Below are 72,089 nucleotides of genomic sequence, written 5' to 3'. Positions count from 1 at the left end.
GATTTGAAGTTCAAAAATAAGAAGTTGAATTTGAATTTGGATTTGGACTTAGAACTAGAAACTAGGAATTTGCAGAGGAAACTAGGAAATAAAAAAAAGAAGAAAAAAATAGATAGCCTCGCTTGGGTTGAAACCTCCCTAGCGGCCCACTCCATCTTCTCCCCTCTCGGCCCAGTTAACCAAATCTCTTCCCCGTCGGCCTGCTTTCCCCTTTTATTTTCTTTTTCTCTGCTAGCGCTTACATGTGGGCCCGCCGTGGCAGCTCTTCAATCACGCACGTCGTAACCACTTGTCTGACTTGTGGGTCCCACACAACAGATTTCCCTTCGTCCCTATCCGAGCGCGACGAAGAGCAACAGAGCCACGCTTAACGCGTGGAATCCGGCGCCGGAATCATAGGGGACGGGGGAATCTTGGGGTTGTTGCAACCACTTGGACCCTCCCCGTTGTGTATAAGTACTAGCGTACAGCATCGCCCTCTCGCCCCTGTTGAACTAGCGCCCGCACAAAAACTCCACCGTGGACGCAAACGAAGAAGTTGGTGTCGCCGTCGTGCGTCTCCATCATCGGTGTCCACCGGTGACCGGGATCGGTTCAGAGCTATACACAACACCTGGGGAAACGTGCTCCTGTGGGTAATCGCACACTGGGTCAACCGGATTGGAGCAATTGTTCACCGGAGCTCGGCGGACAGCTCTGGACTGCATCCTGCCGTGGGCGGGTGCCTTCGCGGCCTACTACTCTGGTATAATCCCACCCCTAGCTTTGCCTCCCTCTGCTCCTCGCGATGCCCTAAACTGCGTAAGAAATAGCGCCGGGGGACTTCGATTTGGAACTCGCCGGCATGAACGCCGTCATCATGAGCTTGTGCCCCGCCGTGCTCAGGTGTTGCCTCACGGTGGATGATGAAGCCCTCTACACCGTCCATCCTGGGATAGACGGTCGAGATCTCATCTGTATGCTGGTTTAGGATGATGCAACCGTAGACGTTGATTCCAGATCGGGCGTATGGGATTACATAATGGTCGCGTAAAACCTTGACCGTTGATCCATGTGCCAACGGTCTAGATTGGCTTCATTACATGCCAATTCTCTGATCTAATCTGGGCCGCCAGATTTCGATCGGGTGGCTGACATGGGCCGATACCCCTTAGGCGCGGTTGGTTTACAAAAGAGCCCTCGGGTTTTCGATGAATTAATCCAAAGTCCACTATAATATAAAGAGTATTGTGGATAGGTCCTAGAATTCTTATTTTGAACCATGATCTTCCTGGAAATAGTGGCCCCGATCCAGAAGTTGAATAAAATAACTATATTAATATAGAAAATAGTTTTTAGTATAAAAATAAATCCATAACTTATATAATTCATATTAAATTCATTTTAGCTCCAAATTAATTCATTCCAGAGACATTAATTTTGTTTTAATATTGTCTACCACTTAGTACCTTTGTTTAGCAATGAAACATGTTTATAAATAATTAAATTGTTTACCCTATGTTCATTGGATTAATTTCTTTAAGTTAAAATTAAAGTAGTATTTTTCACTTCCTAGTTGTAATTTGAATAAAATATGATTTCTAATTGAGTTATAACTTGGATTAAAACTAAAGTAATGATTTCGTAGGAATATCTTTCTCACATGATTTATAATAATCAACCTAGAACCTAGTTTTCCTATTTAATCACATAAACCTTTGGAAAATCGTAACTCGATAACCGTATTTCCAAATTTAGTGATCCTCGTTCTTACAATCTCGTAGCGACACATAGATTATTATTTCGCAGTTTATTCTTATGTCTGGTGTGATGTTAATTTTGCCTATACCATGTTTGTCTGTATTGATACGACTAGCAGCGAGGTTACGAGTCATCTGGATAGCAAGTTGGTACCTGGAATCTCAAGTCCCATGCAAGTTGTGCCTTGATCACTTCTTTTTACCCAGTCATGTTCTTATTAATCATAATGATCTGCATAGGTTAATTTTGATGGGATCTAATAGGTTACCCCAGTTTTGACTATCTTTATGCCTTGTTTACCACTGAACTTTTTTGGTAGTACTTGCTAGTGTTGTATGTGGATTTAGGCATTGAAATACACATTATTCATACTTTTGTTATCAGTTGTTATTTACTGTTCATGATAAGATCATTATGTTAATTGGAACATGGAGCGACCACCCGGGAAAACAGTGCTACCACAAGGGTAGTATGGGATGCCCTTGGCTGATTAACTAGGAAAGCTAGTGGGTGTCTAACTTACCCGAAAGGGGCAAGGGCAGTAGTGGTCAGTGTAGGGAGGTCCTTGGGTTGATTTTGCTGCGATGGCGGTCAGGCGAGGGATCCCTGCATTGGAGCTTCCTATAACTGTAGCGGGTTTTCTGAAGCTAGTGGAACTTTGTGAAGGCCTCGTAGTGTTACCCTTCCTCGCTTCCTTGGTAGATGTGTATGGGGTCCGTACAACCCCGTGGCAGATGGGTAACATGACTTGTGGGTAAATATGCACAACCTCTACAGAGTGTAAAACTGGTATACTAGCTGTGCTCACTGTCATGAGCAGCTCGGACCCTCACATGATTAATTTATGGAACTAAATTCAATTTTTCATATGCATTACATTGCGGGTGTTGTTATTACTTTTGTTCTACTACTTAATTGGGTTGGTATTTACTTATACTTAGTAATTGCTAATAAAATTTTGACCAACTTTAAAAGCAATGCTCAGCTCTAACCATCCTCTTTGGTAAGTCTTACACTTCACGTGAGCTCCCACCTTTGGCGAGTTCATGCACATTATTCCCCATAACTTGTTGAGCTATGAACGTATGTGAGCTCACTCTTGTTGTCTCACCCCCCATAGGTCAAGAACAGGTACCGAAGGATGAGGCGCATGGAGGATGCGGTGACGAGTTCATGAGAGGTCTAGGCCATCGTCTCCCAGTCAACTTTGGGTTGTTGGACCGTTGTCTCCTTATAATGTATTTATTTATTTATTTATTTTGTATAGAACTCCTGTTATGTAGTAAAGATGTGACATTCGATCATGTGACATGATTCATCATATGTGTGAGACTTGGTCTTAACACACCTAGTGATTATGTTCGCGTCCGGGTCTTAGTGCCCTGAAACCCGGGTGTGACAGAAGTGGTATCAAAGGGCAATGTTGACTGTAGGACGTAACCTAGATATAACTGGATAACCCTTACCTACTTACCTTTGCTATTCTGATTCTTTCTAAATTTTTCTTAATATTTTCTTATCCGCTCCTGCTTTACTCTGATTACTCTTACTTTTTCACTTCTAAAGACAAATGTGGATTTCACACTTTGAAATCCTGTGCCTAAAGTGACCTTTAGGAATAGGAGACCTACTCATAGGAATACAAACAAAATTATTATTTTTTATATAGATATCTATGAGCTTGAATGTTTGTTCTTATGTTACTTGTTTGATTTGGATCTTTGATTGAGTATGATGAGATGTGGATTAATGTCCACGATTACATCTGCATATATATCTAGGCATGAAGGATAGTATTTATAAAATAACTAGACACTCTAGAGTATCCCCATTAAAATGTATCTAGTATTCCGTATCTACCTCATCTTGATAGATTCTATCTTACCTTTGGACATCCACCTTATACAACTAGTTACCCTAATTTTCATATAAAACATCAGATTAAGCCCTGCCAAAGAATCTTCAGTACATAACCAGCTATTAGCCTATTCATTCTGCCTACCAAATGATTCCCCTTGCAAAACTATCTTACCATATGCTTCTAACTCAGATGGTCAATACCAGGAAGAGTGGAGGAATTGATCTACCCCCCAATCGACACAGTCGGAGGATATTTAGACAACCACAACAACAAGAAGGGATGAATCCTCCAAATCCTCCACCGACCGAAACTGATCCAGCTATTTCAGCCTAGATGCGAATAATGCAGCAAATGGCGGACACTATGGCAGACATGCACGCTCAGATGCAACAGGAGTGTCAAGAGATGCGCCAAGAAAGAGAGGAGATACGCCAGGAGATGCGCCAAGAGCGAGAGGAGATACGCCAGGAGAGAAGGGCGCAACGGCAACAGCAGCAAGCACCACCGTCTCCACCCCCACCACCAGCTCCACCCCTGGGACAAGCACCGATAATTCATGAGCCACAAACCACCAACCTTCTCCAACTCCGCGGACCCACTGCAAGCAAATGACTGGCTAAAGTCTATAGAGAAGATGCTCAACATAGCTCAGTGCTCGGACAGAGAGAAAGTGCTCTACGCGTCAGGTCGTCTTACTGGTCCCGCTGCGGATTGGTGGGATGCGTATTGTGCTGCTCATGCCACCGTCAACACAATTACCTGGGCGGAATTCTCAACCCAATTTAGGAGTTACCATATTCCTGCAGGACTAATGAAGATTAAGAGGAAGGAGTTTCTATCCCTCAAGCAAGGAAGTATGTCCGTGAGCGAATATAGGGACAAGTTCATCCAGCTATCTCGATATGCTCCTAGGGATGTTGGGGATGATGAGAAGAAGCAGGAGCTCTTTCTGGACGGTTTGATTGGACCCCTACAATATCAACTGGTATCACACACATTTTCATCCTTTCAACGACTACTTGACAAAGCTATTGCTGTGGAAAACAAGAGGTGCGAGTTTGGAGAGAAAAGAAGGGCTGCTAACCAAGGACAGGCTGGAAGTAGTTCCCGTCCTCGCTATACTACCACTCTAAGTACACCAGCTCGTGGTGGTTCCGGGCAGCAAACTCAACAGGCACCAACTGCTCCTCCGCAAGCAAGCACCCCAGCAGGACCCGTTGCTTCTAACACAACCACCAATAGGGCATGCTTTAAGTGTGGACAACCGGGACACTACTCCAACTACTTTCCCAACATGGCTTCCTACACTACACCGGCTCCAATGAAGCAAGGACAAACCTCGACCAGAAAGAGTCAGCCCTTATCTGTCAACCGAGACAAGCCCATCATGCAGAAGTAGAAGTTGAACCTGGCGAACTTGAAATTCATGAAGTGCTAGTTGAAGATGAAGTAGTCGGTGAAGAAGTCAACGAGCAACAAGAGTAGAGCATATATAGAAATAAACATATATATATATATATATATATATATTTCACTATTTGTAAGACCTAAAGTGTAACACCCCTGTTGTTACGAGAACTAAAACGTTGGCATGACATCATACGCATCATCATCATCTTGCTTGATACACCTAGAGTGCATCTATTAGGTCTAAAAATTTCGAAACAAGGATAGTGTGTTGTCTTGTTGAGAGTTAGAGAAGCTCGAGAGTTAATGAGAGATCAAGCGCAAGTAAACCGCTCCTAAGCTAAAAATACTTTGGCCATGGGAACTATGTATCAAAGTTGGGCCTTGAGTTAAAGGACAACTTTACTTTTAAGTGATGGACAAAAGATGAGAGACTTGACTCGAGGAAAACAATCTCAAATGAAACACTAAAGTAGCCCAAAAGTGGAATTTTAAATCTAGAGAGAATTTGCTAGGGGTCCATATATCAAAGTTGTAGAGTTTGGAGAGTTGAACAACTTTCATGTATGAAAAACTCCATGTTTTAGAGGAAAAGTTGGAGTAAAATGCTTAATTTAATTTTGAATCAGATTTGAAGTTTGCTGAAAATAATATCAACTAGTTGTTTTTGGGTCCTCATAACTTTTGATCTATAAACAGTTTGAAGGTGGACATTATAATAAGGTTGTATAGCTACACTAGGGATACAAATTTGCTTAGACAAGTTGTCCCTAAAACCATGTGAAACTGGGTGTAAAACTAGTCCAAAATGGGGTGTAATACTTGTGGAGTTTCAGACTTAGTGCAGTCTCTGAAACTGAAGATTTTATATTCTGAAGCAACCTTGGAGGCCTGTTAGTGGCTGATACATACGGCTATGGGTTAAAGTTTATGTACCAAAGTGGAATACCACATGTTGGTGTATAAGTTTGGTTCAAGGTTATGCCCCTAAAGATGTATGGAACTGGGAGAAACAATGGCCCAAAGATGTAATTTGCTGTTCTGGATTTCAGACTTAGTGAAAAACCAGAACCTGAAACTGTGTGTTTTGGTGCAATTTGGAAACCCTTTTGAGTTTAATCTATAGAGTTGTGAGCCATACTCCTTGTGTCAAAGTTGAAGAGTGTATATCAGTGAACAAGTTCCTTTAGGGAAGGTTGGCTTGGTACTGCATAAAAAGTGGAGCAATAGCTGCTTAAAATAGGGGTTATCAGACTTCTAGATTTTTCAGATTTTGCAGTGTCTGAATTCTAAATCAGTGTTGGGAGTGCTGTTTGGGGAGCTTGTTCTGCTTAATCAATAAGGTTTTGGACTGAAGTTTTTGTAGAAAGTTTGAAGACCATATGTTAGTGAATAAGTGCCTTTAAGTATATTGGGCGTGATCCCACACCAAAAGTGAAGTAATGGCTGTCCAAAGTTGGACTTTCAGTCTGCGTTGACTGAAGGTTATTCAGTCAACTGTAGCTTTGGTCCAGTGTGATTTTCCAAATTTTTGGAGCTATTTTGTGACTAATCCTTGGAGTATTAAGCCATATCTTTATAAGCAGAGTTGAACAACATATATTAGTGTGCAAGTTTGATGTGGGGAGGTAGCTCTGTCCCTATGAAGAAATGGGAGCAAAAGAAAGATGAATCTGGCTCTGCAGTCGAACTGAAGAAGTTCAGCGCAGTTAGTGTAGTCTGAATTTTCAGACTGGAAATAGTATCTGGCATAGACTGAATTTCAGTGTTAATGATCAGTTTAGAGTTCCTGTGCAGCAAATCCCTGTGGTTTTGAATTGAGAGTTTTGTGGCAAAATGGGAGATCACGTATAGGTGAATAAATTCCTTTAAGCCATGGGAACCTGGTGCTGTATAAACTTAGGAGAAAAAGGAAGGCTAAGTTGATCCTACTATTGACCTGAACATGTTCAGACTTGAGTAAAAAGAAATCAATAGCAGAAATATTTCCATTCCCTAGTTTTTCTAGGGAGTTTTGGGGTGATCATGTGGGATATTTTTACTGTCCAGACGAGGGGGAAAACGGTGCAGAACTGGAACTCATCTAGAAACTGGTGACTCAGCTGTTGGTTTGTTGTGCTGTCAGTAAATGGAGCCCCATTCTTTTACCCTCTCAGCTCGGCAAGTAAAGATCTGCTTCAACCAGTCGCTGTGCTTGGGGTTACGTGGGGCATTTTACCGCCCAAGCGGAGGAGGTGTGGCAGACTGAAACTTATCCTGAAGGTGGTGACGCAGCTGATTGGAATTGCTGTCAAAGCCACATTAAACCACCACACCGTGTCCCTCTGTTCATGGATCCTGGGTGAAAGATAGTAGTGCAACCACGTGCCATAACTCTGTCTTTGTTGGAATTCCAGAGCCCTCTTTAACCGGCTCCTAGTGAACCCATCGTGCACACTATGTCTTGCTTGGAGTATTGGGTCTGAAACCATTCCTGCCTCTCTCCCATTACTTCGATTCTGGTCATTTGAAACTCAATAACTGATGTTCTATGACCATTCCAACTCTCTACTAAACATCACAGGGGTTTCCCAGTCCTATATCATTGGTTGCCTTGGACGTGGTGACCACGCCGAGCCTTTTCATCCTTTCATCGTGGTTAGCTGCTTCAAGGGTAAATTTCTTTTGCGCTATTTGTGTTCTATAGCCATTAAGTACTCGTAAAGCTCTCTGGCCGGGCCGTTTAAAGTTTCTCGTGGTGCAGTGCTTAGAACGGTATAGAATCTTTGGTGAATGCTGTTGTCTAGCATGTCCGCGTCGACCAGCGAGGCCAGTGTTCCCCAAGTCAATCAGTGTAAGAATCACATGTTAGATGTATTGTTGATGCTAGCTGCGGCATCGGATTAAACGCTACTGCCAAATGACCTTGGGCGTAGCTTAACCAAGGTTGCGCTCCTCCTGTCGTCGGATGTAGATGGGGTTCAGGGTCAGCACAGATCAATCCGGTTGAGGGGATTAGTCAACTAAGGCCAAAGTTGGTGCGGGAATGTTTATTTCCAATACAGTAGGTCACCTGTGGCGAACGCTTGTGCCATGGCCAGGTGCTCGACCTGGGTTACCACCGGAGGTGGGTAGAGGACCGGGACTCACAAATGAAGGAATAGAGGAGGGTCTCAGCGTAGATGTCAGTGAAACAAGAAACTAGGGCACCAGACTTTTGCGCTGTTAACTGATCTTACGAGGGGATGTTAGTATAAACTCCATATACGATCGTTGGCGGCCTGTGTGCTGCTGTTTTCCCTGTGTGCAGGGGCCGAGCCCATAAGTTTCAGCCATCACTGTTAAGTCATTTATCTTTTTCTTTTACCCGACAACAAATAGCTTACACTAGAAAATGTAGAAAAATGATAACATAGTGAAACAAATTTTTGAGAGTCCATGAAAACCTGTAGTTCCTGTAAAAAAATTAGCTATAGGATTTTTGTAGCAACTAGTAGATTTTTTATTTATTTAAAAGTACCTTTAAGAGGATTAAAATAATTTTAGAAATAAAACCGTAGGTCCAAAAACCATGAAAATTAGTGGGAAAATTATATACCTTTAAAATAGCTCCTGTTAAAAATCTTAGCCTGTTTAGTGTTGATTTACCTAGAGAACCACAAACTAGCTAGGTATATGTATTTAAAACCTTAACCTAGGTACTAATTTAGGGTTAAAACAAACTTGAATCATACCTAGTGTTAAACAGTAAATTGACTAACTAGAACTTGAATAATTCTATGATTTTTCTAAAGTAAGTTTAATATGATCCCTTAGATGAAGATTATACTACCCAGAAACATGAGTATAAATGTCATATGCTTAACTCAGAGTATGTAAGCCTTCCACCTCTCTTTAAATGAGAGTTTGCATAGCATCTCATTACATGAGCATTCATATACTTTGAATTGACTTGTAGAGCACCTTGAAGAAGAATTTGAAGTGGAAGTAGAAGGGGAGCTTGTTCCTTCATCTGAACCTTCTCCAACTGAGGTTGTCACCGAAGGTGCTCCGGAAGGTGCCCCATTTGGATTTGCTGCTAACTATAATATCCTAGTAGAAGAACCCGACTCTCCTCCTCACCAAGGCAAGCCCCAGTGCATTTGCCACCCTCCTTGTATTTACAAAATTTTATCACTTATATGATGCATTAGGTGATAGGAGTTGATTGATTAAACACTTGATGCATTACCATCCCTTGAAAGAATTGATTACCATACCTTGTCACCTGATTTATAAAAGCTAGAGATGCTTCATCATGCGATAGATTAAAAAAATTTGATCTATGACTCATAATTTCCAAAAGAAAATTGGCTTGGGATAATGAAGGAATCATATGCAGTGAGAAATTCAGTATCCAGGCATGGCCCCTCTGTCAGGTGCCAAATGTTTTGAGAAATAGCATAAGTAAACTTGAGGCCCGACGGTTGACTTGCACCAGAACGGAGTCTGGGTGTAGTGTCTCCGTCTGTGTCGATTAAGGACCGTACCGATTGTATGCCTGTTGATCTAGGACCTTTTAGCTAGCCACATACCTCATCATGGGTAAGCCTGAACCCGGCTATTCCATATGTGAAAGGACAACCGCGTACTGGGCGTGGGAGATGGTGGGAGTAGCAGTTATCCTCCTGGCAAGAGGCTGGATGGTAGGGTAATGTGCACCAGGGTAGCGCGCACCAGTTCATGTCGTGGAGGATACGCGGGAATGGTTGACATATGCAAGGGTTAAGTGCTACATATGTCGTGTGGTTGGAGATCCCCAGCTGGGTATTAATCGATTCGGATCGCCGTTACTTCTCGGTTATGAAGACTGGATCACTGCTCTGCATCGTAGTTAACAAGTATAACAAAGATTTAATTAAAAACAATCTAGTGTAGGCCAAGTGTATGATCTAGATTAGGCAAATCTAGATTCAGATTAGTAGATTAGAGTAACAACCTAACAAGTGAAGTAAAACTTGGCTTAAGGATCTACTTAGTAAGCTTTCTTTTCTGCAAAAAGAAGTCTTTGATAATTGATGAGCTTTTCCCTTGATTCGCAAAAGCTAGCATGCCCTTGAGAGTCTTTTCCTTAGTCGGGTAAGTCTTGCTGAGTAATTGCCTACTCATGGTTTTATTCCCTATGTTGTTGCAGGAAAGAATTTGATGACTTGGGCTTTATTAGTTGCTTCTTGTGGAGATCTTGAAGCTTAGGTTACTTATGTGTATCTTTTATGGAAAGGCTTCATCTTTCCAAGTATTGTAATTAAGTTATGCACTTTAAAGACTATCAGGACTTGTAAATATTATAACTCTTAGTGAAAGGGAATTAGACTTACACCTATTTCCTAAATGATTTTGGTGGTTGAATTGCCCAACGCAAATAAATTGAACTAACTAGTTTGCTCTAGTGCATAAGCTATACAGGTGCCAAAGGTTCACACTTAGCCAATAAAAAGACCAAGAGTTGGGCTCAACAAAGAGAGCAAGGGATAACCGAAGTGTGCCCTGGTCTGGCGCACCGGACTGTCTGGTGTGCCACCGGACAGTGTCCGGTGCACCAGGGGACTTCACGCTGAACTCCTCACCTTCGGGAAAATCCAGTGGCGCTCCGCTATAATTCACCGGATTGTCCGGTGCCCCAGGGAAGAGCGACTCTGGAACTCGCCCGCTTCAGGAATTTGCTCCGCTATAATTCACCGGACATGTCCGGTGTGCACCGGACTGTCCGGTGAGCCAGCGGAGCAACGGCTACTTCGCGCCAACGGTCACCTGCAGAAGCATTAAATGCGCGCCAGAGCGCGCAGAAGTCAGGCACGCGCGATGTGGCGCACCGGACACTCTACAGTGCATGTCCGGTGCGCCACCGGACATCCAGGAGGGCCCATCAGTAAGAGCTCCAACGGTCGGAACCCAATGGCCTGGTGACGTGGCTAGCGCACCGGACACTGTCCGGTGTGCACCGGACTGTCCGGTGCACCATGCGACAGACAGCCTCCACCAAACGGCTAGTTGGGTGGTTGGTGTTATAAATACCCCCAACCACCCCACATTCAAGTCATCCAAGTTTTTCCACTTCAACTACTTACAGGAGCTCTAGCATTCAATTCTAGACACACCCAAGAGATCAAATCTTCTCCAAACTCCACACAACGCCCTAGTGATTAGTGAGAGAGATTTGCTTGTGTTCTTTCAAGCTCTTGCGCTTGGATTGCTCTTCTTCTTTCTTTGATTCTTCATTGCGACCAAACTCACATGTAATTGAGGCAAGAGACACCAATCTTGTGGTGGTCCTTGTGGGAACTTTGTGTTCCAAGTGATTGAGAAGAAAAGCTCACTCGGTCCGAGGGACCGTTTGAGAGAGGGAAAGGGTTGAAAGAGACCCGGTCTTTGTGACCACCTCAACGGGGAGTAGGTTTGCGAGAACCAAACCTCGGTAAAACAAATCCACGTGTCACACTCATTATTTGCTTGCGATTTGTTTTCCACCCTCTCTCGTGGACTCGTTTTTATATTACTAACGCTAACTCGGCTTGTAGTTGTGATTATTTTTGAGAATTTCAGTTTCGCCCTATTCACCCCCCCTCTAGGCGACTTTCAATTGGTATCAGAACCCGGTGCTTCATTAGAGCCTAACCGCTCGAAGTGATGTCGGGAGAACACGCCAAGAAGGAGATGGAGACTGGCGAAAAGCCCACTACAAGCCACGGGAAGGCTTCATCGGAAGAGTCCCGCAACAAAAAGAAATGGAAGGAGAAGAAGGCCTCTTCCCACAAGTCGCATCGGAGTGGCGACAAGAAAAAGAAGATGAGGAAGGTGGTCTACTATGAGACCGACACTTCATCACCTTCCACATCCGGCTCCGACGTGCCCTCCATAACTTCTAAGCGCCATGAGCCCAAGAAGTTTAGTAAGATCCCCTTACACTACCCTCGCATTTCTAGACATACTCCATTACTTTCCGTTCCATTAGGCAAACCGCCAACCTTTGACGGAGAAGATTATGCTAGGTGGAGTGATTTAATGAAATTTCATCTAACCTTACTCCACAAAAGTATATGGAATGTTGTTGAGTTTGGAGCACAGGTACCATCCGTAGGGGATGAGAATTATGATGAGGACGAAGTGGCCCAAATCGAGCACTTCAACTCCCAAGCCACAACAATACTCCTCGCCTCTCTAAGTAGGGAGGACTACAACAAAGTGCAAGGACTAAAGAGCGCCAAGGAAGTTTGGGACGTGCTCAAAACCGCGCACGAGGGTGATGAACTCACCAAGATCACCAAGCGGGAAACGATCGAGGGGGAGCTCGGTCGCTTCCGTCTTCGCCAAGGGGAGGAGCCACAAGACATGTACAACCGGCTCAAAACCTTGGTGAATCAAGTGCGCAACCTCGGGAGCAAGAAATGGGATGACCACGAGGTGGTTAAGGTTATTTTAAAGATCACTTATTTTCCTTAACCCTACTCAAGTACAATTAATTTGTGGCAATTCGAGATATACACTAATGACTCCCGAGGAAGTAATCGGGAATTTTGTGAGCTTTGAATTTATGATCAAGGGCTCACGGAAAATCAACGAGCTTGACGGTCCCTCCACGTTCGAAGCACAACCGGTCGCATTTAAGGCGACGGAGGAGAAGAAGGAGGAGTCTACACCGAGTAGAACACCCATCGACGCCTCCAAGCTCGACAACGAGGAAATGGCGCTTGTCATCAAAAGCTTTCGCCAAATCCTCAAGCAAAGGAGGGGGAAAGATTACAAGCCCCGCTCCAAGAAAGTTTGCTACAAGTGTGGTAAGCCCGGTCACTTTATAGCAAAATGTCCTATTTCTAGTGACAATGACAGGGGCAACGACAAGAAGGGGAGAAGAAAGGAGAAGAAGAGGTACTACAAGAAGAAGGGTGGCGATGTCCATGTTTGTCGCGAGTGGGACTCCGACGAAAGCTCTAGCGACTCCTCCTCCGATGAGGACGCCGCCAACATCGCCGTCACTAAGGGACTCCTCTTCCCCAACGTTGGCCACAAGTGTCTCATGGCAAAGGACGGCAAAAAGAAGAAGGTTAAATCCAAATCCTCCACTAGATATGAGTCCTCTAGTGATGATAATGCTAGTGATGAGGAAGATAATTTGCGTACCCTTTTTGCCAACTTAAACATGCAACAAAAAGAGAAATTAAATGAATTAATTAGTGCCATCCATGAGAAGGATGATCTCTTGGACTCCCAAGAGGACTTCCTAATCAAGGAAAACAAAAAGCATGTTAAAGTTAAAAATGCTTATGCTCTAGAAGTTGAAAAATGTGAAAAATTGTCTAGTGAGCTAAGCACTTGCCATGAGACTATAGACAACCTTAGAAATGAGAATTCTAATTTATTAGCTAAGGTTGATTCTATTGCTTGTAATGTTTCAATTCCCAATCTTAGAAATGATAATGATGATTTGCTTGCTAAGATTGAAGAATTAGACATGTCTCTTGCTAGCCTTAGGATTGAAAATGAAAAATTGCTTGTTAAGGCTAAAGAATTAGATGTTTGCAATGCTACAATTTCCGACCTTAGAACTAAAAATGATATATTGCATGCTAAGGTTGTAGAATTGAAATCTTGCAAACCCTCTACATCTACCGTTGAGCACACTTCTATTTGTACTAGATGTAGAGATGTTGATATCAATGCTATACATGATCACATAGCTTTAATTAAACAACAAAATGATCATATAGCAAAATTAGATGCTAAAATTGCCGAGCATGACTTAGAGAACGAAAAATTTAAATTTGCTAGAAGCATGCTCTATAGAGGGAGACGCCCTGGCATTAAGGATGGCATTGGCTTCCAACAGGGAGGCAATGTCAAACTTAATGCCCCTCCTAAGAAATTGTCTAATTTTGTTAAGGGCAAGGCTCCCATGCCTCAGGATAACGAGGGTTACATTTTATACCCTGCCGGTTATCCAGAGAGCAAAATTAGGAGAATTCATTCTAGGAAGTCTCACTCTGTCCCTAACCATGCTTTTATGTATAAGGGTGAGACATCTAGTTCTAGGCAACCAACCCGTGCTAAGTTGCCTAAGAAGAAAACTCCTAATGCATCAAATGATCATGACATTTCATTTAAAACTTTTGATGCATCATATGTTTTAACTAACAAATCCGGCAAAGTAGTTGCCAAGTATGTTGGGGGCAAGCACAAGGGGTCAAAGACTTGTGTTTGGGTACCCAAAGTTCTTGTATCTAATGCCAAAGGACCCAAAACCATTTGGGTACCTAAAGTCAAGAACTAAACATGTTTTGTAGGTTTATGCATCCGGGGGCTCAAGTTGGATCATCGACAGCGGGTGCACAAACCACATGACAGGGGAGAAGAAAATGTTCTTCTCCTACGAGAAAAACCAAGATCCCCAACGAGCTATCACATTCGGGGATGGAAATCAAGGGTTGGTCAAAGGATTGGGTAAAATTGCTATATCTCCTGACCATTCTATTTCCAATGTTTTTCTTGTAGATTCATTAGATTACAATTTGCTTTCTGTATCTCAATTATGCAAAATGGGCTACAACTGTCTCTTTACTGATGTAGGTGTCACTGTCTTTAGAAGAAGTGATGATTCAATAGCATTTAAGGGTGTGTTAGAGGGTCAGCTATACTTAGTAGATTTTGATAGAGCTGAACTCGACACATGCTTAATTGCTAAGACTAACATGGGTTGGCTCTGGCACCGCCGACTAGCCCATGTTGGAATGAAGAATCTTCATAAGCTTCTAAAGGGAGAGCACATTTTAGGATTAACAAATGTTCATTTTGAGAAAGACAGGATTTGTAGCGCATGCCAAGCAGGGAAGCAAGTTGGTGCCCACCATCCACACAAGAACGTCATGACGACCGACAGGCCACTGGAGCTCCTACACATGGATCTATTTGGCCCGATAGCTTACATAAGCATCGGCGGAAGTAAGTACTGTCTAGTTATTGTGGATGATTATTCTCGCTTCACTTGGGTATTCTTTTTGCAGGAAAAATTCCATACCCAAGAGACCTTAAAGGGATTCTTGAGACGGGCTCAAAACGAGTTTGGCTTAAGGATCAAGAAAATTAGAAGCGACAACGGGACGGAGTTCAAGAACTCTCAAATTGAAGGCTTCCTTGAGGAGGAGGGCATCAAGCATGAGTTCTCTTCTCCCTACACCCCACAACAAAATGGTGTAGTGGAGAGGAAAAATAGAACTCTATTGGACATGGCAAGAACCATGCTTGATGAGTACAAGACTTCGGATCGGTTTTGGGCCGAGGCGGTCAACACCGCCTGCTACGCCATCAACCGGTTATATCTACACCGAATCCTCAAGAAGACATCTTATGATCTCCTAACCGGTAAAAAGCCCAACATTTCATATTTTAGAGTCTTTGGTAGCAAATGCTTTATTCTTATTAAAAGAGGTAGAAAATCTAAATTTGCTCCTAAGACTGTAGAAGGCTTTTTACTAGGATATGATTCAAACACAAGGGCATATAGAGTCTTTAACAAGTCCTCTGGACAAGTTGAAGTTTCTTGTGACATTGTGTTTGATGAGACTAACGGCTCTCAAGTAGAGCAAGTTGATCTTGATGAGATAGGTGATGCAGAGGCTCCGTGCATCGCGCTAAGGAACATGTCCATTGGGGATGTGTGTCCTAAAGAATTCGAAGAGCCTCCAAATGCACAAGATCAACCATCCTCCTCCACGCAAGCATCCCCACCAACTCAAAATGAGGATGAGGCTCAAATTGATGAAGGAGAAGATCAAGCAAATGAGCCACCTCAAGATGACGGCAATGATCAAGGGGGAGATGCAAATGAGCAAGACAAGGAGGATGAAGAACAAAGGCCGCCACACCCAAGAGTCCAACAAGCAATCCAACGAGATCACCCCGTCGACACCATCCTCGGCGACATTCATAAAGGGGTAACTACTAGATCTCGTGTTGCACATTTTTGTGAGCATTACTCTTTTGTTTCCTCTACTGAGCCACACAGGGTAGAGGAAGCACTACAAGATTCGGATTGGGTGGTGGCGATGCAAGAGGAGCTCAACAACTTCACTAGAAATAAGGTATGGCATTTGGTTCCACGTCCTAATCAAAATGTTGTAGGAACCAAGTGGGTTTTCCGCAACAAGCAAGATGAGCATGGTGTGGTGACAAGGAACAAAGCTCGACTTGTGGCCAAAGGGTACTCCCAAGTCGAAGGTGTCGGCGTTTCGAGACAGGGGGGTCTCTAAGCCGACGAGTGAGTGTGCTGCGTGCCCCAGCCCAGATGGGTCGAGCGCGTGGGCGAGCGCGGAGGGGGGAGAGGCGAGGCGGCCGGAGCCGAGCGTGAGAGAGGTGGAAGTCCCGCGGCCTTCGTGTTCGTCCCGCGCCCAGGTCGGGTGCGCTTGCAGTAGGGGGGTTACAAGCGTCCACGCGGGTGAGGGAAGCGAGCGGCCCCAAGAGAGCGCCTGTCCCGTCCTCGGTCCCGCGCGGCCAACCTTCTCTGAGAAGGCCCTGGTCCTTCCTTTTATAGTCGTAAGGAGAGGTCCCAGGTGTACAATGGGGATGTAGCAGAGTGCTACGTGTCTAGCGGAGGGAGAGCTAGCGCCCTAGGTATATGCCGATGTGGCAGCCGGAGAGATCTGGGCATCCTGCTGGCGTGATGTCGTGGCTATCGGAGGTGCGGCGGAGCCTGATGGAGGGACAGCTGTTGGAGCGGTCGAGTCCCTGCTGACGTTGTCCTGCTTCCGTAAGAGAGCTGGGGGCCGCCGTCGTCATAGAGCTTGTGGAGCGCCATCATTGCCCCTCTGGCGGAGCTGGCCGGACGAGACGCCGGTCTTGTTCTCTGTGACCCGAGTCGATTCGGGGTAGGATGATGATGACGTCTCCTGTTGACGTGGCGGTCTGTGCTCTAGGCAGGGCGACGTGGGGTTTCCTCCGAAGCCGAGGTTGAGTCTTGCCTTCAGTTGCCGTGGCCGAGCCCGAGCCAAGGGGTCGGGCGAGGCGGAGGTCGTTCGGCCGAGGCCAGGGCGGAGTCCGAGCCCTGGGGTCGGGCGGAGCGGAGTTCGCCGTCTTCCGGGTCTTAGCCCGAGTCCGAGCCCTGGGGTCGGGCGGAGCGGAGTTCGCAGTCTTCCGGGTCTTAGCCCGAGTCCGAGCCCTGGGGTCGGGCGGAGCGGAGTTCGCCGTCTTCCGGGTCTTTGCCCGAGTCCGAGCCCTGGGGTCGGGCGGAGCGGAGTTCGCCGTCTTCCGGGTCTTTGCCCGAGTCCGAGCCCTGGGGTCGGGCGGAGCGGAGTTCGCCGTCTTCCGGGTCTTTGCCCGAGTCTGAGCCCTGGGGTCGGGCGGAGCGGAGTTCGTCGTGGCGCCCTTGGCAAGGCCTGATTGCCTGTCAGACTCACTCTGTCGAGTGGCACTGCAGTCAGAGTGGCGCAGGCGGCGCTGTCCTTCTGTCAGACTGGCCAGTGGAGCGGTGGAGTGACGGCGGTCACCTCGGCTCTGCCGGGGGCGCGTGTCAGGATAGAGGTGTCAGGCCACCTTTGCGTTAAATGCCCCTGCAATTTGGTCAGTCGGTGTGGTGATTTAGTCAAGGTTGCTTCTGAGCGAAGCCAAGACCTTGGGCAAGCCGGTGATGTGTCCGCCATAAAAAGGGGGCCTCGGGCGAGACGGAAGTCTCTCGAGGTCGGCTGCCTTCGGCCGAGGCTAGGCTCGGGTGAAGCGTGATCGAGTCACTCGTGTGGACTGATCCCTGACTTAATCATGCCCATCAGGCCTTTGCAGCTTTATGCTGATGGGGGTTACCAGCTGAGAATTAGGCGTCTTGAGGGTACCCCTAATTATGGTCCCCGACAGTAGCCCCCGAGCCTCGAAGGGAGTGTTAGCACTCGCTTGGAGGCTTTCGTCGCACTTTTTTGCAAGGGGACCAGCCTTTCTCGGTTGCATTTCGTTCCGGTGGGTGCGCGCGAGCGCACCCGCCGGGTGTAGCCCCCGAGGCCTCGGAGGAGTGGTTACACTCCTTCGAGGTCTTAATGCTTCGCTTTACGCTTCGGCTGGTCTGGTCGTTCCCTCATGCGAACTGGCCGTAGCCCGGGTGCACGGTCGGGGCCCAAGCTCTCGGGCTGGTATGTTGACGCTGTCAACGATTTGGCCGGAGCCGGTTTTTGCGAGAGCAGCCCCCGAGCCTCTGCACAGGGCGAGAGGACGATCAGGGACAGACTCGGCTTTTTACATACGCCCCTACGTCGCCTTTCCGCAAGGAGGAGGGGGGGAGTGCGCCATGTTACCCTCGATGGGCACCGAACATGGTGTCTCCGGTGAGCTGCAAGCGGGTAATCCGAGTGGACGTCCGTGCCCCGTTCGTTGGGGGTCGGCTAGGGGCCCAGAGGCACGCCCAAAAGTACCTGCGGGTGATTTGCCGGACCCGGTCCCCTGGCGACGGGGTCCGAGGGCTTGATGCCTCCCTCCGATGGGATTCCGTTACAAGATCGTTCCCGCTGGTCTCGGAAATGTCCTAGGGTACCTCGGGAGCACAGCCCGAGCCTCGGTTATGTATCGAACGTACCCCTAGTCATCCCTCGCTCGGTGTCTGAGGCGACTGTGAACCCTTCGGGGGCCAGCCTTCGAACCCCTGATCAGTAATGGGCGCGGAGCCCGAGTAGCCTGAGGCGGCCATGGAGCCCTTCGGGGGGCTGGCCTTCGAACCCCTGACCAGTAGTGGGTGTCGGGCCCACGCGATCTGAGGCGGCTGTTGAACCCTTGGGGGGCCAGCCTTCGAACCCCTGATCAGTAATGGGGGGCTCGGAGCCCGGTTCCTTCGCGGAGAAGGATCCCTTTCGGGGTATCCCCCTTCCCCGGTCCCTGTTGCAAGAGATAGAGAAAGAGGAAAACGGAAAAGGATACGAAATCGGACGACGTGGCGTACCTTTTCTGAAGCGGTTATTACGGCGAAGGTGAAGCGTCGCGCGCTCCTCCTTCCAGAGGCGCCGCGTGTCCCGCCGCGGAGTTAATGCGACGGGGCGAGTGGTTGGCGGGGCGGCCGTTGCGCGCGGGTGATCCGTTCGAGGAACGGGTCACGGGTGCACCGTCTTCACGCCGTGAGAGGAGGCTCTCTTGCTGTCTCAGGATGGGACGTGAGCCTGGCTGACGACGTGACCGCTGCGCCCGCCTGCCTGCCACCGCCATTACTGCCGGCCCACTTTCGGTCGCTTTGACCGACGCGCCAGTCTGGCGCTGTTGGGTCGCCTCGAGTCGTGGCATAGGCTTCGCAACCGAAGAGGCGCGATGGTGGCACAAGTGGCGGTGCGGTTGCTTGCATGCAGCAACTGGCGTGCCGGTTGCTCGACGCGTGGGCCTGGGTTCCAAGCTGGCGTGTCAGAAGTCGGAGAAGCGCGTCCATCTGGCGCGGTTGCATGCCGCCTGCATGGCTGCCCGCCCCTTCTGCCCGTTGGTCTGGGCGGAAATGGGGGGTCGCCTGTAACCGCTGGACGGTCGTGCGCACCATGCGCGGCGGTTTGGCTTCTTCTGCCCTGAGCCGGCTTTCATGACATGCGGGACCCAGCCCCCGAGTCGCTGGGGAGGGCCTTGGAGCGTGTTGGAGAAGACTCGGCCCGCGGCGCCTGGGGGCGCACGTAGGGGGAGTTGCCTTTAAAAGGAGGGAGGCTCCTTTCGTAAGGCAACCATGTCTTCTTCCTCCCTTAAGCGCCGGGTCTTCCCGTCTTCCAAGCCCCCGGATGGGGGGTATCCGCCGCCTTTCCGCCTCCTCGTTGGAGGAACGCAACTCCATGGGAGTTGGTACCTCTCAGCCATCGTTCGGCTTCAAGGATTTTCATCAGGCAGCCTGGTTGCTCCCTTCCGCCGGTGGCCACCCAAGACGGTGACCTCCAGCTCCTGGATGGGGAGAGACAGACCAGGCTGCGGTCCCGCCCTCAGCGTCGGGTGCGTTCGTCATCCTCGCTGGGGCGGGGGCCGAGGCGAGCCGGGGCTCTACCTCGCGTGCGGGTCGGCGAACCACCTCCTCTTCCAGCTTCTGGTGGTGGCAATCGTCCTCCCGCGCTGCGACGGAGTCGTCCTCCAGTCATGCCGGGGAAGGCGAACTGTTGCTGTCCAGCTAGGACGCAACATTCCGTCTTCCCCCTCGCATTCGGGGCGAGGACGGCAGCGAGGATCTACCGGAGCGCTTGGAGGCGGCCCGCTTTTTGGCTTTGATGGCTTGTTCGCATCCGTTGAGTGGGACCGCGAACAAGAGCCTTCCGGTGACTGCGTTCACCCGGGGCCATGGCTGCCGCTGCAGAGGTCGTCGCCCCGCAGGCCCGAGGTCGCTCATACCCTCGGGGACGGAACCGGAGTCCCGTTTGTGATGGCACCTTGGATGCCAGTGTTTTTGTCCATTGTGGCTGTCGAGGCCTGAACGCGTATGTAATTTTGGCACGGAGCCGTGTTTTTTCCTCATTTCCGAGCACTAAGTCTCGCCTGTTTGATTATCTGAACCGCTTTACCAAGCATGAGTTGCCCCTGTGTCAAGGTGACGGGTGAGGTATCCGTGTCCCGGAGGCGTAGGAATCCCTCGGCCCGTTCGGCCTTGTTATGTGAGGCTCCTCTAGCTTAGTTGAAGAGACCCCTCGGCCGCCCTTTGGTGGATCGAGGCCGGGGGTAGCGATATCAGTATGAACAGAGGCGGAGTTGACTCGAGAATGGGGAACCTGGTTGGCCGGAGCCTAGCCGTGTTGCCCGTCAGCGGAGCCGACGCCCAAGTCGGTCAGTCGAGGCCTCGGATCGGGCTAGCGCCCTTGGAAGCCGGTTGCCCGAGGCCTCAGGGGTAACCGGTTGAGCCGCCTGCTCGGGCCGGATTCCTGGAGGAGCCCCTGGACCTCGGCGCCGCCCGAGGCTGGGTCGGGCTTTGCTGTAGACGTCGTCGATGCCGAGGGTGCTACGGCTCCCTTCGGCGTGAAGACCCGAGCCTGCAGGATCAGATCATCTTGCAGCGTGCGCTTTCTGCGGCCGCCGAGGCTAGAAGAACACGCCCTCGTCGCGCTTGCGAAGCTGCGTCTTTTTTCCTCCTGCTTCGAGCATCTGGACTGCGTACTTTCACCCGTCCATGAGGCCCTGTCCCTGACTTAGTCGAGAAAGCTTGAAGGACTGCTTCGGCAGGAGAGCTTCCGAACGTGATGACTCGTTCGGTCCATGGAGTCGCTTTACCCGAGCGCAAGTTACTTATCGCAGAAAGGGACGAGTGAGGTATCCGTATCCCGGAGGCGTAGGAGTCCCTCGGCTCGGTCAGCCTTGGCTGCTTACGTGTACCTCGTCGTTTCCAGGATCCGCTTTCCGAAGTAGTCAAGAGGCACGGAAGAAACCCTGCTAAAAAGAGATCCTTTTTCGAGAAAAAATTCGACGCAGAGGGGGTCTCCCCCCTTTTAGCCCCCGAGGGAGGGTCGGGCTTTGCCGGGGCTAGGCCGACCCTTCCTTGACAACTAAACTTTGCGTAGGTGCGAGGTATATGGACAACTTGAAAACATCTTGAGGGTAGAAGCGACGTAGCTGTTTGATGTTCCAAGCGTTGCCGTAGATCTCGCCTTGATTGTTGGCCAGCTTGTACGTTCCGGGCTTCAGAACTTTGGCGATGACGAATGGCCCTTCCCAGGGGGGCGTGAGCTTGTGCCTCCCTCGGGCATCTTGTCGCAGCCGAGGCACCAGGTCGCCCACCTGGAGTTCTCGGGACCGGACCCCTCGAGCGTGGTAGCGTCGCAGGGACTGCTGGTACCGCGCCGAGTGTAGTAAGGCCCTGTCCCGAGCCTCCTCCAGCTGGTCCAGCGAATCTTCTCGGCTAGCTTGGTTGCTTTGTTCGGTGTATGCCCTCGCCCTCGGGGAGCCGTATTCCAGGTCACTGGGCAAGATAGCTTCAGCCCCGTAGACCAGGAAAAACGGCGTGAAGCCCGTGGCACGACTCGGCGTCGTCCTTAGGCTCCAGACCACCGAGGGGAGTTCCTTCATCCATCGCCTGCCGAACTTGTTGAGGTCGTTGTAGATCCGAGGCTTGAGCCCTTGTAGAATCATGCCGTTGGCACGCTCTACTTGCCCATTCGACATGGGATGAGCCACGGCGGCCCAGTCCACCCGGATATGGTGATCCTCGCAAAAATCCAAGAATTTTTTGCCGGTGAACTGGGTGCCATTGTCGGTGATGATGGAGTTTGGGACCCCGAAGCGATGGATGATGTTGGTGAAGAATGCCACCGCCTGTTCGGACCTGATGCTGTTCAGAGGTCGGACCTCGATCCACTTGGAGAATTTGTCGATGGCGACCAGCAGGTGCGTGTAGCCCCCGGGCGCCTTCTGCAAGGGGCCGACGAGGTCCAGACCCCATACAGCGAAGGGCCAGGTGATGGGTATTGTCTGCAGAGCCTGAGCGGGCAGATGTGTCCGCTTCGCATAGAATTGGCACCCTTCGCAGGTGCGGACAATTCTAGTGGCGTCAGCCACCGCCGTTGGCCAGTAGAAGCCTTGCCGGAAAGCATTTCCAACAAGGGCTCGGGGTGCTGCGTGGTGGCCGCAAGCCCCCGAGTGTACTTCTTGCAGCAGTTCCCGACCTTCGGCGATGGAGATGCATCGCTGGAGGATGCCCGAGGGGCTGCGATGGTAGAGCTCCTCTTTGTCGCTCAGCAAGACGAATGACTTGGCGCGTCGCGCTACCCGCCGAGCCTCGACTTGGTCGAGGGGTAGCTCTCCTCGATGGAGATATTGCAGGTACGGGGCCTGCCAATCTTGGTCTGGCGTGGCCCCGCTCTGCCCTTCCTCGATGTTCAATGCCCCGCCCTCGGGGGCCGAGGGTACCTCGGGCCGGCCCGAGGTTACCTCGGGCTGAGCCGAGGGTACCTCGGGCTGAGCCGAGGGTACCTCGGGCTGAGCCGAGGGCGCCTCGGGCCGAGCCGAGGGTACCTCGGGCTCGGGCGCGTCGTCGAGCTTGACGGAGGGTTGATGCAGGTCCCGGGTGAAGACGTCCGGGGGGACTGTCGTTCGCCCCGAGGCTATCTTCGCCAGCTCGTCTGCGGTTTCGTTGTAGCGCCGAGCGATGTGGTTGAGCTCGAGCCCGAAGAACTTGTCTTCCAGGCGCCGAACCTCGTCGCAGTAGGCCTCCATCTTCGGGTCGCGGCAGTGGGAGTTCTTCATGACTTGGTCGATGACGAGCTGCGAATCACCGTGGGCGTCGAGGCGTCTGACCCCTAGCTCGATGGCGATCCGCAATCCGTTGACCAGAGCTTCGTACTCGGCCACATTGTTGGACGCCGGGAAGTGGAGGCGCAGCACGTAGCGCAAGTGCTTCCCGAGGGGCGAGATGAAGAGCAGGCCCGCGCCGGCTCCTGTCTTCATCAGCGACCCGTCGAAAAACATGGTCCAGAGCTCCGGTTGGATCGGAGCCGTTGGCAACTGGGTGTCGACCCATTCGGCCACGAAATCCGCCAATACCTGGGACTTGATGGCCTTCCGAGGGGCGAACGAGATCGTTTCTCCCATGATTTCCACCGCCCACTTTGCGATCCTGCACGAGGCTTCTCGGCACTGGATGATCTCCCCCAGGGGGAAGGATGACACCACAGTTACCGGGTGAGACTCGAAGTAGTGTCGCAGCTTCCGCCTTGTCAGGATCACAGCATACAGCAGCTTTTGAACTTGTGGGTAGCGGATCTTGGTCTCGGACAGCACTTCGCTGACGAAGTAGACCGGCCTCTGAACGGGCAATGCATGCCCTTCCTCCTGCCTCTCGACCACGATCGCGGCGCTAACCACCTGAGTGGTCGCGGCGACGTAGACCAAGAGGGCTTCTCCATCCACCGGGGGCAGCAAGACGGGCGCCTTCGTAAGGAGCGCCTTCAGGTTGTCGAGGGCTTCCTCGGCCTCAGGGGTCCAAACAAAACATTCGGCCTTCCTTAAGAGGCGGTACAGAGGCAGACCTCTTTCGCCGAGGCGTGAGATGAAGCGGCTCAGGACCGCGAGGCATCCCATGACCCTCTGTACCCCTTTTAAGTCCTTGATGGGTCCCATGCTGGTGATGGCCGCGATCTTCTCCGGGTTGGCCTCGATGCCTCGCTCGGAGACGATGAAACCTAGGAGCATGCCTCGGGGCACCCCGAAGACACACTTCTCAGGATTAGGCTTGACTCCTTTCGCCTTGAGACACCGGAATGTCACTTCAAGGTCGGAGAGGAGGTCGGAAGCCTTCCGAGTCTTGACTACGATGTCATCGACGTAGGCCTCGACCGTGCGACCGATGTGTTCGCCGAACACATGGTTCATGCACCGCTGGTACGTCGCACCTGCATTCCTCAAGCCGAACGACATGGTGACATAGCAGTACATGCCGAACGGCGTGATGAAAGAAGTCGCGAGCTGGTCGGACTCTTTCATTCGGATCTGGTGATACCCTGAGTAGGCATCGAGGAAGGACAGGGTTTCGCACCCAGCAGTGGAATCCACGATTTGGTCGATGCGAGGCAGAGGGTAGGGAACCTTCGGACATGCTTTGTTGAGACCAGTGTAGTCTACACACATCCGCCATTTCCCCCCTTTCTTCCTCACAAGCACAGGGTTGGCAAGCCATTCGGGATGGAATACCTCTTTGACGAACCCTGCCGCCATTAGCTTGTGGATCTCTTCGCCAATCGCTCTGCGCTTCTCCTCGTCGAATCGGCGCAGAGGCTGTCTGACGGGTCGGGCTCCGGCCCGAATATCCAGCGAGTGCTCGGCGACATCCCTCGGTATGCCGGGCATGTCCGAGGGACTCCACGCAAAGACGTCGGCGTTCGCGCGGAGAAAGTCGACGAGCACTGCTTCCTATTTGGGGTCGAGCCCGGAGCCGATCCGGATCTGCTTGGTGGTGTCGCCACTGGGGTCGAGGGGGACGGCCTTGACCGTCTCCGCTGGCTCGAAGTTGCCGGCATGGCGCTTCACGTCTGGGACCTCCTTGGAGAGGTTCTCCAGGTCGGCGATGAGGGCCTCGGACTCGGCGAGGGCCTCGGCGTACTCCACGCACTCCACGTCGCATTCGAACGCGTGTTTGTACGTGGGGCCGACAGTGATGACCCCGTTGGGGCCCGGCATCTTGAGCTTCAGGTAGGTGTAGTTGGGGACGACCATGAACTTCGCGTAGCATGGCCTCCCTAGCACGGCGTGGTAGGTTCCTCGGAACCCGACCACTTCGAACGTCAGGGTCTCCCTTCGGAAGTTGGAGGGTGTCCCGAAGCAGACTGGGAGGTCGAGTCGCCCGAGGGGCTGGACGCGCTTCCCAGGGATGATCCCGTGGAAGGGCGCAGCGCCTGCTCGGACGGAGGACGGATCGACGCGCAGGAGCTTGAGGGTCTCGGCGTAGATGATGTTGAGGCAGCTGCCCCCGTCCATCAGGACCTTGGTGAGCCTGACATCGCCGACAACGGGGTCGACGACGAGCGGGTATTTCCCCGGGCTTGGCACATGGTCGGGGTGGTCGGCCCGGTCGAAAGTGATGGGCTTGTCGGACCAGTCTAGGTAGACTGGCGCCGCCACCTTCACCGAGCAGACCTCCCGGCGCTCTTGCTTGCGGTGCCGAGCCGAGGTACTCGCCGCATGCCCTCCATAGATCATGTAGCAGTCGCGGACCTCGGGGAACCCCCCTGCTGGGTGATCTTCGTTCTTGTCGTCGTCGTGGGCCCTGCCACCCTCGGCGGGTGGCCCGGCCCTGTGGAAATGACGCCGAAGCATGACGCACTCCTCGAGGGTGTGCTCGACGGGCCCCTGATGGTAGGGGCACGGCTCCTTGAGCATCTTGTCGAAGAGGTTTGCACCTCCGGGGGGCTTCCGAGGGTTCTTATACTCGGCGGCGGCGACAAGGTCCGCGTCGGCGGCGTCGCGTTTCGATTGCGACTTCTTCTTGCCTTTCTTCTTGGCGCCGCGCGGAGCAGACGCCTCGGGGGCTTCTTCCGATGGGCGGCCCTGGGGCTGCTTGTCCTTTCGGAAGATAGCCTCGACTGCCTCCTGGCCAGAGGCGAACTTGGTGGCGATGTCCATCAGCTCGCTCGCCCTGGTGGGGGTTTTGCGACCCAGCTTGCTCACCAGGTCGCGGCAAGTGGTGCCGGCGAGGAACGCGCCGATGACATCCGAGTCGGTGATGTTGGGCAGCTCGGTGCGCTGCTTCGAGAATCGCCGGATGTAGTCCCGGAGCGACTCCCCCGGCTGTTGCCGGCAGCTTCGAAGGTCCCAGGAATTCCCGGGGCGCACGTATGTGCCCTGGAAATTGCCAGCGAAGGCTTGGACCAAGTCGTCCCAGTTGGAAATCTGCCCCGGAGGCAGGTGCTCCAACCAGGCACGAGCAGTGTCGGAGAGGAACAGGGGGAGGTTGCGGATGATGAGGTTGTCGTCGTCCGTTCCACCCAGTTGGCAGGCAAGGCGGTAGTCCGCGAGCCACAGCTCCGGTCTCGTTTCCCCCGAGTACTTTACGATAGTAGTCGGGGGTCGGAACCGGGTCGGGAATGGCGCCCGTCGGATGGCCCGACTGAAGGCCTGCGGACCGGGTGGTTCGGGCGAAGGACTCCGATCCTCCCCGCTATCGTAGCGTCCCCCACGCCTGGGGTGATAGCCTCGGCGCGCCCTTTCGTCGAGGTGAGCCCGACGGTCGCGTCGATGGTGCCCGCTGCCGAGGTGGCCCGGGGCCGCAGGCGCGGTGTTGCGCGTGCGCCCGGTGTAGACCGAGGCTTCCCGCATGAATCGGGAAGTCGCGGCATGAGGTTCCGAGGGATATCCTTGCCTTCGGGATGCAGTGCTCTCGGCCCGCCGGGCCGCGGCGCCTTCCAGGAGATTCTTGAATTCTCCCTGGATCCGCCGACCCTCGGTGGTTGACGGCTCCGGCATCGCACGGATGAGCATTGCTGCGGTTGCCAGGTTCTGACCGACCCCGCTGGATGCGGGCGGCGGCCTGATCCTGACGTCGTTGGCGACGCGGTGCTGGAGACCTTGGGGCGGATGACGTATTTCTCCGGCCAAGGGTCGGCCCACCCATGCCTGTCCGACGTCCCGACGGATCGGCTCAAGCGCTCCTGTTCCCCCGTTGAGCCTGGCCTGCGCCTCGCGGACTTGCTCGAGTTGTGGGTCGTAACCCCCCGCCGGAGCGGGGACCACAGCTAGCTCCCGTGGGATGTCAGCGCGAGGCACCGGCCTAGGGAGATCACCATCCTCCGGCATACCAAGATGGTTGCCTTCGGTGGGATCCCCCAGCTCGATGTGGAAACATTCGCGGCTTGGGCCGCAGCTCTCGTCGCCAAGGCTGCGGCTTCCATCGGAACAGTCGGACAGACAGTAGTCACATGCGGTCATAAAGTCCCGCACGGCACTGGGGTTGCCAAGTCCGGAGAAATCCCAACCGATGCTGGGGTCGTCATCTTCCTCGGACCCAGAGGGCCCGTAGGTCGAGACGTCCGTCAGTCGGTCCCAAGGCGACCGCATACAGAACCTCAGTGGGGTTGCACTCGCCTCAATGAGAGCGCCCGCCAAATCGAGGTCGTTTGGCGGGTGGAGGCCGAGTCGAAATGACGCAAGATGGGAGTTAGTCGTTACCTTCTGGTCGACGAGGAGCGATGTAGTCACATCGGGGACTGGTTGCGCCGTCATCTCTGGTTCGAGGGCGACGTCCTGCAGGCTTTCCGCGAGCGCGCCGGCGTCGTCTTCTTGCTCAGGGTCAGCGTGCCGCGGGGGGACGGCGCTCGCCTCCGTCTCGAACACGAGGTCGACGTCCGGCGTGCCTTCCGTCGGGGCGTCGGGGGCGTCGATTCGCTCGACGGCTGACGAAGCGCGGCCTCCCGTCTGGCCTTGACGGCTCCGCCTTCCCCTCCGTTGGCGGGGGAGAGAACGGAGCGAGCCCGAATATAGCTCTTCCACCACGCGGGGAAGACGTCGTCGATTCCGCCGCCGGCGGGCGGGTTGTCGGCCGCCATTGTCGTGGTCGCACGGCGGTGGAAGAAGTATCATGTCGTAGCTGCCGTCGAAGGACATGAACTCGAGAGCCCCGAAACGAAGCACCGTCCCGGGCCGGAGAGGTTGTTGGAGACTGCCCATCTAGAGCTTGACGGGGAGCTATTCGTCAGCACGCAGCAGGCCCCTACCTGGCGCGCCAACTGTCGGCGTTTCGAGACAGGGGGGTCCCTAAGCCGACGAGTGAGTGTGCTGCGTGCCCCAGCCCAGATGGGTCGAGCGCGTGGGCGAGCGCGGAGGGGGGAGAGGCGAGGCGGCCGGAGCCGAGCGTGAGAGAGGTGGAAGTCCCGCGGCCTTCGTGTTCGTCCCGCGCCCAGGTCGGGTGCGCTTGCAGTAGGGGGGTTACAAGCGTCCACGCGGGTGAGGGAAGCGAGCGGCCCCAAGAGAGCGCCTGTCCCGTCCTCGGTCCCGCGCGGCCAACCTTCTCTGAGAAGGCCCTGGTCCTTCCTTTTATAGTCGTAAGGAGAGGTCCCAGGTGTACAATGGGGATGTAGCAGAGTGCTACGTGTCTAGCGGAGGGAGAGCTAGCGCCCTAGGTACATGCCGATGTGGCAGCCGGAGAGATCTGGGCATCCTGCTGGCGTGATGTCGTGGCTATCGGAGGTGCGGCGGAGCCTGATGGAGGGACAGCTGTTGGAGCGGTCGAGTCCCTGCTGACGTTGTCCTGCTTCCGTAAGAGAGCTGGGGGCCGCCGTCGTCATAGAGCTTGTGGAGCGCCATCATTGCCCCTCTGGCGGAGCTGGCCGGACGAGACGCCGGTCTTGTTCTCCGTGACCCGAGTCGATTCGGGGTAGGATGATGATGACGTCTCCTGTTGACGTGGCGGTCTGTGCTCTAGGCAGGGCGACGTGGGGTTTCCTCCGAAGCCGAGGTTGAGTCTTGCCTTCAGTTGCCGTAGCCGAGCCCGAGCCAAGGGGTCGGGCGAGGCGGAGGTCGTTCGGCCGAGGCCAGGGCGGAGTCCGAGCCCTGGGGTCGGGCGGAGCGGAGTTCGCCGTCTTCCGGGTCTTAGCCCGAGTCCGAGCCCCGGGGTCGGGCGGAGCGGAGTTCGCCGTCTTCCGGGTCTTAGCCCGAGTCCGAGCCCTGGGGTCGGGCGGAGCGGAGTTCGCCGTCTTCCGGGTCTTTGCCCGAGTCCGAGCCCTGGGGTCGGGCGGAGCGGAGTTCGCCGTCTTCCGGGTCTTTGCCCGAGTCCGAGCCCTGGGGTCGGGCGGAGCGGAGTTCGCCGTCTTCCGGGTCTTTGCCCGAGTCCGAGCCCTGGGGTTGGGCGGAGCGGAGTTTGTCGTGGCACCCTTGGCAAGGCCTGATTGCCTCTCAGACTCACTCTGTCGAGTGGCACTGCAGTCGGAGTGGCGCAGGCGGCGCTGTCCTTCTGTCAGACTGGCCAGTGGAGCGGTGGAGTGACGGCGGTCACCTCGGCTCTGCCGGGGGCGCGTGTCAGGATAGAGGTGTCAGGCCACCTTTGTGTTAAATGCCCCTGCAATTTGGTCAGTCGGTGTGGTGATTTAGTCAAGGTTGCTTCTGAGCGAAGCCAAGACCTTGGGCAAGCCGGTGATGTGTCCGCCATAAAAAGGGGGCCTCGGGCGAGACGGAAGTCTCTCGAGGTCGGCTGCCTTCGGCCGAGGCTAGGCTCGGGTGAAGCGTGATCGAGTCACTCGTGTGGACTGATCCCTGACTTAATCGTGCCCATCAGGCCTTTGCAGCTTTATGCTGATGGGGGTTACCAGCTGAGAATTAGGCGTCTTGAGGGTACCCCTAATTATGGTCCCCGACAGAAGGTTTGGATTTCGGTGAAACCTATGCACCCATAGCTAGGCTTGAGTCAATTCGTATATTATTGGCCTATGCTACTTACCATGGCTTCAAGCTTTATCAAATGGACATGAAAAGTGCCTTCCTCAATGGACCAATCAAGGAAGAGGTCTATGTTGAGCAACCTCCCGGCTTTGAAGATAGTGAGTACCCTAACCATGTTTATAAACTCTCTAAGGCGCTTTATGGGCTCAAGCAAGCCCCAAGAGCATGGTATGAATGCCTTAGGGATTTTCTTTTAGATAATGGCTTCAAAGTCGGAAAGGCCGATCCTACTTTATTTACTAAAACTCTTGAGAATGACTTGTTTGTATGCCAAATTTATGTTGATGATATTATATTTGGGTCTACTAACGAGTCTACGTGTGAAGAATTTAGTAGGAGCATGACACAAAAATTCGAGATGTCTATGATGTGGGAGTTGAAGTATTTCTTAGGACTTCAAGTGAAGCAACTCCAAGAGGGCAACTTCCTTAGCCAAACGAAGTATACTCAAGACATTCTAAGCAAGTTTGGAATGAAGGATGCCAAACCCATCAAGACACCCATGGGAACCAATGGGCATCTCGACCTCGACGAAGGAGGTAAATCCGTTGATCAAAAGGTATACCGGTCGATGATAGGCTCTTTACTCTATTTATGTGCATCTCGACCGGATATTATGCTTTCCGTATGCATGTGTGCAAGATTCCAAGCCGACCCTAAGGAAGCTCACCTTACGGCCGTAAAACGAATCTTGAGATATTTAGTTTATACTCCTAAGTTTGGGCTTTGGTATCCCAGGGGATCCACATTTGATTTAATTAGTTATTCGGATGCCGATTGGGCAGGGTGTAAAATTAATAGAAAGAGCACATCGGGGACTTGCCAGTTCTTGGGAAGATCCTTGGTGTCTTGGGCTTCAAAGAAGCAAAATTCGGTGGCTCTTTCTACCACCGAGGCCGAGTATATTGCCGCAGGCCATTGTTGCGCGCAACTACTTTGGATGAGGCAAACCCTTAGGGACTACAGTTACAAACTAACCAAAGTCCCTCTTCTATGTGATAATGAGAGTGCAATCAAAATGGCGGATAATCCCGTCGAACATAGCCGCACTAAACACATAGCCATTCGGTATCACTTTTTAAGGGATCACCAACAAAAGGGACATATCGAGATTTCTTACATTAATACTAAAGATCAACTAGCCGATATCTTTACCAAGCCTCTTGATGAACAAACTTTTAACAAACCTAGGCATGAGCTAAATATTCTTGATTCTAGGAACTTCTTTTGTTGATTTGCACACATAGCTCATTTATATATCTTTGATCATGTCTCTTTCATATGCTATGACTAATGTGTTTTCAAGTCTATTTCAAACCAAGTCATAGGTGTATTGAAAGGAAATTGGAGTCTTCGGCGAAGACAAAGGCTTCCACTCTGTAACTCATACCTCGCCGTCGCTCCGCGCAACTCTCCATCTTTGGGGGAGAGAGAATCTCTCCTACTTTGGTATAATCTTCACTCATTTATTTATGACCAAAGGGGAGAAAGTAATTTTAAGGGCTCTAATGATTCCGTTTTTGGCGATTTATGCCAAAGGGGGAGAGAGCATGAGCCCAAAGCAAAAGGACCGCACCACCACCTAATTTTAAAGATGATTTTCAATTGGAAATTTCAAATTGGTATCTTATTATGTTCCAAAAGGGGAGAAAGTAGAATTTTCAAAATTGTATCTTAAAACCCTCTTGAACACTAAGAGGAGAATTTCATTTAGGGGGAGTTTTGTTTAGTCAAAGGAAAAGCATTTGAAACAGGGGAGAAAATTTCAAATCTTGACAATGCTTCAAAAAATCTTATTCATTTACCTTTGACTATTTGCAAAAGAACTTTGAAAAGATTTACAAAAGAATTTGCAAAAACAAAACATGTGGTGCAAGCGTGGTCCAAAATGTCAAAAATTGAAGAAACAATCCATACATATCTTATAAGTATTTAAATTGCAAGCTGGTTCAATTATGCACTTCTATATTTGCTTTGGTTTGTGTTGGCATCAATCACCAAAAAGGGGGAGATTGAAAGGGAATTAGGCTTACACCTATTTCCTAAATGATTTTGGTGGTTGAATTGCCCAACACAAATAAATTAGACTAACTAGTTTGCTCTAGTGCATAAGCTATACAGGTGCCAAAGGTTCACACTTAGCCATAAAAAGACCAAGGGTTGGGCTCAACAAAGAGAGCAAGGGATAACTGAAGTGTGCCATGGTCTGGCGCACCGGACTATCCGGTGTGCCACCGGACAGTGTCCGGTGCACCAGGGGACTTCACGCTGAACTCCTCACCTTCGGGAAAATCCAGTGGCGCTCCGCTATAATTCACCGGACTGTCCGGTGTACACCGGACAGTGTCCGGTGCCCTAGGGAAGAGCGACTCTGGAACTCGCCCGCTTCGGGAATTTGCTCCGCTATAATTCACCGGACATGTCCGGTGTGCACCAGACTGTCCGGTGAGCCATCGGAGCAACGACTACTTCGCGCCAACGATCACCTGCAGAAGCATTAAATACGCGCCAGAGCGCGCAGAAGTCAGGCACACGCGATGTGGCGCACCGGACACTCTACAGTGCATGTCCGGTGCGCCACTGGACATCCAGGAGGGCCCAGCAGTTAGAGCTCCAACGGTCGGAACCCAACGGCCTGGTGACGTGGCTGGCGCACCAGACACTGTCCGGTGTGCACCGGACTGTCCGGTGCACCATGCGACAGACAGCCCCCACCAAACGGCTAGTTGGGTGGTTGGGGTTATAAATACCCCCAACCACCCCACATTCAAGTCATCCAAGTTTTTCCACTTCAACTACTTACAAGAGCTCTAGCATTCAATTCTAGACACACCCAAGAGATCAAATCTTCTCCAAACTCCACACAACGCCCTAATGATTAGTGAGAGAGATTTGCTTGTGTTCTTTCAAGCTCTTGCGCTTGGATTGCTCTTCTTCTTTCTTTGATTCATCATTGCGACCAAACTCACTTGTAACTGAGGCAAGAGACACCAATCTTGTGGTGGTCCTTGTGGGAACTTTGTGTTCCAAGTGATTGAGAAGAAAAGCTCACTCGGTCCGAGGGACCGTTTGAGAGAGGGAAAGGGTTGAAAGAGACCCGGTCTTTGTGACCACCTCAACGGGGAGTAGGTTTGCGAGAACCGAACCTCGGTAAAACAAATCCACGTGTCACACTCTTTATTTGCTTGCGATTTGTTTTCCACCCTCTCTCGCGGACTCGTTTTTATATTACTAATGCTAACTCGGCTTGTAGTTGTGATTATTTTTGAGAATTTCAGTTTCGCCCTATTCACCCCCCTCTAAGCGACTTTCACTTAGCATATAAAACTTGAGTTTTGGAAATGTAAAGAATGTTTTGTAAGTCTTCCGCTCTATCTCCGAAGTGTGTGTGTATCAAATGTGATTTCTGTAATATACATGTTTTGTGGGAGATCCTTGGGATGATGAGTTCAAGTTAATGAACTCGATAGCCTTGTTAAGTTACCCGATACATATGCGTAGCAATCTGAGGCCATTATGGCAAGGATTGATGCATGTGGGCCTGATAACTTGGAAGGGCTATCACTTAAAGGTTACCTTAGCTAGTAGTTAGTATTTTACTATTTTTGAAATAATAAAAAGGTTTATTTAACCATATGTTTTGCTAATAAATTATGCATCATGTTGAGATTTTGTTTGTGCATATGTGTTGAGACAAAAAGAGCTACATCCCTTTTCTTACAAATCTCGAGGATGAGATTTCTTGTAAGGGGGGTAGGATTTGTAAGACCCAAAATTAGTAAAAAATAATAATAATAAAAATTATAAAGAAAATAAACAAATATAATTATTATAGTGCTTTGGGAATTAGGAATGAGAAAATAGGAGTGAAAGTTTCAACTAAGTCATTTATTACTTCCCTAAATGAATAAGGAAAATAATAAATAATAGTATGGTAAATAGTATAAGTTATATTCGCTAGGAGATTTGAAGTTCAAAAATAAGAAGTTGAATTTGAATTTGGATTTCTACTTAGAACTAGAAACAAATTTGAAGAGGAAACTAGGAAATAAAAAAAAGAAGAAAAAAATGGATAGCCTCGCTTGGGCTGAAACCTCCCTAGCAGCCCACTCCATCTTCTCCCCTCTTGGCCCAGTTAACAAAATCTCATCCCCACCGGCCTGCTTTCCCCTTTTATTTTCTTTTTCTCTGCTGGCGCTTACATGTGGGCCCGCCATGGCAGCTCTTCAATCACGCACGCCGTTCCCAGTTGTCCGACTTGTGGGTCCTGCAAGATAGATTTCCCTTCGTCCCTATCCGAGCGCGACGAAGAGCAACAGAGCCGCGCTTAACGCGTGGAATCCAGCACCGGAATCACAGGGGACGGGGGAATCTCGGGGTTGTTGCAACCACTTGGACCCTCCCCGTTGTGTATAAGTACTGGCGCACAGCACCACCCTCTCGCCCCTGTTGAACCAGCGCCCGCACACAAACTCCACCGCGGACGCAAACAAAGAAGTTGGTGCCGCCGCCGTGCGTCTTCATCGTCGGTGTCGACCTATGACTGGGATCGGTTCAGAGCTGTGCGCAACACCTGGGGGAAACGTGCTCCTGTGGGTAATCGCGCACTGGGTCAACGGGATTGGAGCAATTGCTCACCGGAGCTCGGCGGATAGCTCTAGGCCGCATCCTGCCGTGGGCGGGTGCCTTCGCGGCCTACTACTCCGGTATAATCCCACCCCTAGCTTTGCCTCCCTCTGCTCCTCGCGGTGCCCTAAACCGCATAAAAATAGCGCTAGGGGACTTCGATTTGGAACTCGCCGGCATGAACGCCGCCGTCACGAGCTTGTGCCACGCCGTGCTCAGTCGTTGTCTCATGGTGGATGATGAAGCCCTCTGCACCGTCCATCCTGGGATAGACGGTCGAGATCTCATCTGTATGCTGGTTTAGGATGATGCAACCGTAGCCGTTGATTCCAGATCGGGTGTATGGGATTAGATAATGGTCGCGTAAAACCTTGACGGTTGATCCATGTGCCAACGGTCTAGATTGGCTTCATTACATGCCACTTCTCTGATCTAATCTAGGCCACCAGATTTCGATCGGGTGGCTGACATGGGCCGATACCCCTTCGGCGTGGTTGGTTTACAAAAGAGCCCTCGACTTTTCGATGAATTAATCCGCCGTCCACTATAATATAAAGAGTATTGCGGATAGGTCCCAGAATTCTTATTTTGGATCTTCCTAGAAATAGTGGCCCCGGTCCAGAAGTTGAATAAAATAACTATATTAATATAGAAAATAGGTTTTTAGTATAAAAATAAATCCAGAACTTATATAATTCATATTAAATTCATTTTAGCTCCAAATTAATTCATTCCAGAGACATTAATTTTGTTTTAATATTGTCTACCACTTAGTACCTCTGTTTAGCAATGAAACATGTTTATAAATAATTAAATTGTTTACCCTATGATCATTGGATTAATTTCTTTAAGTTAAAATTAAAGTAGTATTTTTCACTTCCTAGTTATAATTTGAATAAAATATGTTTTCCAATTGAGTTATAACTTGGATTAAAACTAAAGTAATGATTTCATAGGAATATCTTTCTCACATGATTTATAATAATCAACCTAGAACCTAGTTTTCCTATTTAATCACATAAACCTTCGGAAAATCGTAACTCGATAACCGTATTTCCGAATTTAGTGATCCTCGTTCCTACGATCTCGTAGCGACGCGTAGATTATTATTTCGCAGTTTATTCTTATGTCTAGTGTGATGTTAATTTTGCCTATACCATGTTTGTCTGTATTGCTACGACTAGCAGCGAGGTTACGAGTCATCTGGACATCACACTACAAGAGAAAAGCGTATCAACGATCAGAAAATGACGATCACCTGTAATATGTGGTTATTATGAGTCTCGACGGCATAGTGCAAGCTCTGTCCAACCTAGCCGACGACCAAAAAATTGTCGTCGTTAGTGAGCTGACCTCTATGGTCGTTAAACGTTGAATCCAGCTTTCCCCGCGCACAAAACTGATTTTGGCGCGAATACATGTGCCTCTCCCCGCGCGCAAACCAGATTCTGGCCCAACCACTTGATTCTGGCCCAACCAGCTCCCTCTAAAATGAAACCCATGCACAAGCTTGTATTGCTTATTAGTTTTGATTACATATATTCCATGCATATACTAGGGCGGAAAGGAAAACAACCCTCCAAGTTTGGATGCCTTATTTTTCATGACTCACACAAAGGGTGGTAGTTTTCTAGATTCTGAATCCTCCAGCAAGCATGTGAGCTTATGAAGTCATATATATTTTTGTTTATTGGTGATACATCATAATACAAACCTCTGAAATTAAGGTATCTTTGAATGTAGGCACAACTTGAGGAACAAATATCATTAGATCCTTCTCTTTCTAATGCAGAACTTATGGATAAGTGCTTCCCTTCAAAGAGACAGGATCACATTGTTGGATATGGTGGTGGCGTGAAATTAAGACACCTTAGAAGTCCATGCATTAGTAAGGCTGAATTGATAGAAAAGTTGAAACAGTTCGAGGATGAGAAAAGAGCAATGCGAGAAGAAAATAGAGAGCTACGAGAAGAAAATAAAGCTACAAACAGTCGTATGAGCCGTATGGAACAAGAGTGGAAAGAACTAAAGAATAGATTAAGTAGTAGTTAGACAAAAAGTCCTAGTGTGATCATTGTTGTAAAGATTTTTCAGATTTTATACTATATGGAAATACATCTCATATGTAATAATCAGATTTGTTTTGGTTAATACAATTTATACTTGTTTCAAATGAGGTTCATATATGAGCTATGAAGTGTTTGATGGTGTATGCTGAAATGAAATTTAGTTTCCTGTCTTTGATATACTATTAATGTAATATGATTATAGATGCAGTTTTCAATACTATTGTAAGTGGACGTTAATGTTGACATGTGGTTTTTAATAGTCATGGCTGTTATAGCTAAAACCAAGGTTGTTGATGCCTCATATGTGGTCACTAAAAGCTGCAAATTTTGTTGTTGATGCTTTTTATGCGGTCGTTAATACCCCACAACTAACGACCATTATATATCCGGTCGTTAATCGAATAACGACCGTAATCTACATGTGGTTGTTACTACAATTAACGAAGCAACATTTAACAACCATCGATGACCACATTTTTGTGGTCGTTGTTTACTTTTGATGACCACATTTTGGCTATTAACGACCACATATCCTATCGTTGATACTCATTTTTCTTGTAGTTTCAAGTTGGTACCTGGAATCTCAAGTCTCAGGCAAGTTGTGCCCTTGATCACTTCTTTTTACCCAGTCATGTTCTTATTAATCATAATGATCTGCATAGGTTAATTTTGATGGGATCCAATAGGTTACCCCAGTTTTGACAATCTTTATGCCTTGTTTACCACTGAACTTTTTGGGTAGTACTTGCTAGTGCTATATGTGGATTTGGGCATTGAAATACACATTATTCATACTTTTGTTATCAGTTGTTATTTACTGTTCATGATAATATCATTATGTTAATTGGGACATGGAGCGACCACCTCGGAAAACAGTGCTACCACAAGGATAGTATGGGATGCCCTTGGCTGATTAACTAGGAAAGCTAGTGGATGACTACCTTACCCGAAAGGGGCAAGGGCAGTAGGGGAGTGGTCAGTGTAGGGAGGTTGTTGGGTTGATTTTGCTACGATGGCGGTCAGGCGAGGGCTCCCTGCATTGGAGCTTCCTATAAATTGTACCGGGTTTTCTGAAGCTAGTGGAACTTTGTAAAGGCCTCATAGTGTTACCCTGCCTCGCTTCCTTGGTAGAGGTGTATGGGGCCCGTACAACCCCGTGGTAGATGGGTAACATGACTTGTGGGTAAAGATGTGCAACCTCTGCAGAGTGTAAAACCAGTATAGTAGCCGTGCTCACGGTCATGAGCAGCTCGGACCCTCACATGATTAATTTATGTAACTAAATTCAATTTGTCATATGCATTGCATTGTGGGTGTTGTTATTACTTTTGTTCTACTACTTAATTGGGTTGGTATTTACTTATACTTAGTAATTGCGAATAAAATTTTGGCCAACTTTAAAAGCAATGCTTAGGTCTAACCATCCTCTTTGGTAAGTCTTACACTTCACGTGAGCTCCCACCTTTGGCGAGTTCATGCACATTATTCCCCACAACTTGTTGAGCTATGAACGTATGTCAGCTCACTCTTGTTGTCTCACAACCCCCATAGGTCAAGAACAGGTATCGAAGGATGTGGCGCATGGAGGATGCTGTGACGAGTTCGTGAGAGGTCTAGGTCGTCGTCTCCCAATCAACTTTGGGTTGCTGGACCGTTGTCTCCTTATAATGTAATTATTTATTTATTTTGTATAGAACTCCTGTTATGTAGTAAAGATGTGACATTCGATCATGTGCCATGATTCATCATATGTGTGAGACTTGGTCCTAGCACACCTGGTGATTATATTCGCGTCCGGGTCTTGGTACCCCGAAACCTGGGTGTGACAAATTCCTTGCAGGTTTATGTATCCGGGGGCTGAAGCTGGATTATCGACTGCGAATGCACAAACCACATGACGGGGGAGAATAAAATGTTTACCTCCTACATCAAGAACAGGGATTCCCAGGATACTATCATCTTTGGAGATGGGAATCAAGGCAAGGTTAAAGGATTGGGCAAAATAGCCATCACGACTGAGCATTCGATATCAAATGTGTTTTTAGTAGAGTCGCTTGGGTATAATTTATTGTCTGTAAGTCAATTGTGTCATATGGGCTACAATTGTTTATTTACAAATATTGATGTATCTGTCTTTAGAAAAAGTGATGGTTCATTAGCCTTTAAGGGTGTATTAGACGACAAGCTCTATTTAGTTGATTTCTCGAAGAAGAATGCCGATCTAGATGCATGCTTAATCCCTAAGAAGAATATGGGCTGGCTTTGGCATCGCCGTCTAGCACATGTTGGGATGAAGAACCTTCATAAACTTCTAAAGGGAGATCATGTGTTCGGACTAACCGATGTCTGTTTTGAGAAAGACAGACCTTTTGCAGCGTGCCAAGCAGGGAAACAGGTGGGAAGCACTCATCACAGCAAGAATGTGATGACAACGTCAAGACCACTGGAACTCCTTCACATGGATCTCTTCGGTCCTGTTGCCTATCCCAGCATCGGGGGAAGTAAGTATGGTCTTGTGATAGTTGATGATTTTTCCCGCTTCACTTGGGTATTCTTTTTGCAGGACAAATATGAAACCCAAGGAATCCTAAAGCGCTTCTTAAGGAGAGCTCAAAATGAGTTTGAACTGAAGGTGAAGAAGATAAGAAGTGACAATGGGTCCGAGTTCAAGAATTTACAAGTTGAAGAGTATCTTGAGGAGGAAGGCATCAAGCACGAGTTCTGTAACACCCTGAATCTAGGGGTATAAAAATTTCTTCTATAATATCCACCAAGTTCAGGTTTTAATAAAAACCCTAAGGGAACAATGGTTGTTGCATCATGATGGAAGGCATTTATTTTTGTTTGATGAATGGTTTGCTTGATCTTTCATTTAATCAATGATTTTCACATGATGTCAAACTGAAATAATAGAAATAGAGAAAGAAAAAAGAGAAAGGAAATCAGCTTCCCCCCTTCCCTGGCCCATTTGGTCAGCCCACCCCGGCCCCCTTCTCCCCCTCTTTCCCCCCGCTCGACCCAGCGCCACCTTCTCCTTTCCTGGGCCCACGCGAGCACGGCTCATCTCCCAACCCCGCGGCCCGCTCCGCGCCAGCCTCGCGACCGCGCGCCTAGGCGGCCCAGCGCGCGCCTGCCGCGCCCCCCGCTCCGCGCCAGCCCACGCGGCCAAGCCGTGGCGCGCCCACGATCGCGCGCACGACCGCGCACAGCGCGCAGGCCGTTCTGCGCCTGCCGCCGCTGCTCAGGTGGGCCCACGCGCCAGGGAGCCAGCTCGCCCACGCCACTGTACATCTTCCCCAAACCGCCCGTCGCGCAGTTTTTCGCCCACGCCGCCTTTCCTCGCCCTCCGCCTCGCCAGCACCGCCGTCGGAGCCGCGCCCCGCCCGGAGTGCAGCCGCTACTGTCATCGTGCGGGTCGCCGGAGCCCGCGTGCGCAGCGTCTTCGCTGTACCTCGCCGCCTCACCACGCCGCCGAGGTGAGCTCGCCCCCTTCCTCTCTCCCCCACTCTTCTCCTCTCAGCGTGGTACTCGCACGCCATGGCCAGAGCTCGGCTGAGCCGGCTCGGCCGCCCTCACCTCTCCTCCTTTGGCCGCAAGCGCGTGAGAGCACCTAGAGGGGGGGTGAATAGGTGATCCTGTGAAACTTGAAAACTTAAGCCACAAAACTTGGTTAATTGTTAGCACAATAATTGCCAAGTGGCTAGAGAGGAGTCAAAACACAATAACCACAAGAAATCAATCACAGAGATGGCACGGTGGTTATCCCGTGGTTCGGCCAAGACCAACGCTTGCCTACTCCACGTTGTGGCATCCCAACGGATGAGGGTTGCAATCAACCCCTCTCAAGCGGTCCAAAGACACACTTGAATACCACGGTGTTTTTCTTGCTTTTTCTCAATCCCGTTTGAGAGGAATCTCCACAACTTGGAGCCTCTCGCCCTTACACTTGAAATTCACACAGAAGCACGAAGCAAGGGAGGGATTAGCAACGCACTCAAGACAAGAAATCACAGCAACACCACGCACACAAGTCGCATCGAGAGCTCACAACACAACTCAAAGAGTTCACTACTCAACTAGAGCTCTAATTGCTATCGCAAAGAATCAAAGGCGCGGAATTGATGTCTTGGTGCTTAGGAATGTTGTAGGAATGCTTGTTGTATTCCTCCATGCGCCTAGGGGTCCCTTTTATAGCCCCAAGGCAGCTAGGAGCCGTTGAGAGCAATCTGGGAAGGCTGATCTTGCCTTCTGTCGACTGGCGCACCGGACAGTCCGGTGCACACCGGACACTGTCCGGTGCCCGATTTCTTTCCTTAACTGGCGCAGCCGACCGTTGGCAGCCAGAGAGCCGTTGGCGCACCGGACATGTCCGGTGTACACCGGACAGTCCGGTGCCCCTTCTAGCCGTTGGCTCGGCCACGTGTCCCGCGCAGATCGTGCGGCCGACCGTTGGCCCGGCCGACCGTTGGCTCACCGGACAGTCCGGTGCACACCGGACAGTCCGGTGAATTATAGTCGTACGTCGCTGGTGAATTCCCGAGAGCGGCCACTTCGCTCGAACCAGCCTGGCACACCGGACACTGTCCGGTGCACCACCGGACAGTCCGGTGCTCCCAGACTCAGCAGAGTCTTGGCTGCTCGAGCCAAGACATTTTCAATTGGATTTTTCCTGTTTCCAGCACTTAGACACAATACATTAGTCCATAAAACAATGTACTAAGTCTGAGAAACATACCTTTATCCTTGATTTGTACTTTGTCCACCTTTTTACACTTAGGCACTTGTGTTGGGCACTAAATCACCAAAATACTTAGAAATGGCCCAAGGGCACATTTCCCTTTCAATCTCCCCCTTTTTGGTGATTTATGCCAACACAATATAAAGCAAGTAGGACAAATACACAACCAATTCAAATAAGAACTCAAATTGTTTTGATTCAATTTTGACATATACGGATCACCCTTTGCCACCACTTGGTTTGTTTTTGCAAATCAAACTCAAATTTCTATCTCTAAGTCAAACACACATGTTAAGACATAAAGAGAGTCATTCCAAGAGAAATTGATTCAAGATTTCAAAAACTCCCCTTTTACCAATAATAAACATTTCTCCCCACAAGAAGCCAACTTTTGAGAAAAGAGACATTAAAAGAGTTTTGACAAACCAAAAACTCTATTCTACTATTTTCAAAATTCTCAAGTGGTAGCTGATCCATTTATTGCTTTGGCCTTTATTTTCTCCCCCTTTGGCATCAAGCACCAAAACGGGATAAACCTTGGCCCTAGAATCCCATTGCCTCACCAAAATCTTCAATAAGAATACAAAGGCAATAAGAGTACATGAGATGAACTTGGAATAAGTTACCCTCTCATCGGAGTGCAGTGGAAGTCTTTCATGGTCCAAGTCCACCTTTTCCCTTTCAAACCTCTTTTGAGACTAAAACAAGCAAACTCAAGCACATGGTTAGTCTCAAAGGGTCAAGTTGTAGCACAGCTCCCCCTAAACATGTGCATCACTTTGCAACGGACTTGTGAGGTCCAGGGAGTGTTTGTACAACTTGAGCACCATTATTAAGCAACAAAATGCATAAGGAACATGATCAAAGGCATAAACACATGTATGCTATAAATCAATCCAAGTTCCGCGAATCTAAGACATTTAGCTCACTACGCAACCTGCAAAAGGTCTTCTCATCTAGAGGTTTGGTAAAGATATCGGCTAGCTGGTTCTCGGAGCTAACATGGAACACTTCGATATCCCCCTTTTGCTGGTGGTCTCTCAAAAAGTGATGCCTGATGTCTATGTGCTTTGTGCGGCTGTGTTCAACAGGATTTTCCGCCATGCGGATGACACTCTCATTATCACATAGGAGTGGGACTTTGCTCAGATTGTAGCCAAAGTCCCTTAGGGTTTGCCTCATCCAAAGTAGTTGCGCGCAACACTGTCCTGCGGCAACATACTCGGCCTCAGCGGTGGATAGGGCAACGGAAGTTTGTTTCTTAGAGTTCCATGACACCAGGGACCTTCCTAAGAATTGGCACGTCCCCGATGTACTCTTCCTATCGACCTTACATCCAGCATAGTCGGAATCTGAATATCCAATTAGGTCAAAGGTAGACCCTTTTGGATACCAGAGCCCGAAGCAAGGCGTAGCAACTAAATTTCTAAGGATTCGCTTCACCGCCACTAGGTGACACTCCTTAGGATCGGATTGAAATCTAGCACACATGCATACGCTAAGCATAATATCCGGTCTACTAGCACATAAGTAAAGTAATGACCCTATCATTGACCGGTATGCCTTTTGATCAACAGACTTACCTCCTTTGTTGAGGTCAGTGTGTCCGTCGGTCCCCATCGGAGTCTTTGCGGGCTTGGCGTCCTTCATCCCAAACCGCTTCAGCAAGTCTTGCGTGTACTTCATTTGAGAGATGAAGGTGCCGTCCTTGAGTTGCTTCACTTGGAACCCAAGGAAGTAGTTCAACTCGCCCATCATTGACATCTCGAATTTCTGCGTCATCACCCTGCTAAATTCTTCACAAGACTTTTTATTAGTAGAACCAAATATTATGTCATCGACATAAATTTGGCACACAAAAAGATCACCGTCACAAGTCTTAGTGAAAAGAGTTGGATCGGCTTTCCCAACCTTGAAAGCATTAGCAATTAAGAAATCTCTAAGGCATTCATACCATGCTCTTGGGGCTTGCTTAAGTCCATAGAGCGCCTTAGAGAGCTTACACACGTGGTCAGGGTACCGTTCATCCTCGAAGCCAGGGGGTTGTTCTACGTACACCTCCTCCTTGATTGGCCCGTTGAGGAAAGCGCTCTTCACATCCATTTGGAACAACCTGAAAGAATGGTGAGCGACATATGCTAGCAAAATACGAATGGACTCTAGCCTAGCCACAGGAGCAAAAGTCTCCTCAAAGTCCAAACCTGCGACTTGGGCATAACCTTTTGCCACAAGTCGAGCCTTGTTCCTCGTCACCACCCCGTGCTCGTCCTGTTTGTTGCGGAACACCCACTTGGTTCCCACAACGTTTTGCTTGGGACGAGGCACCAGTGTCCAAACTTCATTGCGCTTGAAGTTGTTGAGCTCCTCTTGCATGGCTAACACCCAGTCCGGATCTAGCAAGGCCTCTTCTACCCTAAAAGGCTCAATAGAAGAGACAAAGGAGTAATGCTCACAAAAATTAACTAATCGAGATCGAGTAGTTACTCCGTTGCTAATATCACCCAGAATTTGATCAATGGGATGATCCCTTTGAATCATCGCTCGAACTTGAGTTGGAGGTGCCTGAGGTGCTTCTTCCTCTTCAACTTGAACATCTTGTGCTCCCCCTTGATCATGCGCCTCCACTTGAGGTACGTGTTCGTCATCTTGGGTTGGGGGATGCACCATAGTTGAGGAAGACGGTTGATCTTGCTCCAATTGTTCCCGAGGCCGTACATCTCCAATCGTCATGGTGCGTATCGCGGCCGTTGGAACGTCTTCTTCATCTACATCATCAAGATCAACAACTTGCTCTCTTGGAGAGCCATTAGTCTCATCAAATACAACGTCGCTAGAGACTTCAACCAAACCCGATGATTTGTTGAAGACCCTATACGCCTTTGTATTTGAATCATAACCTAATAAAAACCCTTCTACAGCTTTGGGAGCAAATTTGGAATTCCTACCCTTCTTCACTAGAATGTAGCATTTACTCCCAAATACACGAAAGTATGATACATTGGGTTTGTTACCAGTTAGCAGCTCGTATGAGGTCTTCTTGAGGAGGTGGTGAAGATAGACCCTGTTGATGGCGTGGCGAGCCGTGTTTACGGCTTCCGACCAGAAACACTCGGGGGTCTTGAACTCTCCAAGCATAGTCCTCGCCATATCAATGAGCGTCCTGTTCTTCCTCTCTACCACACCATTTTGCTGAGGTGTGTAGGGAGCGGAGAACTCGTGCTTGATCCCCTCCTCCTCAAGAAACTCCTCCACTTGAAGATTCTTGAATTCGGACCCATTGTCGCTCCTTATCTTCTTCACCTTGAGCTTAAACTCATTTTGAGCTCTCCTGAGGAAGCGCTTGAGGGTCCCTTGGGTTTCAGACTTATCCTGCAAAAAGAACACCCAAGTGAAGCGGGAAAAGTCATCAACAATAACTAGACCATACTTACTTCCTCCTATGCTTAGATAGGCGACGGGTTCGAAGAGGTCCATATGTAGCAGCTCCAGGGGTCTTGATGTGGTCATCACATTCTTGTTGTGATGCACTCCTCCCACTTGTTTACCTGCTTGACAAGCTGCACAAGGTCTATCTTTTTCGAAAGTAACATTGGTTAGACCTATCACGTGTTCTCCCTTTAGAAGCTTGTGAAGGTTCTTCATCCCCACATGTGCTAAGCGGCGATGCCACAGCCAGCCCATGCTAGTCTTAGCAATTAAGCATGCATCTAGACCGGCCTCCTCTTTTGCAAAATCGACTAAATAAAGTTTGCCGTCTAATACACCCTTAAAAGCTAGTGAACCATCACTTCTTCTAAAGACGGACACATCTACATTTGTAAATAGACAATTATATCCCATATTGCATAATTGACTAACAGATAGCAAGTTATATCCAAGAGACTCAACTAAAAACACATTAGAGATAGAGTGCTCATTTGAAATAGCAATTTTACCTAATCCTTTTACCTTGCCTTGATTCCCATCACCGAATATTATTGAATCTTGGGAATCCTTGTTTTTGACGTAGGAGGTGAACATCTTCTTCTCCCCCGTCATATGGTTTGTGCATCCGCTATCGATAATCCAGCTTGAACCCCCGGATGCATAAACCTGCAAGGCAAATTTAGGCTTGGGACTTAGGTACCCAACTCTTGTTGGGTCCTACAAGGTTAGTCACAATTGTCTTAGGGACCCAAATGCAAGTTTTATCACCCTTGCATTTTGCCCCTAATTTCCTAGCAACTATCTTCCTATCCTTTCTACAAATAGAAAAGGAAGCATTTAAAGCATGATAAATTGTAGAGGGACCATTCATAACTTTTCTAGGAACATGAACAATATTCTTCCTAGGCACATGATGAATATTTTTCCTAGGAATATCTCTACCATGCATATAGGAAGAACTGGAAGCATACATAGCATAAGAGTCATAGGCATGTGAATCAAAAGTATTACAACTCCTATGAGACTGTCTTCTATCATTGTACATAAAAGCATGGTTCTTTTTAGTACTACTTGCCATAGGGGCCTTCCCTTTCTCCTTGGCGGAGATGGGAGCCTTATGGCTTGTTAAGTTCTTGGCTTCCCTCTTGAAGCCAAGCCCATCCTTAATTGAGGGGTGTCTACCAATCATGTAGGCATCCCTAGCAAATTTTAGTTTATCAAAATCACTTTTACTAGCCTTAAGTTGGCCATTAAGACTAGCCATTTCATCATTAAACTTTGCAATAGAGGCTATGTGTTCACTACAAGCATCAATATCAAAGTCTTTACATCTATTGCAAATAACAACATTTTCTACACAAGTTGTTGATTTACTAGCTATTTCTATCTTAGCATTCAAATCATCATTAATGCTCCTTAAGCTAGAAATCGTCTCATGGCAAGAAGATAATTCACAAGAAAGCATTTCATTTCTTTTAACTTCTAAAGCATGAGATTTTTGTGCTTCTACAAATTTGTCATGTTCTTCATACAACAAATCTTCTTGTTTTTCTAAAAGCCTATTCTTATCATTCAAGGCATCAATTAATTCATTAATTTTATCTACCTTGGTTCTATCTAGGCCCTTAAATAAACATGAATAATCTATTTCATCCTCATCACTAGATTCGTCCTCACTTGAAGAAGCATAAGTAGAGTTTCGCGTACATACCTTCTTCTCCCTTGCCATAAGGCATGTGTGACGCTCGTTGGGGAAGAGGGATGACTTGTTGAAGGCGGTGGCGGCGAGTCCTTCATTGTCGGAGTCGGAAGAGGAGCAATCCGAATCCCACTCCTTGCCTAGATGTGCCTCGCCCTTTGCCTTCTTATAGTTCTTCTTCTTCTCCCTCTTGTTCCCTTGATCCTGATCACTATCATTGTCGGGACAGTTAGCAATAAAATGACCAAGCTTACCACATTTGAAGCATGAGCGCTTCCCTTTTGTCTTGGTCTTGCTTGGCTGCCCCTTGCGACCTTTTAGTGCCGTTTTGAATCTCTTGATGATAAGAGCCATCTCTTCATCATTAAGTCCGGCAGCCTCAATTTGTGCCACCTTGCTAGGCAGCGTCTCCTTGCTTCTTGTTGCCTTGAGAGCAAGAGGTTGAGGCTCATTGATTGGACCATTCAATGCGTCGTCCACGTATCTTGCTTCCTTGATCATCATTCGCCCGCTTACGAACTTTCCAAGTATCTCCTCGGGCGTCATCTTGGTGTACCTAGGATTCTCACGAATATTGTTCACAAGATGAGGATCAAGGACAGTAAAAGACCTTAGCATTAGGCGGACGACGTCGTGGTCCGTCCATCGCGTGCTTCCATAGCTTCTTATCTTGTTGACAAGGGTCTTGAGCCGGTTGTACGTTTGAGTTGGCTCTTCTCCCCTTATCATAGCGAATCTCCCGAGTTCGCCTTCCACCAACTCCATCTTGGTGAGCATTGTGACATCATTCCCCTCATGAGAAATCTTGAGGGTGTCCCAAATTTGCTTGGCGTTATCCAAGCCGCTCATTTTATGGTATTCATCCCTGCACAATGAAGCTAGAAGAACAGTAGTAGCTTGTGCATTTTTATGAATTTGCTCATTGATAAACATGGGACTATCACTACTATCAAAATGCATTCCATTCTCAACTATCTCCCATATGCTTGGATGGAGAGAGAACAAATGACTACACATTTTGTGACTCCAAAATCCGTAGTCTTCTCCATCAAAGTGAGGAGGTTTACCAAGTGGAATGGATAATAAATGAGAATTTGTACTATGCGGAATACGAGAGTAGTCAAAAGAAAAGTTTGAATTAACCGGTTTCCTTCTCTCGCAATCGCTGTCGTTGTTGTCCTTTTGGGAAGAAGTGGACTCATCACTGTCGTCGTAGTAGACGATCTCCTTGATGCGTCTTGTCTTCTTCTTCTTCCCATCTTTGCGTCTGTGGCCCGAGCCCGAGTCGGTAGGCTTGTCATCCTTTGGCTCGTTGACGAAGGACTCCTTCTCCTTGTCGTTGATCACGATTCCCTTTCCCTTAGGATCCATCTCTTCGGGCGGTTAGTCCCTTTCTTGAAGAGAACGGCTCTGATACCAATTGAGAGCACCTAGAGGGGGGGGGTGAATAGGTGATCCTATGAAACTTGAAAACTTAAGCCACAAAACTTGGTTAATTGTTAGCACAATAATTGCCAAGTGGCTAGAGAGGAGTCAAAACACAATAACCACAAGAAATCAATCACAGAGATGGCACGGTGGTTATCCTGTGGTTCGGCCAAGACCAACGCTTGCCTACTCCATGTTGTGGCGTCCCAACGGACGAGGGTTGCAATCAACCCCTCTCAAGCGGTCCAAAGACACACTTGAATACCACGGTGTTTTTCTTGCTTTTTCTCAATCCCGTTTGCGAGGAATCTCCACAACTTGGAGCCTCTCGCCCTTACACTTGAAATTCACACAGAAGCATGGAGCAAGGGAGGGATTAGCAACGCACTCAAGACAAGAAATCACAGCAACACCATGCACACAAGTCGCAACGAGAGCTCACAACACAACTCAAAGAGTTCACTACTCAACTAGAGCTCTAATTGCTATCACAAAGAATCAAAGGCGCGGAATTGATGTCTTGGTGCTTAGGAATGTTGTAGGAATGCTTGGTGTATTCCTCCATGCGCCTAGGGGTCCCTTTTATAGCCCCAAGGCAGCTAGGAGCCGTTGAGAGCAATCTGGGAAGGCTGATCTTGCCTTCTATCGACTGGCGCACCGGACAGTCCGGTGCACACCGGACACTGTCCGGTGCCCGATTTCTTTCCTTAACTAGCGCAGCCGACCGTTGGCAGCCAGAGAGCCGTTGGTGCACCAGACATGTCCGGTGTACACCGGACAGTCCGATGCCCCCTTCTAGCCGTTGGCTCGGCCACGTGTCCCGCGCAGATCGTGCGGCCGACCGTTGGCCCAGCCGACCGTTGGCTCACCGGACAGTCTGGTGCACACCGGACAGTCCGGTGAATTATAGCCGTACGTCGCCGGTGAATTCCCAAGAGCGGCCACTTCGCTCGAACCAGCCTGGCGCACCGGACACTGTTCGGTGCACCACCGGACAGTCCGGTGCTCCCAGACTCAGCAGAGTCTTGGCTGCTCGAGCCAAGACATTTTCAATTGGATTTTTCCTGTTTCCAGCACTTAGACACAATACATTAGTCCATAAAACAATGTACTAAGTCTGAGAAACATACCTTTATCCTTGATTTGTACTTTGTCCACCTTTTTACACTTAGGCACTTGTGTTGGGCACTAAATCACCAAAATACTTAGAAATGGCCCAAGGGCACATTTCCCTTTCAGTGCGCCCAGCCGCGTCGGTGCCTAGTGTTGCAGCAGCCGCGCCCCCTTCGCCGGCGAGCCTCGCCCCCTGCGCGCCGCGGCCGAGTCGTCGCGCGCTCGTTATGTAACACCTCAGGTGTTACCATGGCTAGAGCACACCTTGGTGCTAAGGACTATGATCACATGTGGAAGAAACTTAAGGAGCAAAAGTGTAGGACTTTGGAAACTAGGTTTTAACCAAGAGATGTGAATGACCAAAAGCATTACCCTAGTTGAGTGCAACTATCACTTTGGACAAGGGGGGGAGGAAACCCTAGACCTCTCTTGAACCCTATCTCCCAAAGCCATGGATAAGAGGGGGGAGAGGGTGAGCAATTGTGCAAAACATGAGTAACCTTTAACCAAACCTTAAGTAACCTTATAACCAGCAATTATGGGATGGAAATATTGCAAAAAGGCCCCTGGAGAAACCCCAAATCCATTCCCTAAGTAGAGAGAGAGCTAGAGCTCTCTAATTCTCTCTAAGTTAAAAACTACACCTACACTAAAGATCAGCCGTGTTCACCTCGAAGCTGGCACCAAATCCACCTATGTTCTATACCAAAAATGTGGTATACCACCTAGGGCACCCACTGGAAAAAGCGGAGCCCGAGACCTTGACGTTTGACATGCCTTGGCATGGTTTTTGTCGCGAGGTGGGCAGTGTGACACACCCGATTTGGCGACCGAAGATCTCCCTACCTAGGCCATATCTGCCATGGCAGCTCACGGATGAGAGACAGCCCTAGGTGCCAGGAAAAGACTCGCGCCGGATTTTTGCCAAGATTCGCACGTTTGCAACTTGGGTGAGCTGTGGAACACGGGCAAAAGGAAAGCTCCACGTGTTCGACGCGCTCTGTGCGCGCCAGAGCACGCCCGCGCGCGCCCCGCGTCGCGCCAACGGCCAGCCGACGCCCTGGCCCGCGCCCACGCCTATAAAGCCCACTCAGCGTCGACCACACTCTTCCGCGCACGCTCAAACCTCACCGGAGCTCAGTTCACCGTCGTTTGCCCGTGCACGGCGTGTTCGCGGCCACCCGAGCCCCTGCCGCCGTAGACCGGCCAGCCTAGCCCTTTCCGACCCTGTCCGACCCTCGGAGACGAGTGAGCACACCTAAGTGAAGCTCCCCGAGCGATGAATCGAAGCCTGCTTCGCCGAAGAGGCCAGTCCACGGTCGCCGGAATTCACAACATCGCCGGAGCACGTGAACCGGGTAAATCACTGAGCCATTTTTCGATTCAATGCACAGATAGCCTCTACTTCACCCCGTGAAGCTTACCGTGCCCTTGGATTGAACCAGATCGCCGTAGTTTGGCCGGCACACCCGCCGCCGCTGAGGACAACCGCCTGCGCACGTGGACCGAGCGATTCCGGCCATCCCCGCCGTCGAGCCGTACATCACTGTGACCGCCAGAGCCTCCCCGAGCCAACCCCGCCCCTCGCCGGACCTCTCTCGTCGCCGGTAAGCCGCGCCGCCCTTTTCTTTCCCGCGGGTACTGTTTACATTAGGGGAAGGACCTCGGGGAAGAAGAAGGGAAGGTCAGGGGGCTTTTTGAACTGTCAGCGACTCAGGGGAATAGTGGCGCAGGGGTAGATTTGAGCGGGTTGATTTAGTTTTAACCCAGGGACCTCGGTGTAAACTGTTTTTTTCAGAAAACCTTATTAAACCTGATTTTAAATTTGAACAGAAACTTTGAAAATCCATAACTTCTGTTTAGTTCATCCAATTTTGGTCAAACCAATTTTGTCAGACTCTAATTAATGTGACCTACTTAAGAAAAATATAAAAACCCCTAGGTACTATAGAAAACTTTAAGGTTCTGATTTAATTATAGTTTTGGCCAAAAGCTCAATAATAGAAAGAAAAATAGTTGTACTATTTGGCTAGGGTTAGAAAAATTTGGAGAAGTTTATGTCCACCTACTGACCTAATTAAAAATGCTAAACCTCTCTGTCCACCCCATTAAGTTAGTTTTTACCCCCTTATTTTACAATTTGCTTAAGGTTAAGAAAAATAGAAAATGTGATTTAAATAATGAACCAGAGGGCACCCCTATTTTTGTTAGGGTACTTATTCAATATGGTTCACTGGAAAAAATCTATCATACCCTGGTTTAGTATAAAATAAGTAGGATACCTTTTATTTTAATAAAACAAGGAAAACTTAGAAAAACCCTACAAAAATAACCCCAGAGTGAAAACACCCCAACCCTTGGGATAACTAATGTTTTGTTAATAAGAACTTAGGAAAAATATGAAATCTACTGTTTGACATTTTTCAAATAACAATGTAGTAGAAAGTGCCTTTTTGACATTTAACTTTAGAAAATCATAACTAAATGACCATCCCTTAGTTTTCTGTGATTTTTAGCACAGAAGCCTATTATTACTGTTAGATGCCAACAAAAATAACCCTTGGGGCAGAACTCACCCCTAATTAAGAGATGTAGTGTAAAGTGGCCCTTTTTACACAACTCTTGTTATTTTGTCTAAAGCATAGCCTTTATATTTCAAGCCTCAAATTCTTAAGACATGCTAGGATAGCAAATGACAACCCACTGTAATTTTTACAGAATTTTTGGAAAATATTAAACCCCTATCATAGTTCAAACCTACACTAGAAACCATAAGTAGAAAGCAAAGAAAGGGAAAAGTGAATAACAGGAAATTAGTGTCATCCTAAAAACTCTTTATAACTTGTCCACTGAAGTATATATAAAAAGGCAATACTAATTCCCTATGATTATCCTCAACAATAAAAACCTAAGCCTAAAAGTGATAAGCATAACCCACTAGAAACCCCGCATGACCAAGAAACCCTAAGTTACTCCTTAACTTAGTTTTCTTCTTTGCACAATGTTATTAAATCCTGCATCATCATGACATCCATGTTCATTGATTCGATAGACTGTAACCTTGCTGACGGAGAGTACGTCCTCGTGCCGGAGCAAGGAGCTGCTTAGGAGGTAGCCCCAGATCCAGCACCAGAGCCTGCACCAGAGGACCTGCCTGCCACTGCTTTGGAAGGCAAGCCTCGGTTTAAACATAACCTGTTATTTATGCTATTTTACTTCACTTAATGATTGTAGGATTGATTGTGCACTTAGGTGTAGGAGTTGTTTGACACCCTAGTTGCATGATCTCAGGAATCCTGTTGAGATGAGTACTAGTATGCTAGGTCGAGTAGCTGCTTTATTAATTAGGATCTCGGTAGAAGTCGAGTGATTTTTCTAGCACTCGTGCGAGGTCAGGAAATTGGTTGTATCCACTTTCTATCATAATGGTGCTGGTTTGTGGACAACAATCCATGGGGAATGGTTGTCCACGGGATAAAAATTGGAATAAGGATTAAGGTGTGGTACCGTGAGTCAAGCGTTTGAACGTACTAAGCACATGCCGAGAAATATGGTAAATCGGTAAGCCTAGTACCTGATTGAACCTGGCAGTAGGCTTTACCCCTCACGCGACCTGAGACGTGGTCTCCCATTCCGGTTATGGTGGGTACAAGTGCGGTCACTGCACGACGGCAGTCAGGGTCAGTGAGGCATTGTACGCCAAGGCGGTGAGCCCTGATCTGCTGACGGGGAATCGATGGGGACGGTTGATGTGTGTGGGGACGGAGTGCTCCTACATGTCGTGTGTTTAGGTTTACCTTGCAAGGATAAAAACTTGATTCGAATCATCTGCTTCTCGCAGCTAATGAGACTGCTTGATCCATGCTGCTACATTGAGTAACAAGTGGAATTGTGCTGAGATGATACAAGATGTTGATTGCTAAAAATGTTTGCTACTATGTATGAATAGATATTACATCTTTAGCCTTAAGAGAGTCGCACTTAATTTGACAAAGTTAAAAACTTGATTTAGAAACTCAGCTAGTGCTTTTGGGAACCAAACCCCACAGCCAAACAGCTGCATGTCTAGAGGTGGAGGAGTAGACTCCTCACACCGGGTAAGTCTAGCTGAGTATTAGTATACTCAGCCTTGCTTGTGGCATAATTTTACAGGTTCTCTGGAGGACATGGTTGCTGGAGTGACTTGGCCGTCCATCTTGCCACCGGGTTGGACTGTCGAGTGGGACCCCACCTCGGCTGAGGAGGAGCATGAGTGATGGGACATGCTTCCCCATCTCTCTATTTATTTACCGTTAGTTTTATTCCGCTGCACTTCGAACAATGATGACTACTTTTGCGAAACTCCGATGGTGATGTAATAATTTAATACTCCTTCATGTATGGTTTTATGCTTTATTGTATTTGCTCTGTGACTCACCTTCGAGTGAGATTGTGGTACTTGATCCTGTCAGTGGCCGTGTCGGACTAGATCCGAGGGATTGACGGATTATTCCCATTTAAGTGTGGTCTAGCCTCTAAGGTAGGGCTCAGGCACTTAAGTTGGAATAATTCGGGCAGTTCCGCCACAGCTGGTATCGGAGCTTGTACCACCACAGAGGAATCAATAAAATGTAAATACCATCATTTTCCAAAATAAAACTTGATAGAAACAATGTTGGATAGATAGTAGGACGAGCAGGATAGACCTAGGACGTGAAGCCTTAGGGTGATAGAAGGGTAGCTAGGTGGCTACGTAATTAGGCCCTATAGGCCACCTTAAGGGATGGGAGTTCTTCCCTATCCCCTTTATATTGGTAAGGTCGTTCAGGACGAGCATGCATGCATTCTTAATTTAAACAAATGGACATTTGAGTAAAGACTTAAAAACAAGATGATAACCAACTAAGCCCCCAGTACCATTTTATTTAACTAGAGAAAGGCTGAGTCTTATTTTTCTTGTTCTTTTTATAGTTCGTTTTCTTTTACTTACGCTTAACCGTACACAGATGACTTCCCACGGATCCTCAGATGACGGAAACGCACTGTCCCACACTGACGGGCTTGCACGAGAGGGCTTTCCCCGCATTTTGTGGGAGGTACTTCAGGGGGCCGGATACACGACACCCCCTCAGTACGCGGTGCAGCAGTTCGAGAAGCACCGAGTGCCCCGCTGTAGGGTGAGGATGACTTTGGAGCCTCATCCCCTGCAGCCAGGCTGGCGCTCGTTGGACTCTGAGTCTTTTGGATACCGAGCTGAGGACACGATCGAGGTGATCGCTCTGCACGGGTTGACCACTTTCTGCGGATTCCATCCCTTGGAGCTGGCTACCCACCCCATTGGCTTGTTCCCCGCCGAGAGGGAGGACGACCCAATGTGGAAGGATCGGGTGGAGCATGCCAAGGATATCTGGGCCATCTACCTAGGACAGACTGCGCACTTGACCGTACGGTGCATGAATGCTCTGTACCATCTGCAAGTGATACGCGGTGAGGCGATGTCCCATCTGATGGCACTATTGGAGGCGACAAAGATCACCCTGGACAACAGGGAGGAGCTCGTGGTTGATTTGTCCACTGAAATGGTGGAAAAGGACTTGCAGGTGGAGCAGCTATCCACTGATATCCAAGAGCTGGAGGAATTAGTGGGCACCAGGGAGAACACCATCGAGGTTCTCGAGGATCAGCTTATTAACACTCAGCAGCAGCTTGCTGAGGCTAATGAGCACCTGGATATGCATCACCAGGAGATCCAGGACATGGAGGCCAACGAGGACGTCGACATTGAGGGAGGGGAGGAGCCTGCCTCCAGCGTGGACACTGCTGGCTCAGGGAGACCACCTTCCCCCGAGTCGAGTGTTGCCTCGTTCGCTCACTAGGTGTTAGGGATAGAGTTAGAAGTCGGTGATGGTAGGACTCCTTGCAGCTAGCTTAGCTTTTGCACCCTTGGGGTACTAGGCTAGATAGAGTTGAGTCTTTTTGGGACCATTAATGTAACCGTGATAAACTCTCTCGGAAGTTGGTTGATGGATGATGTCAGTTTTTAAATCTGGACGGAATGTTTATGCTTTTTAGTTTATGTCGGAATCTATCAATTTGCTTTTGACTCTTTCGCCGCGATTAAAACCTTGAACTTGGAGATATGGTGTTAAGTATATATGTGATTTTTCAGATGGCCGGGAGACAGCGTCGTGGCCAGAATGAGCGCGTTCCTCCACCGCCGCCACCGCCTCCCACTCTGCAGGAGCTAATGGCTCAGCAGAATGAGATCTTGAGGCAGCTAGCTCAGCGTCAGCCACCACCTCAGCACTATGGTGGTGGAGACCATCAGCGTCACCCCGCGGCGGCTACCTACCAGGAGTTCCTCAGTACCCAGCCTCCATTGTTCATGAGGGCAGAGGACCCACTTGATGCAGATGTGTGGTTAAGAGTAGTGGAATCCAAATTCCCGCTACTCCATGGAGCTTGTTTAGAGGTCACTAAAGTCAGGTTCGCCACCCAGCAGCTTCGCGGACCCGCAAGGGCTTGGTGGGACCATTTTCTTGCCATGCAGCTAGAGGATCGAGAGGTGGAATGGAGGGAGTTCAAGGCAGCTTTCCGAGGACACCACATACCAGCCGGGATTATGGACCGAAAGCTCAACGAGTTTCTGGCACTCACTCAGGGCAACAGGACAGTGTTGCAGTATGCCCAGGCTTTTAATGACTTGTGCCAGTATGCTGGATATCACGCAGATACGGATGAGAAGAAGAGAGACAGGTTCAGGAGGGGGCTCAGCACTAAGCTCCGTGACCGTCTCAACACCGTCAGGGCCAACAGTTACAATGAGTTGGTCAACATGGCTATCTCCCAGGAGGACTGCATTACAGCTCGACAGGCAGAAAAGAAGAGGAAGACCCCTGTGGCAGGACCCTCAGCTCAGCCATAGTGCTTCAGGATTGTGTCCGACACTCAGAACAGGGGCCCCCAGCAGCAGCAAGGACGATGGGTGATCCGACCACAGCAGCAGCAGCAGGCACCCAACCATACCCAGTTTCTAGCTCAAAGGAACAACCAGCAGCAGCAGTACCGCCAGGCAAATGATAACAGGTGTTTCACATGTGGCAACACCGGACATTATGCCAAGAATTGCCCCAGGAACCAGCAGAGGCAGGAACAGAGTGTTAATCAGAACCAAGGCAAGAGGCAGAGGGTGCAAGTGAGGCAGGGCAGGCTGAACTTCACCACCATGGCTGATATTCTAGAGGGAGCACCCGTCATGACTGGTATCTTTACAGTTTTGAACTATCCTGCTATTATTCTTTTTTATTCTGGTGCATCGCATAGTTTTATCAGTGCCAAATTTAGTGCCAAGTGCCAGTTGCCCTTTCACCACACCGATGGGGGCATTACAATTTCAACACCAGGAGGCAGGGTTGCCACCTATCAAATCAACAGACATGTGCCCATAAAGTTTGGTAGTCTAATAATTAAAACCACCCTCCTCATTTTGGGTTTGGATAGTGTGGATATTATATTGGGAACTGACTGGTTAACCAGGCATCAAGTAGTTATTGATATTGTAGCCAGGGCCATTGAGGTGCACTCACCAACCTGTGGTGAAACTACATTATATTTGCCCGACCAAGGATGTACCCGTTCTTGTGCCTTCGTTATGATAGAGTCCCCAGTGGAAAAGATCCCAGTGGTCTGTGACTACCCAGATGTGTTTCCGGATGAATTGCCAGGGATGCCACCTGACTGAGACATTGAGTTCGCCATCGAATTGCAACCTGGGACTGCTCCTATCTCTAAGAGACCTTATAGGATGCCTCCCGCGGAATTGGCAGAACTGAAAAAGCAACTGCAAGAATTGTTGGACAAGGGGTTTATTCGCCCAAGTACTTCGCCTTGGAGATGTCCCGCCTTGTTCGTAAAGAAAAAGGATGAGAGTTTGAGGATGTGTGTTGACTACCGCCCTCTCAATGCGATGACCATCAAGAACAAATACCCACTGCCCCGTATTGATGTTCTGTTTGATCAGTTAGTGGGAGCCAAAGTGTTCTCCAAGATAGATCTTCGCTCAGGCTACCACCAGATTAAGATCCGTGCCAGTGATATTGCCAAGACGGCTTTCTCTACCAGATATGGGCTGTATGAGTTTTTGGTGATGTCTTTTGGGCTGACCAATGCCCCGGCTTATTTTATGTACCTGATGAACTCAGTGTTTATGCCAGAATTGGACAAGTTCGTGGTCGTTTTCATTGATGATATTCTGGTCTATTCCAAGAATGAAGACGAACATACTGAGCACCTGCACATCGTGCTCTAGCGACTGCGCGATCATCGTCTTTATGCTAAGTTGTCTAAATGTGAATTCTGGCTGAAGGAGATCAAATTCTTGGGTCACACAATTTCTCAGGATGGGATATCAGTTGATCCTGAGAAGGTACAAGAGGTGATGGATTGGAAACCCCCGACTACAGTGAGGCAAATTCGGAGTTTTCTGGGATTGGCAGGGTATTATCGACGATTCATTCCGGATTTCTCTAGAATTGCCAAACCAATGACTGAACTGTTGAAAAAGGGAGTCAAGTATGATTGGAGCCAAAAGTGCGAAGATGCCTTTCACACTTTGAGGCAGCATTTGACAACGGCCCCAGTGCTGGCTCAACCTGACAACACCAAGCCATTTGAGGTTTATTGTGATGCTTCTGGTACGAGATTGGGTTGTGTCTTAATGCAAGATAACAGAGTAATTGCTTATGCTTCCCGAGCACTCAGACCCCATGAGCAGAACTACCCCACACATGATCTGGAATTGGCAGCTGTGGTTCATGCTCTTAAGATATGGAGACACTACTTGATGGGAGCTCACTGTAACATCTACACTGATCACAAGAGTCTCAAATACATCTTCACTCAGGCAGATCTGAACATGAGGCAGAGAAGATGGTTAGAATTAATCAAGGACTATGCTTTGGAGGTGCATTACCATCCCGACAAAGCCAATGTTGTGGCAGATGCCTTGAGCAGAAAGGTCCAGTGCAATTGTATGAGCATGGATGCGAGAGTTACCACCCTGTGTGATGAATTGTGCAGATTGAACCTGGAAGTTGTTTCTTCGGGTGACTTAAGTTATATCTCGGTGGAACCCATATTGCAAGAGCAAATAGTCAGGGCACAGATTGAAGATAAGGGTGTTCAGATGATCAAGGTAATGATCAAGCAAAAGGCAGAAAAATACAAGTGCTTCCATCAGGATAGCAAGGGAATTCTATGGTTTGGAGATCGATTGGTTGTTCCCAAGGACCCTGAGCTCAGAAAGAAGATATTGGATGAAGCTCACCTTTCCAAATTCTCCATGCACCCTGGTAGCAACAAGATGTACCATGATCTCAGATCTTTATATTAGTGGACCAGAATGAAGAGGGAAATTGCCAAGTACATATCCGAGTGTGACACCTGCCAGAGAATCAAAGCCAGTCATTTGAAGGCAGCAGGCCCTTTGCAACCCCTTCCCATACCATCTTGGAAATGGGAGGACATTTGCATGGACTTCATAGTGGGATTGCCCAATACCTCCAGGCACCATGATTCTATTTGGGTTATTGTGGATAGATTAACTAAGACTGCTCATTTCTTGCCAGTGCATACCACCCACAGGACATAGAGGTATGCAGAGATCTACATTGACCAGATAGTTCGTCTGCATGGGATACCAAGGACTATAGTCTCAGACCGAGGAGCACCATTTGTGGCACGATTTTGGGAACAATTGCAGGAATCACTTGGGACCCAGGTCATAAGAAGCTCAGCATACCATCCTCAAACAGATGGCCAGACAGAAAGGGTAAACCAGATTTTGGAAGACATGTTGCGATCATGTGCACTACACTACGGAAAGGATTGGGACAAGTGTCTTTCCTTGGCAAAATTTTCTTACAATAACAGCTATCAGTCCAACCTGAAGATGGCACCTTTTGAAGCCTTGTATGGGAGAAGGTGTAGGACCCCATTGAATTGGTCTCAAGCAGGAGAGAGGGAAATTTTGGGCCAGATTTGGTACTTGAAGCAGAAGCAAAGGTCAGAATCATCAAGAAGAACCTAGAAGCTGCTCAGGCCAGGCAAAAGAGCTATCGTGACAAGAGGCGGAAGCCTCTACAATTTGAGGTGGGAGATCATGTTTATCTTAAGGTATCACCCACCAAGGGTGTCCAGAGATTTGGGATCAAGGGCAAGTTGGCTCCTCGCTACATTGGACCCTACGAGATCAAGGAAGCTTGTGGACCCGTAGCCTACCAATTGGAATTGCCACCTCACATGTCAGCAATTCACAATGTATTTCACGTATCTCAGCTGCGGAAATGTGTCCGCCTACCCACTGAAGTGCTACCTGAACCAGATCTTGATATAGAACCAGACTTGTCCTATCAAGAGTACCCCGTCAAGGTATTAGATCAGAAGGAGAGATCAACTCGGGCAAGATCAGTCAGAATGTATAAGGTTCAGTGGAGTCACCATTCAGCAGAAGAAGCTACATGGGAAACTGAGGATTTTCTGCGCTCTCGCTTCCCCGACTTTCTACCCAAAAGAGTCGGTACGTAATCCCAAAACCCCACCCCCACCTGCCCTTTGAATACAATTATAAGAAAAACTTAGATAACAAGGATAGTCTAAGTTGTGGATTTAACTTAAAAAGGGCTTCCTTCTGAAGTTGCAAAGAGAATGACATTCGAAGAGCAGTTAACAAGAGAAACTTGAGTATAAAGAAAGAGTAGCACACCAACACACCTTCAAGCACCCCTCCAAGGGACTCTGCCTAAAATCTCGGGACGAGATTCCTTTAAGGGGGGAGGGCTGTAACACCTCAGGTGTTACCATGGCTAGAGCACACCTTGGTGCTAAGGACTATGATCACATGTGGAAGAAACTTAAGGAGCAAAAGTGTAGGGCTTTGGAAACTAGGTTTTAACCAAGAGATGTGAATGACCAAAAGCAATACCCTAGTTGAGTGCAACTATCACTTTGGACAAGGGGGGGGGGAGGAAACCCTAGACCTCTCTTGAACCCTATCTCCCAAAGCCATGGATAAGAGGGGCGAGAGGGTGAGCAATTGTGCAAAACATGAGTAACCTTTAACCAAACCTTAAGTAACCTTATAACCAGCAATTATGGGATGGAAATATTGCAAAAAGGCCCCTGGAGAAACCCCAAATCCATTCCCTAAGTAGAGAGAGAGCTAGAGCTCTCTAATTCTCTCTAAGTTAAAAACTACAACTACACTAAAGATCAGTCGTGTTCACCTCGAAGTTGGCACCAAATCCACCTATGTTCTATACCAAAAATGTGGTATACCACCTAGGGCACCCACTTGAAAAAGCTGAGCCCGAGACCTTGACGTTTGACATGCCTTGGCATGGTTTTTGTCGCAAGGTGGGCAGTGTGACACACCCGATTTGGCGACCGAAGATCTCCCTACCTAGGCCATATCTGCCATGGCAGCTCATGGATGAGAGACAGCCCTAGGTGCCAGGAAAAGACTCACGCCGGATTTTTGCCAAGATTCGCACGTTTGCGACTTGGGTGAGCTGTGGAACATGGGCAGAAGGAAAGCTCCACGTGTTCGACGCGCTCTGTGCGCGCCAGAGCACGCCCGCGCACGCCCCGCGTCGCGCCAACGGCCAGCCGACGCACTGACCCGCGCCCGCGCCTATAAAGCCCACTCAGGCGTCGACCACACTCTTCCGCGCACGCTCAAACCTCACCGGAGCTCAGTTCACCGTCGTTTGCCCGTGCACGGCGTGTTCGCGGCCACCCGAGCCCCTGCCGCCGTAGACCGGCCAGCCCAGCCCTTCTCGACCCTGTCCGACCCTCGGAGACGAGTGAGCACACCTAAGTGAAGCTCCCCGAGCGAGGAATCGAAGCCTGCTTCGCCGGAGAGGCCAGTCCACTGTCGCCGGAGTTCACAACCCCGCCGGAGCACGTGAACCGGGTAAATCACTGAGCCATTTTTCGATTCAATGCACAGATAGCCTCTACGTCACCCCGTGAAGCTCACCGTGCCCTTGGATTGAACCAGATCGCCGTAGTTTGGCCGGCACACCCGCCACCGACGAGGACAACCGCCTGCGCACGTGGACCAAGCGATTTCGGCCATCCCCGCCGTCGAGCCGTACATCGCTGTGACCGCCAGAGCCTCCTCGAGCCAACCCCGCCCCTCGCCGGACCTCTCTCGTCACCGGTAAGCCGCGCCACCCTTTTCTTTCTCGCGGGTACTGTTTACATTAGGGGAAGGACCTCGGGGAAGAAGAAGGGAAGGTCAGGGGGCTTTTTGAACTGTCAGCGACTCAGGGGAATAGTGGCGCAGGGGTAGATTTGAGCGGATTGATTTAGTTTTAACCCAGGGACCTCGGTGTAAACTGTTTTTTTCCGAAAACCTTATTAAACCTGATTTTAAATTTGAACAGAAACTTTGAAAATCCATAACTTCTGTTTAGTTCATCCAATTTTGGTCAAACCAATTTTGTCAGACTCTAATTAATGTGACCTACTTAAGAAAAATATAAAACCCCCTAGGTACTATAGAAAACTTTAAGGTTCTGATTTAATTATAGTTTTGGCCAAAAGCTCAATAATAGAAAGAAAAATAGTTGTACTATTTGGCTAGGGTTAGAAAAATTTGGAGAAGTTTATGTCCACCTACTGACCTAATTAAAAATGCTAAACCTCTCTGTCCACCCCATTAAGTTAGCTTTTACCCCCTTATTTTACAATTTGCTTAAGGTTAAGAAAAATAGAAAATGTGATTTAAATAATGAACCAGAGGGCACCCCTATTTTTGTTAGGGTACTTATTCAATATGGTTCACTGGAAAAATCTATCATACCCTGGTTTAGTATAAAATAAGTAGGATACCTTTAATTTAATAAAACAAGGAAAACTTAGAAAAACCCTACAAAAATAACCCCAAGGTGAAAACACCCCAACCCTTGGGATAACTAATGTTTTGTTAATAAGAACTTAGGAAAAATATGAAATCTACTGTTTGACATTTTTCAAATAACAATATAGTAGAAAGTGCCTTTTTGACATTTAACTTTAGAAAACCATCCCTTAGTTTTCTGTGATTTTTAGCACAGAAGCCTATTATTACTGTTAGATGCCAACAAAAATAACCCTTGGGGCAGAACTCACCCCTAATTAAGAGATGTAGTGTAAAGTGGCCCTTTTTACACAACTCTTGTTATCTTGTCTAAAGCATAGCCTTTATATTTCAAGCCTCAAATTCTTAAGACATGCTAGGATAGCAAATGACAACCCACTGTAATTTTTACAGAATTTTTGGAAAATATTAAACCCCTATCATAGTTCAAACCTACACTAGAAACCATAAGTAGAAAGCAAAGAAAGGGAAAAGTGAATAACAGGAAATTAGTGTCATCCTAAAAACTCTTTATAACTTGTCCACTGAAGTATATATAAAAAGGCAATACTAATTCCCTATGATTATCGTCAACAATAATAACCTAAGCCTAAAAGTGATAAGCATAACCCACTAGAAGCCCCGCATGACCAAGAAACCCTAAGTTACTCCTTAACTTAGTTTTCTTCTTTGCACAATGTTATTAAATCCTGCATCATCATGACATCCATGTTCATTGCATTCGATAGACTGTAACCTTGCTGACGGAGAGTACGTCCTCGTGCCGGAGCAAGGAGCTGCTCAGGAGGTAGCCCCAGAGCCAGCACCAGAGCCTGCACCAGAGGACCTGCCTGCCACTGCTTTGGAAGGCAAGCCCCGGTTTATGCATAACCTGTTATTTATGCTATTTTACTTCACTTAATGATTGTAGGATTGATTGTGCACTTAGGTGTAGGAGTTGTTTGACACCCTAGTTGCATGATCTCAGGAATCCTGTTGAGATGAGTACTAGTATGCTAGGTCGAGTAGCTGCTTTATTAATTAGGATCTCGGTAGAAGTCGAGTGATTTTTCTAGCACTCGCGCGAGGTCAGGAAATTGGTTGTATCCACTTTCTATCATAATGGTGCTGGTTTGTGGACAACAATCCATGGGGATTGGTTGTCCACGGGATAAAAATTGGAATAAGGATTAAGGTGTGGTACCGTGAGTCAAGCGTTTGAACGTACTAAGCACATGCCGAGAAATATGGTAAATCGGTAAGCCTAGTACCTGATTGAACCTGGCAGTAGACTTTACCCCTCACGTGACCTGAGACGTGGTCTCCCATTCCGGTTATGGTGGGTACAAGTGCGGTCACTGCACGACGGCAGTCGGGGTCAGTGAGGCATTGTACGCCAAGGCGGTGAGCCCTGATCTGCTGACGGGGAATCGATGGGGACGGTTGATGTGTGTGGGGACGGAGTGCCCCTACATGTCGTGTGTTTAGGTTTACCTTGCATGGATAAAAACTCGATTCGAATCGTCTACTTCTCGCAGCTAATGAGACTGCTTGATCCATGCTGCTACATTGAGTAACAAGTGGAATTGTGCTGAGATGATACAAGATGTTGATTGCTAAAAATGTTTGCTACTATGTATGAATAGATAGTACATCTTTAGCCTTAAGAGAGTCACACTTAATTTGACAAAGTTAAAAACTTGATTTAGAAACTCAGCTAGTGCTTTTGGCAACCAAACCCCACAGCCAAACAGCTGCATGTCTAGAGGTAGAGGAGTAGACTCCTCACACCGGGTAAGTCTAGCTGAGTATTAGTATGTCGCTCGCCTCGCCATCACCCGCGCATCGTGCATTAAAATCGTCGCGTGCCGTTCGCGCGCGTTGCACGTGTCGTTCGCACGCGTCGTCGTGCGCTTCATTGCACGTTAATAATTTGCCTCACCTAGAATAGCTCGCGCTAATTAAATACATATTTAAACAACGGTTATTCGAGTAGCAAAATAATCGGGACTAAGTAATAATTTTACTTGGCATATGATTAATGTCTGTCAATATGATTAAGCCGAATTAAATATTATAACTCATATCCGCTTAGTGTAAACGTGATATCCCTCGACCGTAGCGTCGGTCGTCTCAGTTCCTTTCTCGCGTAGTCGTAGATGCGAATTCTATGTCGCGTGCATATTTATTTGATCTATATTGTTGTATGGTGTATTGTTTCCTTCCGTTTCAAGAATGTTGGATGTATGTTTGCACTCGCGTAGATATCGGGCCGTTCGTGGAGTTTGAGAGAATTGCAGGAGAAGACCCTGAGCAGCAGCAGCTTGGTGAAGGCAAGTGTCCCTTGACATATCTATGTCCTATGCAAGTCTATAATTCACTCCTCGCATTTATATCTTTATACCTAAGGATTGACTAGCTTTTGTTATCCATGTCCTTGTTTACCTATTTGGGTTGGATTATTATTATTGTTTAGCTTTATGCTATTGCTCAACACTAATCAATGAACATGATGAGATTTACCAGTGATACGTTGTTTCCCTTTTATTATGATGTTATACTTGTGGCCTTTAAGGGGGCTCGAGCAGTTTCTCGAGTGCCTCTCCGTAAGGACCTGTTCGTTGAGAGACCACCCGGGATAACAGTGCAACCATGAGGGTGAAATGGGGGGCCCTTAGCTAATTAATTAGAAGAACTAGAGGTGTAGTTGCTTTGCCGTCGTGCCGTCAATGGGGTCCAGGCACAGTGCTTGCTCTGCCGAGGCTAGGTGCCGAGGTTCTTTCGTTTTGCTTTTGTTAGTCACCCCCCTTCGGGGAGAGGTACTGTGTTTATCAAACTGGAGAAACCTAACGGGCGGGTAGTACCTCTAGGGAATCTTTGTAAAAGCTACGTAGTGATACCCTGCCGGACCACCTAGGAAGTGATCAATGGGGAGTCATGATCCCCGGGCAAAACGGTTATCACGGCTCATGGGTAAAGTGTGCGACCTCTACAGAGGGTAATGAAACTGATATATCAGTCGTGCTCACGGTTAAGAGCAGCCTTGGGATCCTCTTTGATTAGAGATACTCCGGATACACCTCAGATGATGACTTTAATGATGATGGTTAATGATGGTGACTTTAATTATGTATTCTAGTATTTCTTCTCTAAGGAGGTACTTTTTGGGATTATAACTTGGGTTTTATGATAAAATCTGGCTTCTACTAACAATAAATACCTGACCAACTAAAAGCAACTGCTTGAGCCTAACCCCACATAAAAGCTAGTCCACTTCAGCCAAACGGGGCATTTGCTGAGTACGTTGATGTGTACTCATCCTTGCTTTACCACAAAACACCAGGTTGTCCACATTGCAACCACTCCTCAGGAGAAGATGAAGCCGTGGAAGGAGACTTCCAGGAGTTCCAAGACTACGACGAGTTCTAGGTGTGGGTTAGCGGTAACCCCCAGTCAGCTGCCTGTGAAGGCCCTATCTTTACTGCGTTTCGCTTAGCACTTTGATTTACCCGTTGAGTTGATGACTATGTGGATGTCTCTGACATCGTGATGTAATAAGTTAATACTCTTTTATGTTATTATTCGAGCACTATGCGATGATGTTCATTTATGTAATCGTTGTGTATGTGAATTCTGATCCTGGCGCGTACATAGTTCGCATTTGGTTTGCCTTCTGAAACCGGGTGTGACATAAGTGGTATCAAAGCCGTGCTAACTGTAGGACCGCTGACCTAGAGTAGCACTGGTCGTACTAAGGACTATTGACCCTCATTCTCACCTTGACCTCTGGTGTCACTTCAAAAGTCGGTCACCTCGACCAACCCTATGTTCTACTACATATATATATTATATTATACCTTGCTAAAATTTTATTTTGTTCTGTCTATGGTTTACTTACTTGTCATATTAGTTCTGTTCTTACTCTTATGCTTACGGTGTCTTTTGTCGATGGCTCGTCTTAGACACACTGCTCGTAAGTCGGTGATCCCTTTCCTGCCGTCTCGCCTTGCGGAGCGTCCTCTGCGCCGCATAGTGTCCGGTCAGTCGAGTCACCTAGAGAGGCTGCACCACCGCCTACATGAGGAGCAGGAGCGGCAGCATCAGCAGAGGGAGCAGCAGGGCTCTTCCTCCCCGCCTGAGCAGGAGGTGGAGTCCGTGAGGCGCCGTTCCCCTGTTCCTCAGCTGGAGGCGCCCCGTGCACCACCGCAGGACGCCCCGGCTGTTGGAGGAGCTACTGGAGGAGGTCCTGGAGGAGACCCCGATGGAGACGACGACGACGGCTCAGACCACAGTACTGAGCCCTCTGAGGAGCAGGAGGCAGAGGGATGGGTCGCCCGACCCATCACCCGTGACGCCGCTCGCGGTTGTCACTTCCACGATGCACTCGACACCTTGTTGCGCCAGGCTTTCGACTGGCACACCTGGTCGATCGAGTATCGTTGTGTAGTCTACCAGCACAGTCGTGGGAGGTACCCGGACCGCTGGGAGGCTACCTTCCTAGTACGCCGTCCGGAGGATGACCTCCGGGGTGTAGAGGCCTTCTCGGAGCATTACTCCATCTCCGAGAGGGACACTGCGGAGGCGGCTATGCAGGACGCAGCACGACGTGCACTCTCCCAGTACTGTTCCTTATTCGGTGGGGTGGCCAATGGTCTTAACCTTAGGTACTACCCCCGCCGTCCTACTGGTAGCACAGAGAGTGTGGTTGTCTCGCCTATTGGTGAGGATAACCCTAGGTTGAGCCACACAGTCAACCTAGTCGCTGTGCTTAACACCGAGCTGGACCACTCTCTGGACAAGCTGAGCAGGGCTCGAGCGGAGATTGTTGAGTTGCGTGCTGAGCTGGCAGAGCGCCGCCACCAGGAGGGTGGTTCCCCCGCTCCTGTTGGGACTCAGCACCCTTAACGCTCGCCGCCACGTGGTCACCACACCTATGGTTCCCCTGCCTGTAGGAACAGGATAGATCTGGATCCTTAGATCGTTAGCGTCGGAGTTTGTAATAAATTCTTAAGTCAGGTGTCTCAGTCTTAGATGGTCAGTTTAGTTTGCTTATCAGTTGCTTCCATGCTTGTTATGATGAACTTGTGCTGGATTTGAATCTTTGTAATGATTGTTGCCAACAAGTGGGCTTCCCCTGCAGCTTGGTTTAGCTAGTGATGTTAATGAAGTCAGTTATTTAGTTGGGAAACCATTTACTTCTATTTTCCTTTTTTATTTGAGAAGCTGTATTGGATCGTAATGAGGATCAGTGAAGTTCTTTGTTCACTCAGTGTCATGAAGAATTCTGTATACCCTTTTCTTATGCTGAAGGATTGTAAGATCAATGCTGATGTGTGAATGTCTTCCACAGATGTCTGACAACAGACGCCGAGGTAACAGGCATGTTCAGCAAGAGCAGCGTGTCCAGCAGGAGGAACCCCAGCAACACCGGAGGCAGCCTCCCCCGCCACCCCCGATGACAGTGGAGCAGATGTTCTTAATGCAAACTTAGGCAGTGCAGGCTATTGGGCAGACTCTAGCAGCCATGCAGCAGGCTCAACAGCAACCCCAACCCCAGTTACAGATGCAGATGCCCTAGATGCCACGGGACAAACGTGGCGAGTTCATGAGAGGGCACCCTCCTACCTTCGCCCACTCTGCTGACCCATGGATGCAGAAGACTGGCTGCGTGCAGTGGAAAGGGAACTGCGCATCGCCCAATGTGACGATAGGGAGAAGGTTCTGTATGGTCCCCGCCAACTAAGGTGAGCAGCCCAGTCCTGGTGGGAGTCCTACCTCGCCACCCATGCCAACCCCGAAGCCATCACCTGGGAGGAATTCAGAGAGAATTTCCGCAGGTACCATGTTCCAGAGGGACTGATGATCGTGAAGAAGGAGGAGTTTCTGGCTCTGAAGTAGGGACCCCTGTCTGTTAGTGAATACAGGGACAGGTTTCTGCAGCTATCTCGTTATGCACCTGAAGACGTCAACACTGATGCTAAAAGGCAGTACAGGTTCATGAGAGGTTTGGTGGATCCCCTGCATTACCAGCTGATGAACCACACCTTCCCCACCTTCCAGCACCTCATCGATAGGGCAATCATGACCGAGAGGAAGCGCAAGGATATGGAAGATCGGAAGCGCAAGATGAGTGGACCACAGTCCGGGAGCAACAGCCACCCCCGCTTCTCAGGCAGTTCATCTCAGCAATGCAAGCATGGTCAACCAGAGGGATACCAGCATCAGAGTCAGCGCCTGTACCAGCAGTAGTTTCAGAGGCAGTACCCACAGCAGCAGCAGTATCATCAGAACATCCAGCAGGGAGGTAACAAGTATCAGAGGCAGAACAACCAGGCACCTCGCCTTCCTGCCCCAGCAGCGAATCAGAACAACCAAGCAGCCCCAGCACAAGGAGGAGGCAGAGGATGCTTCCACTGTGGAGAGCAAGGCCACTGGGCGATGCATTGCCCAAAGAAGATGGCGCAGCAGCAGACAAACCCCAATGCTCCAGCAAGGCAAGGTGTACCTCAACAGGCAACAGGTAATCGTGGCCATGCGTACAACCGTGGAAAGGTGAACCACTTGGAGGCCGAAGCGATCCAGGATGCACCAGATGTGGCAGTAGGTATGTTCTTAGTCGAATCTCATCCAGCAAAAGTGCTATTTGATACTGGTGCAACTCATTCATTTGTCACTGCAACATGGGTAGAAATGCATAACATCTCAGTAGAGTCAATGATGCTGCCCATGAGGGTTAATTCGGTCGGTGGTAAAGTGCAAGCAGATAAGATATGCTCAAATGTAAGGGTGGAAATAAGGGGGATAGGGTTCCCCAGCGACCTAATAGTAATAGACACCCCTGGGGTAGATGTTATCCTAGGGATGAATTGGTTAATGAAGTATGAAGCGAGTGTTAGCTGTGACAAGAGGACCGTAACATTGAAGTCCCCGCCCGGAGAGAAGGTAGTGGCTGAGCTAAGGATGCCTAAAATAGCGAAAGGTGATTGTCACCAGATTTCGGTTGATAGCAAGGAGGCCAACCCGCTCGAGGTTTTTAGGGTTGTGTCGAACTTTCCAGATGTGTTTCCCGAGGAACTACCGGGCATGCCACCCGAGAGAAAAGTCGAATTTGCCATAGAGCTTATCCCTGGCACCGCCCCCATTTCTAAAAGAGCCGATTAGAGATACTCCGGATACACCTCAGATGATGACTTTAATGATGATGGTTAATGATGGTGACTTTAATTATGTATTCTAGTATTTCCTCTCTGAGGAGGTACTTTTTGGGATTATAACTTGGGTTTTATGATAAAATCTGGCTTCTACTAACAATAAATACCTGACCAACTAAAAGCAACTGCTTGAGCCTAACCCCACATAAAAGCTAGTCCACTTCAGCCAAACGGGGCATTTGCTGAGTATGTTGATGTGTACTAATCCTTGCTTTACCACAAAACACCAGGTTGTCCACATTGCAACCACTGCTCAGGAGAAGATGAAGCCGTGGAAGGAGACTTCCGGGAGTTCCAAGACTACGACGAGTTCTAGGTGTGGGTTGGCGGCAACCCCCAGTCAGCTGCCTGTGAAGGCCCTATCTTTACTGCGTTTCACTTAGCACTTTGATTTACCCGTTGAGTTGATGACTATGTGGATGTCTCTGACATCGTGATGTAATAAGTTAATACTCTTTTATGTTATTATTCGAGCACTATGCGATGATGTTCATTTATGTAATCACTGTGTACGTGAATTCTGATCCTGGCGCGTACATAGTTCGCATTCGGTTTGCCTTCTGAAACCGGGTGTGACAAGTTCTCTGCTCCTTACACACCACAGCAAAACGTTGTGGTAGAGAGGAAGAACACGACACTAATCGACATGGCGAGAACGATGCTTGGAGAGTACAAGATGCCTGAGCGGTTTTGGTCGGAAGATGTGAACACATCTTGCCATGCCATGCCATAAACTCCGATGATGTAATAACTCTAAGTACTTATTTAAATTTGTGGTATTATGCTTTATTGTATTTCTCTGTGTCTCACCTTCGTGTGAGCAAATGGTACTCGATCCCTGGGTAAGTGGCTTTAATCGGACTAGATCTGAGGAATTGACAGTTTATTCTGTCTTAAGTGTGTGTCATTGCCCTTGAGGTGAGGCCAAGGCACTTAAGCTGAAATAATCTGGGCGGTTCCACCACAACTGGGAATTTTGGGATACACTTACAATTAGTAAGTTAGGCATTGCCTTTTGATATATTACACTTGTGACGTCAACATATGTGTGGAAAATGGATCCTGGTACACATATGCTATGCATTCGGTTTTGCCCCAAAACTGGGTGTGACATGATCCCTTCGTATGTTGGTGCAAACTTGGGTTGTAGGTGCATGTGGTACTTCTTCCTCCTCTCTTCCTTCTTGTTCTTGTGATCCCCCTTGACCCATGCCATCGCCTTGAGGTACATGTTCCTCATCTTGAGTTGGGGGTTGCACCATAGTTGAGGAAGGAGGTTGATCTTGCACTTGTTGTTCCTGTGGTCGCACATCGCCTATCACCATAGTACTCATTGCGGTCGTCGGAACCTCATGTTCATCTATGTCATCAAGATCAACTTGCTATCTTTGAGAGCCATTAGTCTCATCAAATACAACGTCACTTGAGACTTCAACTAAACCCGAAGATTTGTTAAAGACTCTATATGCCTTTGTATTTGTGTCATAACCAAGTAAAACCCCTTCAATGGCTTTGAGAGCAAACATTGAATGCTTACCTTTCTTTACCAAGATGTAGCATTTGCTCCCAAATACACGAAAGTAAGAAACATAAGGTTTGTTACCAGTGAGTAGCTGATATGCCATCTTCTTTAGGAGGCGATGAAGATAGAGACGATTTATGGCGTGGCAACCTGTATTTACGGCGTCTGACCAAAACCGTTCTAGCGTCTTGTATTCTCCCAGCATCGTTCTTGTCATGTCGATAAACATCATGTTCTTCCCCTCCACTATACCATTTTGTTGTGGTGTGTTGGTGACACACCCAGTTTTTAGAAGGCAAACCAAATGCGAACCATGTACGTGTCAGGATCAGAACTCACGTACACAACGATTACATAAATGACTCATCATAGCACAATGCTTCGAATATTAATAAAGAGTAAGTAATATTATTACAAACTTGAGCCATTTACATAATATATGAATCAAAGTGCACATAATAGAAACGTAGCCAACGTAAACAAACCCACCATAGGCAGCTGATTGAGGGAGGTTGCTAACCTAATCCTCGAACTCATCGACGTCCAGAAACTCCTGAAGATCTGCCTCGACGCCTTCTTCTTCTTTACCTGAGCATAGGTTGTACCAAAGGCAACCTGGTGTTTTGCGAAAGCAAGGGTGAGTACACATCAACGTACTCAGCAAATGTCTCGTTTGGTTGAGGTGGACTAGCTTTATGTGGGGTTAGGATCAAAGCAGTTGCTTTTAGTTTGTCAGGTATTTATTATTAGTAGAAGCCAAGTTTTAGCAATAACTAACTCGTGAACCATTTCCTCATCGAGGAACATCATTATCATCATCGCAACCAAATCCATAAATAGAACTATAGTATCTCGAACCATCTGTATCTCTAATCAAAGGAGCTCCCAATGCCGCTCATAACAGTGAGCACGACTAATATACCAGTTTCATTTCTCTGCAAAGGTTGCACACTTTACCCACGAGTCGTGATCCCTCTCCATCCTGGGTTTGCAACACCTGATCTTCACTACCGAGGTGAATGGCCAGGGATTCACTATGTAGCCTTTACAAAGATTCTCTTGGTGTGTAGCCGCCTGTTAGGTTTCGCTAGTTGTACAAACACAATACTCCTCCCTAAGGTGGGTGACTAACAAAAAACCAAATTGAATGAACCTTGGCACCCACCCTTAGTAGAGCCAGCACTATGCCCCAGCCCCCATTCATGGCACAACGTCGAAGCAAACTACACCCCCAAGTTCATCCAATTAATTAGCTAAGGGAGTCTCATTTCGCCCTCATGGTTGCACTGTTGTACCCGGTGGTCTCTCAACGAACAGATCCTTATGGAGAGGCACTCTAGAAACCGCCCGAGCCCTCTAAAATGCAACAAGTTCATAATTATAATCATAATGAATCATAGTATCATAAAGTAATTCTCATCATGTTCGTTGATTAGGGTAAAGCACTAGCAAGTAGTTGATTATAATAACCCAACCCAAAAAATTGATCAAGGATAGTGATGAGGACATCACTATGAGTACGACTACAC

This window comes from Zea mays, chromosome 4, assembly GCF_902167145.1.
Source record: "Zea mays cultivar B73 chromosome 4, Zm-B73-REFERENCE-NAM-5.0, whole genome shotgun sequence".
In the NCBI taxonomy this organism is placed as follows: domain Eukaryota; kingdom Viridiplantae; phylum Streptophyta; class Magnoliopsida; order Poales; family Poaceae; genus Zea; species Zea mays.
The sequence above is the reverse complement of the archived record's forward strand: the minus strand, read 5'-3'. Positions refer to the sequence as shown.